This window comes from Xyrauchen texanus, chromosome 2 (assembly GCF_025860055.1).
Source record: "Xyrauchen texanus isolate HMW12.3.18 chromosome 2, RBS_HiC_50CHRs, whole genome shotgun sequence".
NCBI classification, from domain to species: domain Eukaryota; kingdom Metazoa; phylum Chordata; class Actinopteri; order Cypriniformes; family Catostomidae; genus Xyrauchen; species Xyrauchen texanus.
The window spans coordinates 40,570,450-40,642,538 of record NC_068277.1 but is presented as its reverse complement, the minus strand read 5'-3'; the positions used below and the strand labels follow the sequence as shown (position 1 = coordinate 40,642,538).

The 72,089-nt window shown below is 38.9% G+C and overlaps 1 protein-coding gene and 1 pseudogene across 1 annotated transcript in view; both read left to right on the top strand.

Annotated features, from left to right (window-relative positions):
- The window catches only part of arl8 (ADP-ribosylation factor-like 8), a 13,399-nt gene extending 6,550 nt beyond the window's left edge, over positions 1-6,849 (top strand). Inside the window, exons 3-6 of the mRNA XM_052149149.1 lie at positions 1-66; positions 2,827-2,910; positions 4,555-4,706; positions 4,860-6,849. The exon at positions 1-66 is cut by the window's left edge and continues 82 nt beyond it. Of these exons, the coding sequence (XP_052005109.1) occupies positions 1-66; positions 2,827-2,910; positions 4,555-4,706; positions 4,860-4,908 (351 nt within the window). The 3' untranslated portion in view covers positions 4,909-6,849. The remainder of the gene's footprint in view (positions 67-2,826; positions 2,911-4,554; positions 4,707-4,859) is intronic.
- A 31,393-nt stretch (positions 6,850-38,242) lies between these two features.
- On the top strand, positions 38,243-49,697 carry LOC127655350 (MAM and LDL-receptor class A domain-containing protein 1-like; annotated as a pseudogene).
- Positions 49,698-72,089: the final 22,392 nt, after the last annotated feature.

Below are 72,089 nucleotides of genomic sequence, written 5' to 3'. Positions count from 1 at the left end.
ATGTGGGATATTGGTGGTCAGGATAGTCTCCGCTCCTCGTGGAACACATACTACTCCAACACTGAGGTAAAGTGCTTTAAATAATAAACTACACTGCTTGAGACTGAAACTTTGAATCCAACACCGTGATGAGGTTTGTTTGTAAAAACCTCAACTAAAGGGGCTTTTTTTTGGTGTGCCTGACAGATCAAATTGAATGTCTGTAAGTGTTTGAGCAGGTCATTTGAATGTCCTCTATAGCTAAATAGTTAATAGATTACTTTAGTATCAGTAAAACATTCCTAAATGAATAGTAACTTCAAAGATAGTTGATAGATAGTGAATTGATTTCGGAGTGACAGCTGGGTGTTCACTCTACTGTGAACAATGGTTTGGACAACAGTTATGCACAGTGGTAAATCCACCAGACCCAAGCATTTGGTGTCTGAGTCAGAGTTCAAAGTTCAGGATTATACAAAGAGGCCCGTTTGAATAGCCAGACTCCTGCCTTTCATTCAGAAAGTGTGCGTATGAGATATGCAATGGGGCCCTGCTGTCAAGCTCTATTCAGGAAAAGGGCAATCTGCTCTGGACACACATACTCAGGGACTATAGCTGCATGAATTCTGCCAAGGCCATGCACATCACCAAGCAACAAAGCAACTCAGTGGCCTTTCTGAATTTATGCCACGGTCACACAGCAGCGGTATACGGTTGTCAGTTCTGTATTTTAATGCTTATTATGGTTACATTCACACAAAATTTGGTTATTTACGAGAGTGACAACCTCATTCTTTAACCGAACTGACACCTGTAAAATTTCCCAACCACATTTTTGCAGAACCTGAGCTTTGTGAAAGAAACTAGTGGTCGACCAATATATCGCCTTGGCTGATAAATCAGCCAATATTTGTTCTTTTAAATTATCTGCATCGGCCAATACATTTTGCCATTTGGCCGATTAGTTAAGCAAGCCGCGATGGTGCCACGAATGCCGTTTGCATGTTGAGGAGCGGTCTTAGGCATTTAAACGACCAATCACAGTTTGTTTTGTGCCACCATGTTTTGTTTTGTGCCACAACAATAATAGAATGCCGTGTAACGCATTTAAATATACACAATACTGTGCAAAAGTCTTGGGCACATAAGATGTTTCTCAAAAGCATTTGTCTTAAGATAATTATTTATATCTCCAGCTTTAGTATATCAATAGAAAATATAAATATTAGACTCACAAACATTACTTTTGTGAATAGATTACAATAGAAGAACAGGGAGCCCCCCCTAAATAGAAAGAAGAACTGTGGAGAATTCCCCAAGAAGCTTTGGACATCATATCTACCAACAACCAAGAAAAGACCTAGGAGAATTGGGGCTGTTTTGAAGGCAGATGTCATCACACTTAGTATTTAAAAATGTTGTTAGATTTAGTGGACTAAATGTTATGTTTACAGGACTTTGTATGGCATTAAGTGATAAATGAAAACTATTTGTCATTATTTTTGAAAACATTCCTCACTATGCAACATTTTTCAAAAGTGCCTAAAACTTTTGCACAGTACTGTATATCAGCATTATATCACAATTATATCAGCCGGCCTATCACCATCCTGCTGTCTAGATATCGGCATCGTCCACTAAAAAACACATTTCGGTTGATCACTTTTAAGGAACCGTACTGAACTTGTCAGTCACTTCATATAGCGTGAAAAACACGGTGCACTGTACACGTGCATATGTCATGTCAATCAGGATGGCTTTCGTTAACTCACAAAGACGGCGATGCGAGCTGTATGTCATCTGAGGTTCCAGCCGCTGGTTTCCCAAGCTGCTCACGGGTGCACAAGTTCTGCACTTGGTTAAAAAAAAGCATCCAAAGCCGCTGTTGGTTAATTATGATCTGATGGATGAACTCGCTTCCTGAATTGGACTTGTTTATTTAACAACGTGGCGTCAATTATGATAAGACATGGCGGCGTTTTGAATGTTGCTATCTTTGAAATTGACTTCATAGTCACTAGTTGGGTTTCCATTTAAATGTTTAAAATTCAAGCACATTTAAAAAAAAAATATGAATCTTTGCATGTTTCCATTCACTACATAATGCGTATTATCTTGAGGGAGCCTCCTTGCCTTGATGGAGCAGCTATATGTTGTTTAATAGTAATGCTGCCGGGAGATGCAGCAGAATAAGTGTAATCTCTGATATAATGAGGGCTGAAATGGCTGTTATGAATCTCTGCGAACACCCACTCAGAAGTGTTCTGGTGGCTTGTGAGGACCCACTTTAACATCCAGCTGTGGGTTAAATGCTTCCAAATGTCAAGGGCAATGTTCGAAGGATTGTGTAGCGAGGTTGGACCTTTCGCTTGGCCAGTAACTTCAAGCTACCGCATGTGCATAAATGATCAAAACACTTAATTGTTTTGCAAAAAAATACTGTTTCCATCACCTTAATGTGCCTTTTTAACTAATGTGAAATCCCAAACACTGATTGTGGGAACGTAGGCAGACACCATGTCTACTCCGGATGCGAGTGATGTCACATCGTAACTTCTTGAGGCTGTCTGCACTGGAAACGTAAAAGTGACCTTTCTGAACCTTTTATTCGTCTTGTTGGCAGGAGCAGTGCCAGCGTGTGCAACGCAACGTAGAACTGGGCAACCTTTTACTGTTGGTGCGACAAGGCATGAAACGACGGACTCATTCAGTGTAGATCGCATCAGTGATTATAATAGGAGCGATTTGCTGCTCACGTCTGGTGTAGACAGGGTGAGAAAAGTCACCTCTAAACGCAAGCTTGACACCTGATGATAATGCTTTGCATGTGTGTGTTTTCTCCGGTAGTTCATTATACTGGTAGTGGACAGTACTGACCGAGAGAGACTAGCCATTTCTAAAGAAGAGCTCTACAGAATGCTTGCTCATGAGGTAATCCTTTATTGACACAACATGCATACATCTCTCAAAACTCTGGGTTTAAATATAAACCCCAAATATTTCTGCACTTTAAAAGGATAGTTAATTGAAAAGGAAAATTCTGTCAGCATTTACTCTGCTTCATATTATTTCCAAACTTGTATGAATTTCTTTATTTCCTAACTTTCTGTCTGTTTTTCTTTCTTTCTTTCTTTACCCTTTTTCTTTTTACATTCTGTCTTTTTTCTGTCTGTCTTTTTTCATTGTCTTTCTGTCTGTCTCTGTATTTATGTCCATCTGTCTTTTGTCTTTTTGCTGTCTTTTTCTTTTCTTTCGGTCTTTCTATACTTCCTTTAATGATTTTATATATATTTATATATATTTTGTATATTTATATACAAAATTCAGCCTTGGTACAGAATTATAGCCACTACAAGCCAACCCATAATGAGCTTTCCTTCAGACGTGCCGTTTCGGTGTCTGTAGTTTTAAATGCTAATGAGGAGGAGAAAGGCGGGGCAAGGTGTAGTGTGGGTGTGGTCTTGACCAGCTTGCGGCAACGGTGTGTGTATTCACACATATACCTGATGCTATCTTCCTTTACATTAGCGACAGTAACTCGGCTGTTAGCTGCATAGCTAATGTTACAGCCACATTCTACGTGTAACAAGCTAGGTAACCATAAATAGTAAAGCAACACAATTGCATATAATTAGTTGACTTACTTGTCCGAGGTTTGTAGGTGAGCCAAAGAGAGTTGGTACTGATCCAGACTTCAGTTTCAGACGTTCAGCATGCCCAGCTCTGAACTGACCCATGTTGTGAAAACAGTCGTCTGTGAAATGTTTGGCGCAGACATACAAAAATTTGATGTGTTGTGTCGGTGCATTCCCAGAGTAAATGAAATTTATCCATTGATCCTTCTGGGGATTGGATGAAGGAAGTAAAAAAAAGACTTCTGTGATCATTTGTGCATTCAATTATTGAGCAACTTTTGTGCTTCGATCGGTCACACGCCATGATATCTCTCGAGGATAAACTAAAATCGCGCGTGTTCGTACTTCCTAGCACGAATTCTCTGGCCGGGCAAAGCAAAGAAGGGGGAGGTAACCGTCATACGGGGGAGATTCAAGATCAGCCCGTCTGAGATCTCATTTTCTCACAGGCAGAGAAAGATAGCCAAAACTCGGTTTACACCGACTGAAATTTCTAGACACGAGGGGACCAAATACAGGCTAGGGGAACTAATATTAATGTTGAAAAACCTCAGAAAGTGAAAATTTCATGTCAGGGGACCTTTAACCTTTTTTCTATCTGTCTGTCTTTTTTCCCTTTTTTTCTGTCTGTCTTTTTTCTTTCTGTCTCTTTTCTTTTCAGTTTTTCATTCCTTCTTTCTGTCTTTTCTGTCTGTCTGTACTTCCTTTAATAATTTGCTCTGTAGAGCACAAAAGGAGATGTTAGGCAGAATGTTAGTCTCCCATCATTGTTTTTCATTGCATCTTCATAAGTTCAATGAAAATGAAAGGTGACTGAGGCTGTTATTTTTCCTGAAATCTCGTTATGTGTTCTACAGAGAAAAGAAAGTCATACAGGGTTTGGAAACATACGAGTCAGTTTTCTAAAGTTTTTTTTTTTGTTCTCTCCTCATACACTCAGGACTTGCGCAAAGCTGCAGTGTTAATCTTTGCTAATAAGCAAGACATGAAGGGTTGTATGTCTGCAGCGGAGATTTCCAAATACCTGACCCTCAGCTCCATCAAGGATCATCCCTGGCACATTCAGTCCTGCTGTGCGCTCACTGGAGAAGGGTAAGACTGTTGCACGGTACATGCATTTACCATGCCATAATGAACTTAAATCTCTTTCTCAAGAAAATGAATGTTCATAAAAGACACCACTGAATGGGCAACACTACAATTCTCAATCCTCAGTCCAATGCCTTCTATTTGTTGTCGTTTCAGGCTGTGTCAGGGTTTAGAGTGGATGACCTCAAGTGCTGGACTCAGATAGCCACCAATTCTCCCTTTTGGACTGATTTAATGGTTCCCATATCCCTGGTGGCATTGCAGGCTCATCCCATTGGCTGCTTATGTTTTTATTTGTAATCTCTTGATCAGAATTCACACTCTGCGGCTGAACTTTCTGGACACCTACCTCAGCTGGGATATTTGGGTTAATTGAATCTGGTTTGGCCAACTAGGTCAGGAGCAACTGAATTTTGTACTGGGTGTATAAGAGGAGAAATTCTAAGTATTTCACTACAGAGGAAGGCATGTTATTTTGAGCGGGGACTATTTATGTGCTTTAATAGTGCAGTGGGACAAGAGTTCTCTGGATGGGTATATTAAGCTTATCATGTTTTCCTTTAAATTCAATGGGGAAAAACATTCAAATTATTTCTATGTTCTCTAAATGGTTGGTTCCTTGCTATGTTTTCAGATGGGGAAACCTTTAGGTCATTTGTTGTCAATTGTATGTTTTTGGTTAACCTGTTTGGTATCTTGGGTATCAAGTGTTGAAGTGCCATTGGTACCCAGCCACATCTAAGCATATCAGATCACTTAGTCCATATTACCTCAGTCAATCAGTACTGTAAAGGCTGTTACTATTTTAAATGTTGCCGTTACAGCTTGAAACATCATTAATGTGAGATGCAATTGAAAGAATGGTGTTATTGTTATTCATTGCTGTAAGATAAGGCAGTGTAGCCACTTTTCTATCATGCATGTGTTTGGTGTTTTTATTTTTTGGCACATGCTAGATTGAACAATGTATGAGAACATATTGAATTGTCTGTTAGAGATGTGTGAGGGATGTTGTGTATGTGAGAATCCAACCAATATTATTACTCGCTGTTTTTTAAAGACACATGGCCCATCACTGCAGATGAACTAGCATCTCATTTTACATTAGATTTACTTGCTGGAATGAGTTGGAGATTATTGTAAATGTCGTTCTGTGATCATAAGGAAATAATGTTTAAGAGTATCTCAGTAATGAAGCTACATGTATTATAATTTTAGACACATTTTGTGCTTTTTCCTTACCCCCTTCCTACAAAAAATATTTCACTACAGATGATCTGTCAGATGTCTTTACAGGTCAAATACCTTTAACACTGTTGTACAGTATGTGCTATGAGAATGTCTGTTGTATGAGTGGTTGCCAATTTATTCAGAATTCTTCAGGTCCTGGACATTTTTTATTCATTTTGTGTCCTCTTATGTATCCAGGTAGCGCACTAGTGCTGATATAATTTCACATGGTGATTTTGCAAAAATGCTTTTTGGTCCAGGCTGAATAGTGTGCTCTGTGTGTTTGGATTGATTTTCCATTCTCTCTGTGCACTTGTCCTTGGTTAAGGGGAATACTTGCAAGAGCTGAATACAGTGACTTAAATTGGTGCTCTCACTGACATTTCTCTTGCAACAGTGGAATTGTTTGCATAATTATTATTGTCTCTCTAGCTTTGAGGCATTCCTCAATGTTGTGGATGGCATTTCAACTTTCATATCATAATAATGAAATTCACATGAGGCTTCTCTGATTGGAAAAGAAATCGGAAGAAACGGAACCACTGAAATAAATGTTGCTTCTGTGAACATTAGCATAAAAAGACATAGTCATATTTATGTAATCTCTGAAATGGGTACAATCCAGTTCATCTTTGCTCTTCGCAGTCCAATGCATTATGCATATACCGATGTCCACCATTCCAAACCACAATTGCTATACTTTGATCCTTTTGACAAAACAATTTCAAAGTGCAAACGTGTCTTACCCGGCAGAATGGGATTAATGTTTTGCTGCAAAATGGTTCAAAGAAATGTAATCTTCAGTTTCACTGCTGAAGTTCAAGGTCAAGCCATTCTGTTCTCAGATGTGCCATTTATAAATGAGCATGTGGAATCTGTAGCAACTTTCCAATTCTTAAAGTTTTATAATAAAGCTTTTATTTTGTAATCTAAAATGTTTCGTTGCATTATTTGACAGATTCTGATGCCCTCAGTGTTTTCTAAACACCTTTTTTGATCAAGGTAGATCTCAAAATTAGTTCTGTAGTTATTGTTAGCAAGATATTCATAATGTGCATCTAGATCCACATAAATGGGGTTTCTTAGTTCATATCTGTGTTGTGGTTTCACGAGTTGTATTAAGCATATTGTTCTATTTTTCAGTTTATGGAGAGAAAAAACCAACAACACTCTGATTTACCTTGAGTAACATTTGGAAACTTTCCAAGCTTTGCTCTATTTCTATGAATTCTGTTTGCCAGTTAGTTGATGACAATGTGCTTTCATTTGTGAAAGGCATTGATTCTGATAAAAGTTGTCCAGGTGTAGAGAGAAAACTTGAGACTTTTAGGTGAAGGGCTTTCTTTAACGTGCTAAATCAAGAAATTACAACAACAATGCAAAAACACTTAATGTAAATTATTAATAAATGTATCTGCTAGCAAAAATATGTGAAACTTGTTTTTCACTATATCAGCCTCTCTTGAAGCAAACTTATCTAAACTGCCAACATTGGGAAATTTGGATTTATTTATTTTCATTTCCTTAGACACTCTAAAGCATAATATTTGACCTGTATTGAAAACCATTAAGAATGCATTTTTGATAGCTTTATGGCAGTAAAGTTTTAAAGATTAAAAAAAATAATAATAATTAAAAACTTTGCAAACATTGGCAAAGGATTTTTACACAATTTACATTTATTTCAATCACTTTGGGCATTTTATATTATCTTAAAGGGCACATATTATGCCCCTTTTCACAAGATGTAATTTACATTTTTGGTGTCCCCACAATGTGTCTGAAGATCAAAATACCCTACAGATCATTTATTATACCATGTTGAAAATGCCAATTTTTGGGTGGGAATAAAAATGAGCTGTTGGTGTGTCTTTAAATGCAAATGAGCTGGTTAACAATTAAAATGTTAAATATTTTTAGGTCAAATTTTTATTTGGTTTCATACAACAAACAGAAGACAAGATAACAAGGCATATACATGTACAAGGAATACATTATACACACCCTCATTTCCGCACTCACTCAACCCAAAAACTACATACACACTTCAACCCACACACATACACAGACAATACAAACAAAAGTAACAATTCTACATTTATCTGATCCCCCCTACCCTCCCTACTGAGTGATCTCTCCCCCCCTTCCCCGGGCAAGAGTTTCAGTAATTTGAAGAGCTTTCGACCAAGATCGTATGGTCTTTTCCTTAGCACTGTGAGACCGTGCCACAGAAAGCTCTAAAGTAAGAATATCTAACAGCAAGTTCCACCAATATTGAAGTGAAAGGGTATGTGGTGGTTTCCACCGTATAACCAGAATTTTCTTTGCAGCAGTTAAACCAGCAAGCCAAATTCTCTTTTCATACGCAGACATCGGCACCCGAGAATTATCATTTAATAAGCATAGTATAGGACAACAAGGAATCTCTTTACTGAGAATTTCAGATAAAAATGTAATAACTTGTGACCAAAAAAACTGTACTTCCGAGCATTCCCAAAACATATGGAGAAAAGTACCTATACTGCCCCGTGAACACAATTGACAGAGCGGAGATGACTCTAACTTAATCAGATGTCTAATTCTGGGCATTAAATAAGTTCTATATACAAATCTTACATGAATAGATCGATGATTTGGATTTTTTGAAGCTTGGTTAATATTTTTCCAAATAGTTTTCCAAGCTATTGTAGAGGGAATAAAACTACAATCATTTTGCCAAGTTGTTTGAATTGTAATTGCTTTATAAGAACTTTGAATGATCTGAGAATACATTGTGGATATAATTCCCGTTGTGTTTGTGTTGTACAGTTGATTTGTAAAGTCATGTTTTGGAGGTTTAGAGTCCCATGGGACTCCATATGCCTTTAGAGCAGAACGAAGCTGCAAATATAAAAAAAAGGAAAATCCAGGCAGATTATAGCCTTCCTTCAAATCTTGAAAAGTACGGAGACCATTAGAATTGAATAACTGTCCGAGTAAATGAATTCCATTGTTCGTCCACATTGGGTAGGCCACTGTCCGACCACCCAGCAACAGATTGTGATTATAAAATATTGGAGTATGATAATGCCACTTTTTTTTATAATCAGTATTATTGATCGCAAGCTTCCAAGTTAATAAAAGATTGAAAATGATAGGCCCAAAACGCATTTTGGCTTGTTTTAATGGAACTTCTGCATAAATTAGATCTTGTAATCTATATGGATAAACTAATTTCTCTTCTAGTGAATGCCAACAAACAGGTTTTGTGGGGTCTAACCAGGATACAAAACACCAATGATACATTTTGAAATTTGGGACTCCCCAACCTCCGGCTGATTTCTCTCTCTGAAGAGTTGTGAGTTTGATCTTTGGTCTTTTGTTATTCCAAATAAAACCAGTGATCAAACTGTGTAAACTATTCCAATACTCAGACTGTGGACTCAGAGGAAACATAGAGCTAACAAAATTGACTTGCGGCAACACTATCATTTTTATAACAGAAATCCTAGCATCGAAAGATATAGGCCTTGACATCCATTTCCCCAAATCTTTTTTAATTTTTCCCAAGATTTTTGTATAATTTTTACTGACTATAGATTCTAAGTTTGGAAAAATGTCAATTCCTAAATATTTAAATTGGTTTACAATTGGGATCTTAATTTGAGTTAAATCATCATCGGAACTACTTAGAGGAAAGAGAGCAGATTTTTGCCAATTTATTTTATATCCTGAGATACTGCTGAAATCTGAAAATAATTTCATGACATAAGGAAACGACTGCGAGAGTTTACTTATAAAAAGAAGCACATCATCTGCATAGATTGATATATGGTGAATAGTAGCATTTATTATAATGGGTAAAATATTTGCAGATTGACGTACTTTTTGGGCAAGAAGTTCAAGAGATAAAATAAATAATAAAGGAGACAGAGGGCATCCTTGGCGAGAACCTCTAGAGATTGTAAAATATGAAGAGCAAGCATTTCCAGATAACACCATTGCAGCTGGGTTTGCGTACATAACTTTAATGTACTTAATAAATTGTTCGCCAAGCCCCATGCGATCTAATAAAGCCCAGAGGTAATCCCATTCAAGTCTGTCAAAAGCCTTTTCTGCGTCAAGCGTTAAAATACCGCTTGACGTCAGAAAATCTGAAGACTTAGAGGTAAAATAGAGGATGTGCAATAATCTTCTCATATTATCTGATCTAAAACGACCTTTCACAAAGCCTGTTTGATCACAATGAATAAGATTCCCAAGATATTTATTTAAACGGCGCGCTAATACTTTGGCATATATCTTCATATCAGCATTAATTAAAGATATAGGACGATAACTAGCGCAAAATGTTGGATCTTTATGTTTTTTGAGAAGCAGTGATATTAATGCTGTGTTTGTTTGCTTTAGAAAATAACCCCTTCTAATAGATGTGTTTATCATTTCCAGAAGCATTGGACCTAATTCAGACCAAAAATCTGGTCCGGGAGATTTTCCTAACTTCATTTCTTGTGCTGAGTCCCATAATTCATTTAAGGAGATACTTTCCCCTAAATCAACTGCTTCTGTTTCAGATAATTTCCTTATATTTACATCAGTAAGGAAGTTCTCGAATCTCTCTTTGTTAAATATCACGTCAGACTCATAAAGATTTTTATAAAAACAAACAAAAGCTGCATTAATTTCTGTTGAGGTAGTTACTATATTTCCGTCTGGAGATTGTATTGCGGAAATGCAGGCCCGCCGTTCATTGGTGCGGAGCCGAAGAGCTAGCTGATGTGAGGGTCTGCTACCATTAAAATATGTTACCAAAAAATTGTTCTCTGGATTTTTTAATTAGAAACTCAGCTTTTGCTCTAAATATTGAATTAAGCTCACTTCTCACCAAACTTAGCTGACCCATTCTTAAAGAAGAAAAGGAGTGCTGTTGTGCTCTATCCATGGACGCCAACTGTTTCTCCAACTCGACCATTCTTTGCAGACGAGAGCGATTTTGATAAGAGGCAAATGATGTAACGTTATCTTTTATAAACCCTTTAGTCGCCTCCCAAATAACCCTGAAATCTTCCACTGAATCCTTATTGAAAGAAAGAAATTCACTTAATTTGAATTTAAATTGAGAACAAAAATCGTTATTTAGTATTAAAGTGGTATTAAACCTCCAACAGGCTGCTTTTTGTTTAGTAACTGGTAGTAAAAAATTTGCTTTAATTGCATGATGATCAGATAGTGAAGCTACAACAATGTCAACTTTTTTTGCTTTTTGGCAGAGTGTCTTTGAAACAAAAATATAATCTATTCTTGAATATGATTTATGTCTGTTAGAAAAAAAAAAAAAAAGGTCAAATTTGGTTAATAAATGTACAAAAAAAAAAATTAAAGCTGCATAATATCCAGAAAGTCTGAAAGTTTTTTTTTTTTTTTATGGTCTTGACAAAGGAACAACATTTGGTTCTAGTGTTTTGTCGAAGTCTGTTCCCCCTATGTTTCCCCGGTTAGTGTTCCCTTTAGTGCCGTTAAACATTAAACATAGGGTGAACAGACCTCGACAAAGGAGAAACATAAGGGGAACAGACTTCGTCAAAGGGGAAACGGGGGAACAGACTTCGAAAAAGGGGATACGGACATCGACAAAGGGGAAACAGGGGGAATAGACTTCAACAATGGTGAAACAGACTACGACAAAGGGGAAACATAGGGGGAACAGACTTCAACAATGGTGAAACAGACTTCCACAAAGGGGAAACATGGGGAAACAGACTTCAACAAAGGGGAAACAGACTTCAACAAAGGGGAAACATATGGGGAACTGACTTCGACAAAGGGGAAACAGACTTCAACAATGGGGAAACAGACTTCGACAAAGGGGAAACATAGGGAAAGAAACTTCAATAAAGGGGAAACAGACTTTGACAAAGGGGAAACATGGGGGAACTGACTTCAACAAAGGGGAAACAGACTTTGACAAAGGGGAAACAGACTTTGACAAAGGGGAAACGTGGGGAAACAGACTTCAACAAAGGGGAAACATAGGGGGAACAGACTTCAACAATGGTGAAACAGACTACGACAAAGGGGAAACATAGGAGGAACAGACTTCCACAAAGGGGAAACATGGGGAAACAGACTTCAACAATGGTGAAACAGACTACGACAAAGGGGAAACATAGGGGGAACAGACTTCAACAATGGTGAAACAGACTACGACAAAGGGGAAACATAGGAGGAACAGACTTCCACAAAGGGGAAACATGGGGAAACAGACTTCAACAATGGTGAAACAGACTACGACAAAGGGGAAACATAGGGGGAACAGACTTCAACAATGGTGAAACAGACTACGACAAAGGGGAAACATAGGAGGAACAGACTTCCACAAAGGGGAAACATGGGGAAACAGACTTCCACAAAGGGGAAACAAGGGGAAACAGACTTCGCCAAAGGGGAAACAGACTTTGACAAAGGGGAAACATGGGGGAACTGACTTCAACAAAGGGGAAACAGACTTTGACAAAGGTGAAACAGACTTCCACAAAGGGGAAACATGGGGAAACAGACTTCAACAAAGGGGAAACAGACTTCAACAAAGGGGAAACAGACTTCAACAAAGGGGAAACATATGGGGAACTGACTTCGACAAAGGGGAAACAGACTTCAACAATGGGGAAACAGACTTCGACAAAAGGGAAACATAGGGAAAGAAACTTCAACAAAGGGGAAACAGACTTTGACAAAGGGGAAACATGGGGGAACTGACTTCAACAAAGGGGAAACAGACTTTGACAAAGGGGAAACAGACTTCGACAAAGGGGAAACGTGGGGAAACAGACTTCAACAAAGGGGAAACAGACTGGAAACATAGGGGGAACAGACTTCAACAATGGTGAAACAGACTACGACAAAGGGGATACATAGGAGGAACAGACTTCAACAATGGTGAAACAGACTACGACAAAGGGGAAACATAGGGGGAACAGACTTCAACAATGGTGAAACAGATTACGACAAAGGGGAAACATAGGAGGAACAGACTTCCACAAAGGGGAAACATGGGGAAACAGACTTCCACATAGGGGAAACAGACTTCGCCAAAGGGGAAACAGACTTTGACAAAGGGGAAACAGACTTTGACAAAGGGGAAACATGGGGGAACTGACTTCAACAAAGGGGAAACAGACTTCGATAAAGGGGAAACGTGGGGAAACAGACTTTGACAAAGGGGAAACAGGGGGAACAGACATCAACAATGGTGAAACAGACTTCCACAAAGGGGAAACATGGGGAAACAGACTTCAACAAAGGGGAAACAGACTTCAACAAAGGGGAAACAGACTTCGACAAAGGGGAAACAGACTTTGACAAAGGGGAAACATATGGGGAACTGACTTCGACAAAGGGGAAACAGACTTCCACAAAGGGGAAACATGGGGAAACAGACTTCAACAAAGGGGAAACAGACTTCAACAAAGGGGAAACAGACTTTGACAAAGGGGAAACAGACTTTGACAAAGGGGAAACAGACTTTGACAAAGAGGAAACATATGGGGAACTGACTTCGACAAAGGGGAAACAGACTTCAACAATGGGGATACAGACTTCGACAAAAGGGAAACATAGGGGAAACAGACTTCCACAAAGGGGAAACATGGGGAAACAGACTTCAACAAAGGGGAAACAGACTGTACGCTGTCAGATCAAAGCTTCAGATTTAGAACAATTGACTCTGTATCCTGAGACCTTAGAAAAGGAATTAATAAATTTCTGGAGGCAAGGCATAGATCTAGTGTGGTTGGAGACATATAATATAATATCATCTGAATAGAGCAAAAGCTTATGCATGTCACCACCCCTGGAAAATCATCTTCCTTTCTTATCACGGCTGTTAATGGTTCCAGAACAATAATGGAGAAAGAGGGCAACCCTGCCAGGTGCCCCTATCCAGAGTAAAATAATCTGAAATTAATCCATTTGTTTGAACTGCCACTACCGGTTGTCTATAAAGTAACTTAATTCATACAATAAAAGTATTCCCGAAACCATATATTTCCAAAATCTTAAAAAGATAATCCCATTCTACCATATCAAATGCCTTTTTGGCATCAAGTGAGATAGCAGCAACCGGAGTCTGATCATTCACCAAGAGTTGCAGCCCCGAATAAACCCCACCTGATCTATATGTATAAGAGATGTCATAACTTTACTCAATCAGGGAAACTGGATGGTAACTCTTACACTCGCTTGGATCCTTTTTAAGAATCAGACTGATCCAGGCTTGTGTCATGGTTGGCGGAAGCTTTCCATTCTTTAATGATTTTGTTTAAACTTCTAGTAAAAGTGGAGCCAGTTCTGTAGCAGAAGATCTAAAATATTCAGCACCAAAGCTGTCTGGCCCCGGAGCCTTGCCTGTAAGCAAGGCCTTAATTACCTCGCCAAGCTCCTCCAAGGTTATCTCAGAATCAAGAGAATATTTTTGCTCCATCGTCAGTTTAGGGAGTTCAAATGGTTCTACAAAGTTTCTAATATCTTCATCAGTAGATAAAGATGTGGAACTATAGAGATCAAGATAGAATTCTTTTAAAGCTTTATTAATATCAATGGCCAAGGTCAATATTTTACCACCAGCAGATTTCACTGATGTAATGATAGAAAAAGTCTCTCTGCTTGATATATCTAGCCAAAAGCTTCCCTGCTTTGTCTCCCAACTCAAAGTATGACTGTCTTTCCCTGAATAGCCAAAAATAGTTTTATATCTGTATTTCAATCGGGTCAATTCTCTAAGGCCATCAAGCAATATTCACACTTTAGATCTGCCTCGGTACTTTTAATATTCACTTCCAACTCCACGAGTTCTTGTGCTTTGGATTTTTTAGTGAATGAGGCAAACTGTATTATCCGACCCCCAAGAACCACCTTAAGTGCCTCCCAATCCACACCCACTGAGGATTCTGAGGACCAGTTGGTCTCCATTAAAACATTGATTTCAGCCTTTAACATTTGTTGGAATTTAGGATTTTGCAAAAGGGATACATTAAAGTGCCAACTATATGATTTATTTTCCTCCATATGTGGCAGCATCTCTAAACTCACCAGGGTGTGATCTGAGATTAAAATGTTTCCAATTGAGCAATCAACAACAGATGAAATGAGGGACTTATTTCATCTGTTATATATACTATATATATATATATATATATATAAATCTATTCTAGAATAAATCTCATGTACTGAAGAATAAAAATTGTAGTCCCTACCAGATGGGTTCAAAAGTCCCCAAATATCTGTAAGACCAAGATTTTTACACATCCTGTAAATGTCAATGTTGCTCTAAGGGGCTAACACACTTTTGCTTCATTATGATCAAGGATTGAGTCCATTAATAGATAAAAAAGATCATCAGCGTTAGGTGTCTAAATATTAGCCAAAATCAACCTTTGCCCCTGAATTTCTGCTAAAACAATAACGACTCTTCCTGATTTATCTTTAATCAGTTTGAGAAATTTGAATTGTAGATGTTTATTTATCAATATAATGACCCCCCTACTCTTACTTGTGCCAGCACTAAAGAAAACATGTCCACCCCATATCTTCCCAAATTTTTCAGCTTCCTGTAAGGAAAGATGTTTCTTGAAGAAACACTATATCAAATTTTTACTCATAAGAAAATAAATAGCCTTCCTTCTTTTTATGGGGTGCCCCAGCCCATTCACAATCCACTTGGAGAGAGATAATCCACTCATATTAACATTTAATATAATAGAAAAAATAAATTGAGCATCAAAAACAAGATTACAAAGACCACATTTCAACATCAATGCAACAGTCAAACCCCGAACTTCCAGAAAAATGTAATTCAATTTAATTAAAATTTAAAGGATTTAACGTGCAGAAAAACGTGCACATTAAATCCACACACGACAGCACCAACCGGCATCAATCCCTCTAAACTCAAAGAGTACATATACGCCTACAAGAACCCCTTGGATGGTCAAGAGTCAAATTGACTCAGAGGCCACTTAAAAATATATACCATGATTTACTCAGTCCTTCAACATTATAAAAGACGTCCTTTGTGTAGGCATGTTGATATTTTGCCATCACCCACTGTGACCATTCTCAGTCTAGCCGAAAACTTCAGTGTAAAAGCGAACCTCTGTCAAGTCAAAAGTCCCTTGGAGTGTCATTCCACAAAACAAACTCCATCCGCTAGGTGGAACCAACACAAAAATAAAATATTGTGATTCTTCCAAGAAAGCTTTCCTTTGCTCCTCGCCTGGCATAACACGAGATCTTTATTGGATGATCTCAGAAATTTGGCCAGAATCGATCGAGGCCTGTCTCCCTCGGTCAATCTGCCAGCTGAGACTCTTTGAGCTTGCTCGATTTCCAGTTTATGGCCTGTTATGTTGAGCAGACTCAGGAAGAGCACGTCTAGGAATTTCACCATATCTCTGCCCTTCTCATGCTCAGAAATTCTAACAATTCGGATGTTATTCCTGTGATTCCTAAAATCTTCCAATTTTTCCAAAATACCTTCCACTTCCATTTTGGTTGTGGGTGGATTAATGGATAATTCCCTCTCTGATGACTCCAGATAATCGATCCGTTTCTCAACAACTGCCACTCTTGTAACCAACTCAGAAAATGTTTTTTCCATCGCTGTAATCGATCAACTTATTACAGCGAGATTCTCCAAGTCAGCAACAACCTTCGTCAGCATCACAAACATGTTGGACATTTGACGCTGAATTTCTCTGGCCACACCATCCAAATAGAGTCCCCGGTCCACAGGCCCATCAGAGCTCGAGGATTTTGATTTCTTTGCCATTTTTAGTTCAAAGAGCAAATGTGTCACTGGGTGTATCAAATTTCACCGGATTATGATATGAAAATAATAAAAAATTTAGCAAGGTGCGCTGAGCTGTCGCTCACACGTCTGCTTCTCGCATGGCATCACGTGACCCCCCGAAGATTTTTAATTCTTTGATGTATTATCTTCCTAGTACAGTTAAGAATCAAGGTGTATACCGGTTTATAACACAAAAAGTATTAAAACTAGCTAAATGTGCAGAGCTCGCCATTCACACGTCCGAACCTTGCATGGCACCACACGACTCCTCGATCTCCTAATTTCTTTAATGGTGCAGTATGTAAGAATCTGAAACCCATATTAATGACACTTGTGGCCGTTAAGTGAACTGCAGCCAGCTACCTGTTGCTCGTGATCATGCACACACTCCATTGGGATGCAAGCGAGCATCGGCCAAAACAATGACGTAACGTACAAAGAGACTGAACATGATTCACCGGCATCATGCTGACAGATGAGGTAGCATAATTAAAATTACACAGTTATGATTATTTTACTACAAACTTTGAGACTGTATATTATGTTTGACTCTCCAGAACAAGATCAAGTTATCTAAAATTACACGGATCAATCCTTATGGCACTATATTTCACATGCTTTGCAGTTATGTAAGCTTACCTGTCCAATAAGAAGAATGACAATTCAGGGTCGGTTTTGATCCCCAAAACCGAATGAAAGTCCTACCAGGAATCAAATGCCCTGCCGATGTTCACTCTAGTATTCACTGGACCACGATCATGTTCCCACTTAGCCAGATGGGATTCAGTAGATAATTGTTTTTTTTTTTTTTGGCTTACTTAGAGTTTGTGTAGGAGCTAGGAGCTGGCTGTTTGCTGGATTCCATCTCTAAGATAATGTTACCTAGCGTTGCAGACAGTCTGTTGACGCTGTTGAATAGCGGAAACACTGAGGAAAGGCTATCGGGAGCTTGCATAAACGTAACATACTTTGAATATTCTCGGCAAAAGCAGCCCACTCCCTTCGCAAGACAATCAGTCTACAGGCTTTAATAGACAACCTAGGAAGTCCGGAAAGGGTGCATTTTTTAAGTTGCGTTACAAGCCGTTCACACATTGGCAAAAAAAAAAGTATATACATGAATACAATATTACATGAAAATGTTACATATTGCACCTTTAAAAAAAGCCATTAAAACACACAGAGAATGTTGCTGACTGACTGGTACTCTCATAAATCCTTTCATATTTCACATCATCCCAACCCTTTTGGTGCTTTGGGTTAACAAACTGCTAATGGTTTAGTCTTTCTTTATTTCCACCATGCATCAGATTTTAGCCTTTTAGGAGTGATTCTATTTTAAATGGCCTTGTCAATTAACCACTTTATTTTGTGTTGTTGTGTTGTTATTATTTAAACAGGTAAAACTGGTTGCTCTGCCAACTCAATGTCTACAATTGTCATGATTCACTGTTGTTTGCCTTGTGTTTCTCCCCATCATCTGTTCCTCCCAGACTACACTTCCCATAATTCCCTGCTCTCATCACTGCCTGCTGTCCTTGATTGTTTTCACCTGTCTTTCATTTACTCATTACCATTGTGTATATAATGCCCTGTTGTTTGCTTGGTCCTTGTCAGTTATTATGTGTTTTAGTCTCCTGTGTATGACCAGTGCTCTTCGTGAATGTTTCTTTTGTTCCTATGTTTTCCCATTGTGAATGTTTCTTTTGTTCCTGTGTTTTCTGTACTTTGTTCATAAAACTCTTTTTAGCCGCCCTTAGATCCAGCTCTCGTTACTTCCTTTGATTTCAAAATATCACATGAAATTAAGTGACCAACAGTTAATTAAGTGAAACTACATCTGGAAATATGGATCAGCCAGATGGTATATTAGCCATATTAAAAGTTAAACAGCTTGCCAGATGATAATTGTAAGATAGATAAAGTGTGAATGAGTTGAAAGTATCTGTGACCTTCTCCTCTCTAACTGCATCCCTAAAGTACACTGCTGCCCACAGTGACAGCACCAGGGTTGGGAGGGTTACTTTTGAACGGGTGTAAATTAATGAATTAAAAATACTCACATTTTACTTTAAGTAGTTTTAAAATTGTATACTTACGATTGAGTGCATTTATAGTGCTGTAACTGTACTTTTAATGCACTATTTTCCCACCATCTGTGTTCGCTACTTCCCTGTCCTGATTTCATTTTTCTATCAACATGATTGGCTAGGGAGAGTCTCGTGACTCTCATCAAATCAAATCTGGTGCCAACTGTTATGGATGTGGAGGATGCCTCAAGCATAGTTTACAGCTGAACATATCCGGCTGCACCTGAAAGGGCTTTTCGCAGTGACAAAAAACAATTGCTTGACTGTGTCATGTGAGTTTAACTTGATCAAGCCAGATATCAGCATTAATATTGCCTCTAATTTGAAGAAACATATAGAGGTAAATTTCATATTTCTGCTTACTAGAGTCTGTGTGCCTATAATGTAGCCTGTAATTTAACTATCTATCACTGAGATTATTGGGTTGATGTGAGAGATTAAGGTAATGTTATCAATAGGGCTGGGCGATAAATCAATTCTGATGTTTATCTGAAAAGAGAGATGTCCTCGATATCATTTAACATTTATGCATTTGGCAGACGCTTTTATCCAAAGTGACTTACAGTGCCCTTGTTACAGGGACAATCCCGCGGAGCAACCTGGAGTTAAGTACCTTGCCCAAGGACACAATGGTGGTGGCTGTGGGGATTGAACCAGTGACCTTCTGATTAACAGTTAGGTGCCTTAGCCCACCACGCCACCACCACTCACCACCTACCACTTCAGTAGTTTTAAAAGTATTCATGTAAAAGAATAAAACAATTATAATGTTAATAATACGATTTTTTGAAAAAATACAAAAAAAAAATACAAAATTTTTTTATATATATATATATATATAATACTGACTCCTGATATAGAGAGTGTTAATTGGTATATAATCAATTACCGGGAAAGTAGAGATGATAAAAAAAATTATAATTATGCTTAGCCTTTATAAAGATAGAAAAGTATCAACATTTGCAGAGCAATACTTCAGCAGAATATTCCATCAGTCACAAACTTCAGAAAATTGTGCATCATGCATGAAAATGAGAACACAAATATTTCTAGGCTTAAAAGATAAAATAACTAAATCAATGTTGAACATTGCTACTTAAATAAATAGTTTACTCAAAAATTGTAATTCTCTTATTACTCACCCTCATGCCATCTGTCTATGACTTTCTTTCTTCAGAACACAAATTAAGATTTTTAGAAGAATATTTTAGCTCTGTAGCTCTGGTCAGCCGAAGTCCATAAAAAGACACATGTTAAAAGCTGTGGATAATAATCCAAAATATCAGTTCACATCAATCCATGTTCAATGTATTCCAATCCTGGCTGCATGATGCACTTCACTAGTAAACTGTTTACAACTATTTTACATCACTAAAATATCCCTGTGGTAACTTAAAGAAAATTCGGTGGGCTTTCCTAAATGGATTAGTAATGCAGGGTGATATTGCATTTGCGTGTTTTAGACGGCAGAGGGAGACATCGTTCAATGTGTCACACATTTCCCACGGACCTCTCTTCCTCTCCCGCCCTTCTCTCTTTTAACGGTCTTCAATTTCAAACGGATAATTTCCTTGTATGGCTGATGAATGTGCATGCTGACATTTGGTTGACTGTCATTATGTAATATACTGCTCTGTATCGGTCGTATATGTTTGCACGTTGATAAATACTTGATAGTATTAGTTATATAAATGTATTGTCGTTGTGTGTAATAGTCCTAGTCAAAACAATCCTGTGATATTCAAATTTATCACAGTTTCAGAAGGCATGGGAAACTGGCTTTTAAACAACCTTATTCTTTTATTGTTAGTAGTATTAATTAGTGTATTTAAGCAAATAAATCTTTTAGGCTACTGATGATTTGTTTGAGCTTGATTTATTTTTTATGTATTGTTTACACAACAGTTTTTTTCCCCAATTTCATTATTCAAGCTTTGTTTCAAGAGTAGGCCACTGATAGTTAACAGCACTGGGATGCTTTACTATTTGTATCACTCCGTTTGTACGTGTTGGCGGCTTTCCAACTTGTGGGGAAGATTTTGATTCATAGTTCATTTCGATTTCATTCACTGATTAATTCAGTGACCATTTCTGCAGATTACATATTTACTCCATTAGGTGGGGACAAATTAGCATATTTTGTTTTATGAGTGGTCACTGAATCGTGGATTAATTAAACAGCACAGAGACGTCCATGATGGAAATGGTTCGATCACTCAACACATTCGTTCAAAAAAACAGATTTGTTTATGAAAAATACACTTCGAAACCAGAGAACAGTGAAGACAAGGAACATCGTAGTCCAGGCCATGGTCCCAATCGTGCAATTGGTCTGAGTTTCAGCATGGCATGAGGCTGATATTTTGAATAACAGTGCTTTGCTTGTGTGATATAGCTTAACCCTTAAGGTCTGAATGTGATTTTTTTTTTGTTTTGTTGTTTTTTTTATCTCCTTTTTATCACAATTTGGAATGCCCAATTCCCACTACTTAGTTGGTCCTCATGGTGGCAGATCCAGGTGGCAGAGGACAAGCCTTAATTGCCTCTGCTTCTGAGACTGCCCGCCAATCTGAGCATATTATCACGTGGCTTGTTGTGCCTGACACTGTGGAGACTCATGATACTCTCCGTGATCCACGCACAATTTACCACACGCCCCATTGAGAGCGAGAACGACTTATCATGACCACCATGTGACACTGGCCCAATTTGGTTGCTTAGAAGACCTGGCTGGAGTCACTCAGCATCCCATGGGTTATCCCTGAAGACAAGACAGACACGAATGCACAAGGAAATGAGAAAATACAAAACCAAGTGCATTCACATAACACGAGACAATACACAAGTGTCAACGTGTGAAGATTGGCTGAATCCAGACACAAGACATAAAACATACATGGAACACATACATGTCAGGGCTCTGCCTCGAAGGAAAAACAAAAAACAAAACTAAGGGCAGAACCCTGACAATGATATTTTATGTTCTGTTTTTTGTGAAGCAGCTAATTCCCTCTCCAATGACTCCAGATAATCAATCCATCTCTCAAAGTCTGACAATCTTGTAACCAACTCAGAGAATTTCGTTTCCATCAGTTATCGATCGAACGTATTACAGCAAGATCCTCTAAGATGGCAACAACTTTCAACAGCATTACAGACATGTTGGACAGTTGACACTGGATTTCTCCCGCCACACCGTCCCTGGTCCCTGGTCCGCAGGCCCATCAGAGGTTTCAGCTTGAGCACGTAAGTATCTTTTAATATCTCCAGAGCCCAAAGATTTTGATTTCTTTGCCATGTTGACTTCAAAGAACAGACATGTAGCAGGATGTGTCAAATCTCACCGGTTTATGACATAAAATAATTAAAAACTAGCAAAGTGCGCAGATCTCTACATTTACACATCAGCTCCTCGCATGGCGTCACATGACTTTGTTTCCCTTAGTCTTTGTCTTTGTCTGTTTTTGTTTGTTAGCATGTTAGTGTACGATGTTACTTAACTATTTATCCAGCAAACTGCTCCAGTGTTTTAGTTTAATCTTTGTTCCTTTTTCATCTTTTGAGTTCCTTAATAAATAGTTCTATTTAAATAGCAATTTGATCTCCACTCTCTCGTCTCATCCTTTCCAGTCACGTCAAGCCAAGACGGGCCATTTATAGCAGGTTTATTTAAGACAGAACATAGATAAATTGCAGACTGTGACTGAATAAGAGAGTACAAATCTTGTAGACAGACAGATAATATGGCCATATTGTGGTTTGGTCAAAGAAAAAAACAGTCCAGACATCAAATTCTCTGAGCTCTCTGAGATTTAGCCTTGTATTGCATGTTATTTAAAAAATAAAAAAGGCAAAAAAATTGTGCTGAGGATGATTGGTGTCAATCATACTATCAAAGTATTCATGTTCGATCATTCTCACAATATTCAAGAAGGCCAATTGTAGCAATACTCAAATATAAGATTCAGTGCTTTCATCAAGGCATGTATGATCTTTACACTTTCCCAACTTTGTGATATATGGATTAGTCTAGATTATGCACACTTGGCTTACATTCTATGTAATGGCATGTTATTAGGATCCAACAGAAAGCTATTTTTCATACTGACATTCTGATCTCAGGAGACTGTGTTCATGCACATCTGGTCAAAATCTCTCTCACAGTCACAGAATAACTGGCATGAAAAGAGGTGAAAAGAGAGAGAGAGAGAGAGAGAGAGACTTCTGTTTTACTCTTTATCCTTTCACCAGTACTATTAATGTTTAAAATGTAAAAAAAAAGTAGAATAGAAGAAGTCATTTTAAAACAAAGTTTGACCTCAGAGCTTGGGTTTGAGTTTTTTCAGTTTGGACTATGCTAACTTAAAATGGCAGGATGCTAAAACAACCACTGGGTTTATTCTAAATGGTACACCCCTTATGTCATGTTCAAAACATTATGACCACTTGCCTAATATGCTGTTGGTCCTCCGTGTGAAGTCAAAACAGCGCCAACCTGCCGAGCCATGGACTCCACAAGACCCCTGAAGATGTCCTGTGGTATCTGGCACGACAAGACATAAGCAGCAGATCCTTAAAGTCATGTAAGTTGTGAGGTGGAGCCATTGTGGATTGGACTTATTGGTCCATGCTCAATCGGATGGAGATCTGGGGAATTTGAAGCCAAGGACAACACCTGGAACTCTTCATCAAATTCCTCAAACCATTCCCGAACAAAGTGTGCAGTGTGGCAGGGTGCATTATCCTTCTGAAAGAGCCCACTGCCATATGGGAATACCATTGCCATGAAGGGGTGTACCTGGTTTGCAATGATGTTTAGGTAGGTGGCTTATCAGACCAGGCGACCTCCTTCCACTGCTCCAAGGTCCAGTTCTGATGCTCGTGTGCCAATTGCTTTTGATGGTGGACAGGGGTTATAATGGGCACTCTGTGGCAATGCAGCCCCATACGCATCAGAGTGCACTTGCACTGTGTGTTGTGACACATTCCTCAAGTATCCGTCATTACATTTTTCTTTGACTTGTGCCTCAGTAGACCTTCTGTCAGTTCGGACCAGATGGGATAGCCTTTGTTGCCCTCGTGCATCGAAGTGCCTTAGGCGGCAACATCCTGTCGCCAGTTTGTGGTTTGTCCCTCCTCAGACCACTGTCGGTAGGTACTCACCACTGCTGACTGGGAGCACACCACAAGCCTTGCTGTTTCAGAGATGCTCTGACCCAGTCATCTGGCAATAACAATTTGGCCCTTGTCAAATTCGCTCAGGTCTTCTGCCCATTTCTCCTGCATTCAACATGTTGACTACAAGAACTGATTGTTTGCTTACCATCTAATCTACACAGACCTTGGCATGTGGCCTTGTTAGGAGATGATCAAAGTTATTCGCTTCACCTGTGAGTGGTCATAATGTTTTGGCTTGTGATCCAGCTCATAGCAACTTCAGATAATCTTTATGCACAATACTCAACAGTAAAATTTGTTTTCATGTCTCGACATGAAAACTTTTCACCCCCTCATTCAAGTCATCAGTTCACACATGCTCATCAGCAGCTCAGTGATGTGCTGTTCTCAGTATTATGTCCAAAAGAGGCAATTCTCAGGTCAGTGTACTGGTGACGCGAGAGCTGTAGACGGGATCATCTTCATACGTTGATAAAACGGGAATACAATCAAGTCATAAACATATTTCAAGTATGTTTTATTTGTTACACTTTTTGTTGTTATGCAAAATACACCAGAAACATACATTTTGCCCCTTAATCAAACACATGCTCTGTATCAGCAGCTCATCAGTTCTTAATATGTCGGATACCTCCGAAAGAGGCGATTCTCTGTTCAGTGTACTGTTGACTGGAGAACTGTTACGACCTGAGCATTCAGTCCGATTTGTGAACTAGGTGGAGCGGTTCATTGCAAAGAAGAGTTGGCAAAAGCAGATATCATCATATTACTCCCGGTTATCGGCTCATTTCGATTCGGAGTGTCAGGCATATCCGAGAGACAGGTTAAGATGGACACTGAACTTGTGGATCAGTGTTGACTCAAGACACAAATTGTTTCATAGGATTCAGTCCGATTTAGTGAACTGGTTCAACTTGTTCACTAACAAGAACTGGTTCAAAAGAATGATTCAATTACGAACTGGACATCACTATAAAGGTTTCCACATGGGCATGTCAGAGCACAGGGTGGCTACCTATATCCACAGTTTGACGAGAAGAATAACATCTCAGAATGCTATTCTGCCCTGAAAGACTTGGAAATAATTAAGGCCTTTATAAATGTTCTTCTGGTATGGAGTGATTTCTTTGTTTTATGAATCTGAGCTGCTAATGAACTGAAGGCATAATGTGTTTAAATAAGTATTTTGTAGTTGGGGGTGATAACTGTCAGTGTTATTAAAGAATAATTATAGATGTGAAGGCAGGTTCTTTTGTGATGGGGGAGGTATCAGTTCTTAGAAGTAACAGATCATAGATAAAACATATGAGCTTTCAAAATGAGCTTTAAATCACTGCAGTTTAAGAAAGTATCTTGTTAATGCTCTTATATAAATTTCAGCTTATGCTATTTAAACCAAAATTGGTTGTGCTGTATATACCTCAGAGTCTGACTAGTTTCACCATCTATGCACTTTCCTCTATTCATTTTCCTCTCCATATAATTCTTACCCCCATTATGTAGTGACATCTAAAACATTTTACTGACCGTATTAAAATTATTATAGTTATTATAATTAGTGTTGCACAATTAATCAAGATTATAATTACAGCTGCTTCATTTAACTGATCATGAAAGGTGTGAATTACTGCATTCCATTAATGTGTACTCCCACTGAGTCGAATGTTTTTATTTACAACATATTGTTTGGTTTGTTGTGTGCATACATGCAATGGCAAATCAGAGGCATTTTAAATAATAACACTTGTTTTTAACACAGTTAAAATAATAAAGAAATTCAGGAATGTATAGTTCTCATCTTTTTTGTAGGTGTGGCCTGCATTAGTATTTTAATGCAAATTCTATTAAGCAAAATGAATAATTGCAATTATAACACTAAGGAAATAATACGTTTTGCACTTAAGACTGTCATAATCATGCAGCACTAATTATAATTAATATATTCCAGATTGTTTTTTTGCCAGATTATATTTATTAAGTTTTGTGCATACACAAACACAAGACAAACAACCACAATGCCTATCAGAAAGCCATCACTGTACAATGCAACAGTCTACAAATATTCATCACTTTTCTTTAAAATAAAAGATATAAAATAAAATAAATGAGTTGTACAAATCAGGTGATACAAATTATTGTCCAGAAGTAAACTGCAGTGTCCACACATCTCAGTCATTGTCATCTGTTAAATCCAAATCTTTGGCATATTCAATAAAAGTATTCCAGATATTCTCAAATAGTTCTTGTTTGCCTTTTAGCACATATGTAATCCTCTCTAATGGCAGAGCAGACAGCATCTGTTGTAACCAGAAAGTGCCTCTTGGTCTACATGTTTTTTTCCAAAATAAAGCTATACATCTTTTGGCATTAAGCAGACTAAGATCTATAAATGTACGTTCATTTTTAGTATAGTTATGCTTCTCTGGATATAAGCCCAAAAGAAACAATTTTGGTTCTAATATTATTTGTTTGGAAATAATATTTTGAATAATGTCTCTTATTTCTTCCCAAAAGAGTGTAATTTTGTACAATGCCACATACAGTGAACCAGTGTTCCTTTAAATTGTTTACACTTTGAACACACATCAGGAATGTTTCCATTATATCGACAGAGTTCCACTGGTGTCACATATGTTCGCATTAACCATTTAAATTGAATAACTTTAAGACGAGTATTTATTGATGTTGTGTGGGCTAAAGTACATGCATCCTGCCAGTCTTCCTCTGAAAGTTGCAATGACAAATCCTCTTTCCAAGCTCTAAATCTATCATGAGAACTTTCAGGAACGTAAGACATAATCAGATTATAGAACTGAGAAATAATGCCTTTCTTTTGACTATCTTTTAACAACATTTCTTCCAAGTCTGAAGTAGTGGGTTTCGTTAATACATTGTTTTGACTTGCTCCTATAAAACTCCTGAGTTGGAGATATTTAAAGAAATGTTTTTTATCTAAGTTAAATTTATCTTGTAATTCTTGAAAGGTCATTAGTATGTCAGATTTTGGCAAATACACATTTCAAACCATTTTCAGTCCCTTGGTGTTCCATAACTTAAATGTTGCATCTGCTCTGCCTGGTGGAAAAGATTGGTTGCCCCATAATGGACTAAATTGAGACAGACATTGTGGATCTTTTAAAAGTCTCTTCACATCACTCCATACTTTTATCATGTTTTTAAGAATTGGGTTTTTAATTTCTCTTAATAGTTTTTTTTTGTTGTATTTGAGTATATATATGAGGGAAGAGGTATGTTCAATCCTTGTGATTCCATTTCTATCCAATGTGGTGAATGATTAGTATAATAAAACATAATAGACCTTAGTTGCAGAGCCCAATAGTACAGCTTGAAATTAGGACATTTCAAACCTCCACGTTCATAAGGCAAGTAGATTAAAGACAAACAAAGTCTTGCCCTTTTATTATTCCAAAGAAAACGTATAAACATTTTTTTTCATTTGTGAGAAAAAATCAAGAGGGGTGGGAGGGAATATTCTGAAACAGATATAGTAGCTTTGGAAGAATGTTCATTTTTAAAATGTTAATTCTCCCAATTATAGATACTGGCAGCGGCATCCATCTATCAACTGAATTTTGTATTCCTGTTATTAAAAGATTGTAATTTTCCTCAACTATTTTTTCTAAACTTGGTAAAATCTGTATCCCCAAGTACTCAAATTGTGTCACAACATTAAACTGTATAACATCTGGGATTGGGTTTGCTCTTTCATGTTTATTTAACAGTAAAATAGAAGACTTAGTTTTATTGAGTTTGTAACCTGAAATGTCACTAAATAACTGGATGACTTCAAGAATGATCCGTATTGATGTGTTTAGATTCTAAATAAATAAGATCACATCATCTGCGAACAGAGAAATCTTATGCTCAGTTGGTCCTACTGTAATTCCACTGAGTTGGGGATGGGAGCGTATTGCAATTGCAAATGGTTCTATTGCTAACGTGAATAATAGAATGAGAGCGGGCAGCCTTGTCGGCACCCGCGTTTTATTGCTATCGGTTGAAAAATATTTCTATTAGTGATGATTTCAGCAGTGGGGCTGTCATATAATATTTTGACCCATTTGATAAAATTGTTACCACATCCAAATTTTTCTAATACCCGGAAAAGGTATGGCCATTTGACCCTATCAAAGGCCTTTTCGCATCCAATGATAGAAGAGCTGTATTTAGGCATCCTGTTTACAATGAAAATATTTAATAATCTCCGTACATTATGGAAGCCCTGCCTTCCCACGATGAATCCATTTTGATCTTGATTTATTACATAAGGGAGAGTATTTTGTAGTCGTTTTGCTAATAATTTAGAAATGATTTTCAAATCTGAATTTAAAAGACTAATGGGTCTTAGATTCTCACATTTATCTAAAGGTTTTCCTGGCTTAGGCAAGAGAGTAATCAAGGCTATATTCAATGAAGGAGGAAGAGTATTCGATTGAAAGATTTCTTCAAACATGTCCAATATAGGTACCAAAAGTTTATTCTTAAATTTCTTATATAGATCTATAGGAATGCCATCAGGCCCTGCTCTTTTTCCAGATTTCATGCTGTCAATGGCTTGTCCAATTTCTTCTATTGTAAATTTTGAATTTAAATTAACTCTATCTTCCTCCGAAATAATGGGTATATCTATTTTATTTAAAAGGTGTTTATATTGTCAAGTTTAATTGTTGCTTGTGCTTTATACAATTCTTCATAATAGTCCTTAAACGCATTATTAATTTCTATTGGATCCAACAGTGTCTGCCCATTTGATATTATTGATGTGATTGGCGACTTTGTTTCAAGCTGTTTTATTTGCCATGCCAACAATTTGCCCTATCACCCTGCTCGTAAAATGTCTGTTTCAAGCGTAGAAGACTTGAGGCAGCTCTAAAAGCAGACTGCTTATCATATTCAGCTCTCAATAATAATAATTCTTTCTCCAATTGTGAATTGCTAATATTTTCAGAATTATTTACTTTCGTTTGAAGGGCACTTATTTTATTTTCCAAATGTAATCTAGTTTCCTGTGCCTTTTTAATTTAGAACCTGTGTAACTGATGATATGTCCTCTCAGGAAAGCCTTGAAAGCTTCCCATTTAACGCATGCAGTAGTTTGTGTAGTATTAATTTGAAAGTACTCATCTATCTGTTTTTCTAAATATTTAACCAAGTCTTCATCTTGTAACCATTTATGTTGGAAATGCCATCTGGGTGGATCTCTTAATAATTTATCATCCTTATAGACCAAACAGCATGGTGCATGATCTGAGATCACAATATTGTCATAAGAGCAGTCAGAAATTTTAGATTGCAATTCTGAAGAGACCAGAAAGAAATCTATTCTAGAGTATGTCTTAAAAGTACCCGAATGACAGGAATAAGTTCTAATATTCGGTTTCTCTCTCTCCATATATCTAATAAATTTAAATCTCTCATAAACCTATGGATTGTAGCCCTACAGTTGTTATGTGAATTGTCAACCCCAGTTGATCTGTCCATTTCTGTGTTTAATGTACAATTAAAATCCCCGGCTATCATATGAAGTCCTGGAAGCGTTGAAAGAGTAAGAAATAGGTCATTATAAAAATTGCTATCATCTACATTAGGACCATAAACATTTGTTATATTTAGCATTTCTGATAACAAAAGACCTTCCCCTTTTATCTTTAGTAATATTTTTTATTTTAAATGGAACCGACTCATGAATTAGTGTCATAACCCCTCTAGCTTGAGATGTAAACGATGCCGCATACACAGTGCCCTTCCACCTCCTTCTCACCCTTATACTATCATCAATGATATGAGTTTCTTGCAACAGTACAATTTTAGCATTCATTTCTTTCAGTTTATTCATAACCTGTTTTATCTTTTGAAGACGTTGCAGACCTCTGCAGTTCCATGAAATAAAATTAAGATTCACTTCTTGAGACAAAACTTATGAAAAAAATACAATTTACCAGGTTGCTTTGCAATGTAAAACTATCCTTGCTTATAGGCATAACACATTGGGATGTTAGAACAAACATCCAAAACTCTGAACTAACATAACCCCCTCTCCCTCCCCGCTGTTGGTCTCCCGTTATTACGAAGACCGGTCCACACCTGTGAGGATCAGTCAAACCACTCTCTTCTCTAACCTACTCCAAATACTACTGCTGCTGCTACACTTTAACAAGTATTAACTTATAACACCTGCTCACTTCAATTAACACTCAGCTTGTTGTATGACACTAACACCCTAATTTGTCTCATAATATTGTGACATCTTATGATCACTGCTGAAAAGAAGTATACAGTCATACTATATAATACACTTTTGTAAATATATAGCTTCAAACTTAGTACAAAATAATTACGTGTCAGTCACTAAGTAAAATAAAAATAAATACAATATGGGCGTGTCATGGTCATTATCCTACCTACAACAAATCCCATACCACATTCTATCTATCTTCAGGCTCTATCTTCTTGTGTTCCTGTCTCTTCTTCATGTAAGTGTTCCTGAATTCTCCTGAGAAAGACGTGTGCCTCAGCCGGGGTTTAAAAGAATGAGTATTGCCCTCGTGAGTCACCAGAAGGGTCGCGGGATGAGAAACTCCATGGCGAATCCCCAGTTTACGTAGTTCCGCGTGAACTGGGTCGAACTTCTTCCTCAGCTGGGCAATTCCCGTAGCCAAATCTGGGTAGAAACGGACTTGCTGGTCTTCTTAATAAGCCTCTCTTTTCTCCCGCGCAGCGGTAAAAATTGCCTGCTTGTTCTTATAGTTGTGAAACCTCATTATCACGGTCCTCGGGCGTGATGCGTTGTCGTTCTTTGGTCCAATTCTGTGTGCTCTTTCCAAAACAATAGCGGACTGTAGCCCCTCATTCTCCAATGACACATATGGGCACATATGTCCCCGCCTTCAGCGCCCTCTGGCAAGTTCACAAGCCGTAGGTTGTTTAAACGAGATCTGGCTTCTAAATCCATAAGTTTATCCTCCATGGTTTTGTTCTTAGATTTTAGCGTATTGACTTTAGCTTGCAGGCTAATTAGCTCGTCCTCCGCGGTGGAAATGCGCTCCTCCGCATGAGACATGCGTTCACTGCAGTCACTAATCTCCTTTTTCACATCTTGTAGAGTCGCTGCCAAACTATCAAGCCTAGAGGTAAATCCTGTTTCCATTGAGCCTAATTTTGCCAGTATTTGGTCAGCTTTGGTGCCTGCAGGTTCATTTTCATTGTCAGTTTGAGTAGTCATGGCCTTGGTTGCTTCGTTACGAAGACTACAGTCAAACAGGCTCGACTGTCTGGTCATTCCACCTTTCCCCTTCTGTGACTTTACCGAGCTAGGCATCACACCTCAAAATCTTCTTCTATTTGGAACTGTAAGTGAGCAGGGGAGCTTTTTTTGCAAACTTAGCAGCGGATCAGCAAAAAACACATCTTCCTACATGGCCGCAATAACCGGAAGTCATATATTCCAGATTTAATTTAAAATCAATGCACTGCATTTTGCCAGATAGATGATAAAACTTGTGAATAACTAGATGAATTCATGATGTACTTCATGGGACTTTAGGAGCCTTTGGTACCTTTGCCTCGAGCACTAAGGTGAGAACACTGATGAATGAGTCAAACTTTTAAGGTGGGGTGTCAGAGACCAGGAACAATACAAGAAAAAGAAGAGTGATAGCTAATTTCAAACATTCAGTCAGCTGGAACAAAAGGGTGTAGGTCTAAAAACTGAACTGTCAAAGTAGTGCACAGTGTTCAATTGAATTCCTAGCAGGTAACCTGCACAGGATATACAGTAGTGTCATAGCCCTGGAAGACCTGATTCAGACAACTTGAGTTTGTCGACCCCTTGTCCACATAGAGATTTTTTCAGCTAATTTATTTGGACAATTGGTCCCACTTTACATCAGGTGTCTTTAAATTCTATGTACTAACATTAAAGTACATACAATACATAATGTGCAAGAGAATGAAGCTCCTAGGAGTCGACGACTACAGGGACACCTTATGTGAGTCCCAGATGGTAAAAGATGAATACAGCAGTCAGTCAGAATATATTTACATTGTGCGGGAGAAGATGCAGTCAGAGCTACAAAGTCATTACCCTCCAGAAGAAGGGATTATCCACATTCATATACGGTTAAAAGTCCACAGTGGTGATATAAATCAGCTTTAATGGGTTATATATAATATATTATTTCATAATTGAATATGTGGAACAACCTTTATGGAGGATGAAGAACACTCATTGACATTGTTGAAGGATTAGTTCAAACAGAAATGAAAATCCTGTTATCATTTCCTCACCCTTATTTTGTTTTAAGATCAGTGAATAATGATTGTCACACAAAACTGTGGTATGCTTCAGAAGACTTTAAATATAGCAAACCCTAACCGTAGAGTTTATTGACCTCTTCTATGGTAATTTCAAAGTGTTTTTATTTTTTTTATTGATTTTTTTTCTTTGGAATGCTCAATTCCCAATGCTCCCTGAGTACTCGTGGTGGCGTAGTGACTCGCCTGAATCAGGGTGGTGGAGGACAAATCTCAGTTGTCCGACATGTCAATCTGCGCATCTTATCTTGTGGCTTGTTGAGCGCGTTTGGAGGCTTCATGCTATACCTCGAAGCATCCACACACAACTCACCACGTGCCCCACCGAGAGCGAGAACCACATTATAGCGACCACGAGGAGGTTACCCCATGTGACTCTACCCTCCCTAGCAACCAGGCCAATTTGATTGCTTAGGAGACCTGACTGGAGTCATTCAGGTGTTTTTGTGTCCTTATTGAAGCTTGAAAATAGCTTAATTCCCACTTCACTGTGATCAAGTCAATTCAACCTTTATTTTACATTTTAAAACAACAAAAGTTGACCAAAAGTGCTTTACAGATCAAACAAATAAATAAACAATGACAGAGTACATACACACTCTTTTTCAGTTCTGCCCACAAATTACTCCTTGCTGAGCAGCCTTTCAGGTGATGTTGATAAAGGACTAATTTAACTGAGGATAATGACACTTGTCTACCTGTTTCCTCCAGCATCTTCACAAGGTCCTTTGCTGTTGTTCTGGGATTGATTTGCACTTTTCGCACCAAACTATGTTCATCTCTAGTAGACAGAATGCATCTCCTTCCTGAACGGTATGATGGGTGCATGGTCCCATGATGTTTATTCTTGCATACTATTGTTTGTACAGATGAACGTGGTACTTTCAGGCATTTGGAAATTGCTCCCAAGGAGTAGCAAGACTTGTGGAGGTCCAGAATTCATTTTCAGAGGTCTTGACTGATTTCTTTAGATATTCGCATGATATCAAGCAAAGAGGCACTGAGTTTGAAGGTAGGCCTTAAAATACGTCCACAGATACACCTCCAATTCAGTACACATTTCACATCATTTTCTGGAATTTTCCAAGCTGCTTAAAGTCACAGTTAACTTAATGTATGTAAACTTCTGACCCACTGGAATTGTGATATAGTAAATTAAAAGTGAAACAATAGGTCTGTAAAAATAATTGAAGAAATTACTCGTGTCATGCACAAAGTAGATGTCTTAAACGACTTGCCAAAACTATAGTTTGCTAATATTAAATCTGTGGAGTGGTTAAAAAATGTGTTTTAATGACTTCAGCCTAAATGTATGTAAACTTCTGACTTCAACTGTGTGTGTATATATATATATATATTGTCAAAGAAGATTTAAAAATGGCTAATGAAGAAGCTGACCTCACATGGAAAGGGAGACTGTTCCAGAGGTGAACTACGACTGAAAGTCCATCTGAATCGCCCTTAAATCAATAGCGACAATGAGGAAACCTCAAAGGAAGTTGTTCAGAAGACATGAGCTCTTGAGGGGGAGTAAGGGAGGAGAAGGTCACTGATATATTGGGGCACGAGACCAGATAGTGCCTTGTAGACATGAATCAGAATTTTTTAATTGACCCTAAATTTCACGGGAAGCCAGTGTAGAGATTCTAATACTGGGGAAATGTGATCCCTCTTTCTTGACCCTGTTAAGAACCTGGCAGCTGCGTTTTTAACCAGATGTAGACGATTGTTCATAATTTCTCTTTTTGTATGCACGGAAGAAAGAAAGTCTGATGGGTTTGAAGCTAAATGAGTTTGCATAAATAATGAGAGAAATTTTATTCTCTTTTATATGGCAATTTTTACAATTCCAAAAGTATCCCACAGACCATTTTAGATATAGTTTCCCTGTGAAGAGCGTGCAGCCACCAAAGTATGTAAATGCCGGAAAGCTTATATAAATACAGATTGATAAGTGTAATACACTAGTGTGACTTATATTGTGTTGTCTGTCTTTGGGACTGACATAAACATTACCGTCTATTAGTGAGAACTCAGTCACTCAAATCTCCCAGCACTAACGTTCAATAAACCCACTATTCAAAGTGACAGAAAGTGTCATCCCAGTCATTTGGACTATTAAGGATGTGTGTTTCTTAAAACCGAACCATACAGTCTGGATCTTATCATTCACAAGAGTGATATTAGTATTTTCAATTATTAGTATTTTCACTTTCTATTTGACCACTTTCTGTGGATGCTGCTGTTATACTTTAAATGCGCACTCCACACTAAAAAATAGCACATTGGTTGAACTTGATTCAATCGTAGACAGTGGTTCCACGTGTTTGAAATGAATATTCTTTACTTAAAATGACAATGTAATCTCAACACAAACACTTTGTGTATAAAAACATACTTGAACTGGGTAAACCCAACAATATTTAGATGTGTCAGTGTAACTCAGTTAAATCTATTTGATTTCTCTATGTACTTAAGGGTGAAAGTGAATGTTAGCATGCAAAATACATGCTGGTTGGAAGCACTAGAGTGTAGTTTAGTAACTATGTAATGGTTGGCACAGCAATTGCTCAAAGAAGCGCAATTGTCTTCTTATAACATAACAGAAACTCTTCTAAATCTCAACATAACAAAACAAAACACTAATAAGTATCCCTTTTTATATTCAAATTACAAAAAAAAAAAAAACAAGAAAACAAAACATAAAATATCATAATTTAAACATTTTTTTTTTCTCTATTTTATCTCCCTATCGAGTCCCATGCAAAGCATGCCGTGAAATGGAAATCCCCTGCCCACTTTCATCAGTTCTCCATTAACACCACAAAAAGTATTTATTTAGTCCCAACTCAAATGGATTAAGTATACCACCATTTTACAAATTTAAATGGATAGAATGCAATGAAATCAAGTTGAGGCCAAATGTTCTAGAATTGCGTTGCTATATTTAATTTTAAGTAAATTGAACAAGTATCAAAAATTATTTTTGAATGCAACTAGACAACAGCTAAAAGGTAGTGGGATGTAAAAAGTAGTAATGCTGTGGGGTTGATATAAGAGAATACTAAATTTGATGAGCAGTTTTGAGAAGTTTTTTGTGACACGTAAGAAAAAATTAATGGGCAGGTGAATTTACTCTATTCAAAAATAAAATTTACCTTAATTCTTCACCTAAATCTTGCATAGTTATCACAATGAAATAAGAGGTGGAGCTCATCAGCATCATTGTTGTTGATTTAGATTTTGACTTAAACTATTATTGCTTAAACAATGCATGAACAATCATATAAAGTTGTTTGATGCAATTGTAAATCTGAAAAAGGTGAAAACAAAGACAGTTTTAGGACAGTTTCTATTTTTTCAAAAATAGAAACAATAAAAACACGTTTGCTTTAGTTTAAACATTTTTGTTTATTCTTCGTTCTTATCTTCATGTTCTTTTGTGCGTGAAGGTTATTTGGAAATTATTCTGGCCAGCAGAGATTCTCTGTTGGCAAATCCTGTATGTGACATTGTATTTTAGTCATTGATTCATGAAGAATGAAATTATTGCTGAATGAACATTTGTAAAGTGGTCACAGGACAGAGTGTGGAACTAATGACACCTTATGTTTGACTGATAACACACCACCTTATATTTCATTCAATCCTCTTTCACTGGAATGAAAATCAAACAAAGTAATGTAATGGCAAATTTCTATTAATACTACTTTAGTTAAATTGTTCTCAAATGTGTTTGTTTAATTCAAGCTTGTAAACTTGGGTTTCTATTGCACATTGATAGCCCCACTAGACTTAACATGAAAGATTACATTTTACTGCCGTTTTTATCTCTAGCCAATTACAAGGAGTTTGGCTTTAGTCTCACGTACACTTTGACATTAGATACACATATGCATATGCATATGCATAATGAAAGAACGTAGGCTTATTGGGGAACAGTCATAAGTCCTTTTGGACTCTGTTTGGGCTGAGCTGATGGGGCTTCTGTGAGGTTCGACTGTTCGTAGCAAAAATGATTGTTTTCTGTGCTTACACAAAGCTCTTTGCTCTCTTGTCGGCAACATGCTTTTAAATACTCCTAAATTCTGTAATGTGTAAACAGCAGTGTTGGGTGTAATGCATTACTGAGTAATTCATTGCTGTAATTCAAATCCTTTTTCATTGAAAAACAAAAGTTAATTATGGGAATACTCTTAATTTTTCAGTAATTTAATTACAGTTACTTCTGACGTAATTGTGTTAAATACTGTACAGACTCTAGAACGATTCTATATAAAACAATAGTGAATTTAAAATAAAAATGTAACATCTAATGTTAGAATGTATGTTTTCTGGGGTTCTGGGTAGCTCAGTGAGTAAAGAAACTGACTAGCAACCCTGGAGTTCGCAAATTCGAATCCCAGGGTATGCTGAGTGACTCCAACCTGGTCTCTTAAGCAACCAAATTGGCCCGGTTGCTAGGGAGGGTAGAGTCACATGTGGGAACCTCCTCGTGGTCACTATAATGTGGTTCGCTCTTGGTGGGGTGCGTTGTGAGTTCCGTGTGAATGCCACAGTGGATGGCATGAAGCCTCCACACATGCTATGTCTCCACGGTAATGCGCTCAAAAAGCCACACGATAAGATATGCAGGCTGACGGTCTCAGACACGGAGGCAACTGAGATTTGTCCTATGCCACCCGGATTGAGAGTCATTAAACCACCACGAGGACTTGGAGTGCACTGGGAATTGGGCATTCCAAATTTGGGAGAAAAAAAATTATGTTTTCTAATTTAGTGCAGCCCCCTTACATTCTTTGGCCAGTTCTTTAATAATTTGTTTGATTTAATATTATTTATTTGAAAGAATTAAAAGAACAATTTTATGTCTATTCTTGTACTTTTCATCTGGTCGAGGTTGATAAGGGTTTTACAAAGTAATTAGTATTAAGTAATGCAATAACTTTTCAGACAGAGTAATTAGTAATTCATTACTTTTTTACAGTAACTTTCCCAACACTGGTAAACAGTGTGATTTATGGCACTTAAAGATATAATGCTCATAAAATGGTACTCTTGGGAGGTCTATCGATGACATACAACAGTGGCTTTACAATATACTGATTAAATCTCTATGGGGCTTTTAGAAGGCAGAAACATGACATCATTTAAGGTTGATGTATTAGCATTGGTTGATTACTGTGGCAATGCATTCTCTTTGTTCCTTTTTAATGATGCCTAAGATTAACCATTTGCGTTTTCATCTTTCTACTTGACTTTTTGATGTTCATGTAAACAGAATGAAATTTCTTCTGTATAGACCTGTTTATTCTTTTGCATTTTTCATCTTGAATCTCTATATTATGATGTATAACAGCTTTTCAGTCAGTTGGCTGCTACATATGTTCTTTACATCATCAAACATGTCTCTATAATGGATCTTTAAGGTGCACTCATAAGTTTTTTGCCTCGTTAAAAACGTTTAACTCCTAAAGACATGACTTGTAATTTTGCGTTATATGTAGTACATCACAACCACTCACATTAAAATGAAGACTCCAGTCATTTCAGTAATGTTATAAAAGCTGTTTTATTCTACATGGAGAGGGTCCACACATGGGGGCAGCCATGTTAGAATCACATGACCAGCCGAATGTAACTCACTTAATCTCAGTAACTGTCCTGTTATTTGACACTTTCACTCACTGATTAAAGTAATCATGGCTGACTGTGAAACATTTGTACAATGACATCTGAAACTGAAAACTATTTAAATGATGCTGCATCCAAACTGCTATATGTCACTGTAAGTCCAAGATGACACAAAGACAAAAGTTACTGAATTCACCTTTAAATTGATATCAGGTACAAGTGTTTAATTTATTTTGATATTTACTGTAATGTCCTTGTGTGAGTTTACCTCTCATATCGGCTCCCAGTTTGTGAGGTGTGACTTTCAGAATGGGTTCTGTGGGTTTCAAGATCAAAACGAACATCATGTTTGGACTAAAGGCTCAGATTTGTTCCGGCCAAGTCCAGAACTAGACCAGAGAGAAAATGTTACAGTTAAGTCGAACAATTCATCATAGATCTGTAGTGCATACCATCTATTAAAAAGTAGTTGATATCAGTTTTACTGTCCTCTTTTTTTTCTCAGCTCATTGTCTTTTTTTATGGTCTGAAAATGGAGTAGAAGTCACTGCTGAAATATACAGTCCCCTCTTCCAGTCTTCAGTATCCTGCAGGGTGAAGTAAAATATACTATGATCTCTACTGTTCCCCACTATTTTTACCAAAACATTTTACTGTGTCCTTTTTCATTATCTGTCTTTTTATTCGTTCTTACATCCTGATAGCAACCACGTTGAAAATTAATTGCTGAACCAGGCAAAAAAGAGCAAGCAATCAAAATGCAAATTTCTGGAATATATGTGAAATAATATGCTGGAATTTTGCATAGGAGCTCTTTATTTAATCAAAAACCCATGAGAGACAGAAAACCGTCCACTAAAACCCTGTCACCCATGGTAATCACATTAACACATGTACTCAAGTGGCTTAATGCTTTAATAAAACCATGGTAACACCAATATGATAAAACACACCGATTTTCAATAAATAATAATGTTACAATTATCATTAATAATAACTATCCACCAGATAATATAGTTAATTACCCTACCACTATGAGTTAGTGTTGCCAAGCAGCATAGCAAATTGACACATTAATATGGAATGTGTTGCTCGTCCAATCAGAATTTATAGTTGGAACTATTATTACAAATAAAGGTAACTCTGTACAATATGGTTCTATCTGTTAACATTAGTTAACATGAACTAACTATGAATGTATTATACATATTGCATGTGTTTACTATTGTAATAACAGTAAATTATTCAAACTCTAAACCTATAGTACAGTAAATACATGTTATTAATTCATATTAATTAGTACTTGTGTATTTAGACTGTAACAAGGACACTAAAATAAAGTTTAACCCCTTTATTATTAATTTATTAATCATCCAACACAACACAAGGGATTTCAATAATGTAGCATTCAAGCAGCAGCAGCTTGTTGTTAAGTGCTATGCTCAAGGGCTCTATGGACCTTGTAATGGTTATTCACTAAGCAAGCCCTCGATTATGGGTGTAGAGCACTTATCAACTGAGCCAGAGCTACACACTCTTATTGACAGCAAAGAATTATGCATGGGCTGTCAGAGCCATAGCACAGTGGGAAGTACATATGCTCACTGTGATCTACAGTATGTTTTCAGACCCTCTGCACTGTAAAGAAAACAAAAAACAAGCTTTGTCAGCCAAAAAATATGCTTCATGTTGCAACATCTAAATTATCTTGTATATTCAAGTCAAAAAATAACATTTAATATGATTAAATCAACCTGACAACACTGAGTACACTGAGTACACCAAGGAAATTAATTTTAAGGGTGAGTTGAGGGGAAAATAGTTCCTTATGGTAAAAACATCACATTTAAACTTTTTAGTGTGTGTTGTTCACATCAATAGTTGTTCAACATCAACTAGTTCACTTTGTGTGCTTTCCTGTTCAGATGACAGTGAACTGATCCATAAGAAACATTATAAAGTTATCTCACTTTACAAAAGAAAGCCTTTGCGTATGAGATGCTTTCAACAATAAAGGAATATTTCACCAAAAAATTATAATTCTGTCATCATTTACTCACCCTCATGCCATCCCAGATGTGTTTGACTTTCTTTCTTCTGCAGAACACAAGCAAAATTTTCAGAAGAATAGCTCAGCTCTGTTGGTGCATACAATGCAAGTGAGTGGTGACCAGATCTTTCAAGCTCCAAAAATCACATAAAGTAATAAAAGTAATCCATACGATGGTTTAATATATGTTTTTATGATAAGTGTGGATGGGAAACAAATCAATATTAAAGTCCTTTTTAATAAAAATCTCCACTTTCACTTTCACATTCTGAAATTGAAAATGAAAGTGGAGATTTATATTAAAAAGGATTTTAATTTTGAATATTGATTTGTTTCCCACCCACACTTATCATAGTGCTTCTGAAGATATGAATTTAAACACTGGAGTCATATGGCTTACTTTTAAGGGGCCTTTATTTACTTTTTTGGAGACTGAAATATCTGATCTCCATTCACACACTGTATGGATCTTCAGAGTAGAAATATTCTTCTAAAAATCCTTGTTTGTGTTCAACAAAAAAAAGAAAGTCATACACATCTGGGATGGCATGCGGGCGAGTAAAGGTTGAGGGAATTTTCATTAAATATCCCTTTAAATTTGTCACTCCTACCCAGCCACTGAATATCTTTAATGTTTCAGAGAACAAATGTCTGGTGTTGCGTGTGCTGTAGAGCTTAAAATGTGTAATTAAGCCAGCAATGCACTTGTGTCCTTCATTCAAATACTGTAATATTGTCTTCTGAGTGCTTGACATTTTAGTTTGTTTATTAACTTACTTAAACTAAACTAAAATAAACTAAACTAATCTAAACTAACTGATTCACATTTTCCGTCTCCTTGTCTTATGAACAGTCCCTCTGAACAGCTAACCTTCTACCATCATATTCGGCTGCTGAAATGGGCTTTGCAGGTTCTGATACAGTCAAAATCTTTGGGAGAGCCACAAGAGATTTGGTTTCAGTCCACCTCAAATCCCGATTCATACTCCTATCCCTGGATGCGATCAGAAGTGATATTAAACAGCAGAGAGGAGTTTAAGGTATGTGAGTGCATGTCAGGTCAAAACACTTTGTCACATCACCACAAATAATGGTGCTTATGTGCTTTACCTTATGCACAATGCACATTATACAAGTGGGAATAGGGCGTAGTATTGCCTAGAGGGCCCTTTCTTGCTAAAACTATCTGCACTGTTTCAAGTTTGGGTAGATTTAGATTTTGCACAACCCATGAAGAAGGCATATCCTTTTTCTAGTTTTATAGTTATTGCAGAAAAACTTTTCATCTAAAAGTAATGTGCACCTACAGGTGGTGATTAGAGGATTGATATTCAACAGCAGTGATCCATATGAAGTTTTTGTGATCAATAACTTGTCCTTCAGCCAAGGATGTGTGACTCAAATAAATATTTTTGCCTATTTTTAAGATGTATCCATTTCTTAAAAATAGGCTAAAATACTTTTTGAGTGAGTTATAGGTGGGTGAAAACTAATGCACAGATACACACACACACTTCTGTACATTCACAAAACATCAGTTCCAAAAATGTATTATTGCAGCACTGGGATGACCTTTTATATTCATTGGAAATGACTCATGTACCTTTGTGCATTTGCAAATCAAATTGTCATCACTCTGACAGTCTGATTTTGGAACAGAACAATTTAAATTTAAAAGTGAAATAAGATGCAGGATGCCATTTTCATTCCAATGTGCTATCAAATAAATGTTTGGCCATATCAGACTTCTTTCCTGCAGTTTAAGAGCTGTTTTCGTGATATTGTAAACTTGATTAAATGCTTACCCAGTTTGAATGTTCCTCCTGCAGTGCTTCAGATGTCTATGATTGGAGCATGTTGCTGATTGTACAGGAAAAGATGAAGTTGAGTGTGGTGTGGTGAACACTGCAATGCTCACTTTGATGCAATTTATGAAGAATATACTGTATAAGTGCATAGCTTGGCTCAAGAGAAATCTGGAAATATAAAGCTGTAAATAAGGTCTATAATACATTTACACATGGGGGACATGGTGATAGCCCGAAGGGATCCGCAGCAACTTTCTAATTTACAGTTAAACCAAGATAGAAAGAGTGAGAGACATCCGGGCCATGACAAAATCATGGTGCAATTTTATTATCCTCCAAACATTTTATAGATCAATATTTTGAGACTTACGGCTTTGCAGTTAGTCAGTAAGTTTTTTACACATTTATCACAAAAATGTCCTTAACTATTAGCAAGAAAACCAAATCATGGTTTATTTTCCACCATAGATGCACACCTACAAGTGAGAGTCCTCATAATGATAGCCGCACCAACGTGTGTGTGTGTGTGTGTGTGTGTGTGTGTGTGTGTGTGTGTGTGTGCGCGCGTGTTTTTGTGATTCACGAGGACAATTTTGTAAGTTACAAATTAGTAATTACAAGGGTATTATGCTATAAATGTGATTTATGAGGACATTTCTAGTGTCCCCATAATTCAAATCGCTTAAAAATCATACTAAACAATGTTTTATTGAAAATTTAAAAATGCAGAAAGTTTTCTGTGAGGGTTAGGTTTAGGGGTTGTGTTAGGTTTAGAGGATAGAATCTATAGTTTGTACAGTATAAAAGTCATTATGTCTATGGAAAGTCCTCATAATGATAGGTAGACCAACATGTGTGTGTGTGTGTGTGTGTGTGTGTGTGTGTGTGTGTGTGTGTGTGTGTGTGTGTGTGTGTGTGTGTGCGTGTGTGTGTGTGTGTGTGTGTGTGTGTGTGTGTGTGTGTGTGTGTGCGTGCGTGCGTGCCAGAATATTGTGATTTATTTTAGTAGTACCCTGGCAAGTCAGATTAATCATAATAATGTGCTCATAATCAGAACCACATGCCCTGTTTTAGTAGTAATAATGTAGAAAGCAGCTCTCCAGTTTATGAGTCCTATCTTAAATCTTCTAATATTTTACTTACCTTTTCTGTGAAATAAAAAAATATAAAATTGCAAAAGTATGCTGGTTTTATTTTTATCTTTAGAGAATAAAATCAATTCACCTCCTCCAAACCATTGTCATCCTTATCAGTTTCACTGTGGTGCCAATGAATGTGTGGATGGGGTGAAAATATGTGACTTTTCTTCAGACTGCAACAGCGGAGAGGGTGAAGGCAACTCTTGTGAGCATAGTCACAAATGCCTGATTGAATGTTTGTTAAAAATTCCACATAGTTTCTTCAGTTTAACTTGCCTTGTGAGAATCCCTTAATTTGTTCATTTGGCTTTCAGTGGCACAGTGTGACTTTGAGTGTGACTCATGTGGTTGGCATGAGCTTGCTCAGTATAAACACAGATTGCTTAAATCATGAAATGCTTTTGTCTCACATTTATTTTACTTTCTGTCAGTCTAAAACGTTTTGAAACTACAAAATAATAGAAACCAAATCAACAGTCAAATCATAATTCTAAACATTTCACATTATTTTTCTTTGAAGAAATGTAATGTATTTTTAAGAGCACTAACCCCCCTCTTATTTATGAAAGTAAAAAACACTACAGTTATGCATTTTTGGGAGATTTAATTGTAATTTTTTTTTTTACCTTATTTACCTCTAAATTACTAACTATCAGAAAATTAAAAAATATTTAAAATAATTAAATATCTCACACATTTGCAAGAATAAAATAACAATTACATGAAATAACAATAATAAATGGTAGATGGCCTTAGTGCTCCATTCATTGGCTGATCTTTACTGACCCAATGTTGTAACAAATTTGCTTGATTTCTGATAATACCAGTAGATGTGTGTGTGTGTGTGTATATATATATATATATATATATATATATATATATATATATATATATATATATTTTACATATTTACACCAGTCAGCAACAACATTAAAACCACCTGCCTAATATTGTGTAGGTCCCCCTCGTGCCACCAAATCAGCGCCAACCCGTTCAATTGTACAGAGCGGTTATCTGAGTTACTGTAGACTTTGTCAGTTCAAACCAGTCTGGCCATTCACTGTTGACCTCTCTTATCAACAAGGCGTTTCCTTCTGCAGAACTGCCGCTCACTGGATGTTTTTTGTACCATTCTGAGTAAATTCTAGAGACTGTTGTGTGTGAAAATCCCAGGAGATCCGTATCTGCATGATTTTATGCAATGCACTGCTGCCACACGATTGGCTGATTAGATAATCGTGTGGATGATTGTTGTTGTCAGGTTTGAGTATTTCTGTAACTGTTGATCTCCTGGGATTTTCACACACATCTCTAGAATTTACTCTGAATGATATCTAAAACAAAAAACATCCAGTGAGCGGCAGTTCTGTGGACGGAAATGCCTTGTTGATGAGAGAGGTGAACTTTATCACACAGGGGTCAGACTCAGACTTAGACCTCTATGGTATGTTTGGCATATGTAGATAGGTTTGTCTACACTCGTGAGGGCCAAATGTCCTCATTACTGTAATAAAAAATAATAATAATAACAATAATATAGAAAAAAGGCTCCTACATTTTTCAGATGATGTTGATCTTCAAATCTAGTTATGTGCTCAGGGTTGTGTGATGTTTAGGTTTAGATTTAGGAAATATAAAATACCATTAGCCTGAAATGAAACCAATGGAATCTATTAGATGTCTTCAGTATTATAATTAAATAAACCTGTGTGTGTCTGTGTGTCTGTATGTCTACATGTACTGCATTGTGAATGTGTATTAGTGTCACTATTTTATTTTTGTGAGTGTTTGTTCTACATTTTGGGAGATTGATTGATTTTATTTGACAAATAAAAAATTTTTTTTTTTTTTATTGTCTCTCACATTCATTTCTTATGGCGGGTCAAATTTGACCCGAACACGTTGAGTGCTGCACATTTTTGTACAACCACTTAGACTCGTCAAATCTAGTCAACATCTGTCACACATTCACATTATCATGATGTGTGGTGGTACAATAATGCATTCAGGAGGAGTATACAGTAATACTGTTAAAACTCCCCTTAAAATAATATACTAATATCATATTAGACTTTCAGGTTTCTCTAAACCCCTTTTATTGTTTTACATTGTTTTTCTCTCTTTAAGGTCACTTCATGTTCATTTTTAAGAACAGCAGCAGTTTGTCCCAACATGCTGTGCCGCGATAGAGTCCTACATTCCAGCTATCAGGTTCAGACTGCATCATGACCTTCTGGTAAGGATGAATGGATGTAAAGAATTTGCCTGGTAATTAAAAGCTTGAACATTACCTGTTTCTAATCTTAGTGAAAAGAGTTTTGCACAGTACAATTTAATCAGTATTCTTCACTGCTCTATGTACACATTCATAAAGATTGTAGCTTGTGAACACACAGTTCATTACATTCAATGTTCACATTTTAATAGTGATTTGTTATGCTTACAGGCACTATAATTCTGGCCAGTCCGTTGGTGCAGCTGAAATGTACTTAACAACTGATGGCTTAGACAGCGTTACTATATTTTGGCGAACACTCTATAACCAAGGCAACCTATGGCACCAAGTAATTGTGCAGGTTGGAAGGCAGACCAGGCCTTTCCAGCTCTCAATTGCAAAGCTGAGTCTGGGCGTGTGTGAAGGAGTCTCCGCCTTAGATGATATTATGTTCCACAACTGCTCATTGCCAAAGGCAGTGGAAATGTGCCCCAATCCTGGTCAATTTCACTGTGGCTGGAGCTAAGCATGTGTAAACTATTTCCAGATCTGTGACCTGATCAATGACTGTGGAGATGGAACAGACGAGGAAAACTGCTGTCAGTATTATTAATAGAGTTTTAAATTGTCAATGAGTATTCTTAGTATATACTACACACACATGTCTTTATATATAGTATGGTAATTTTTACTTTAGCAATCTCTTTTTGGCGATCATCGTTTTATTCTTTCAGCTTCAGAGTTAATGTGTGACTTTGAGGAAGGCCTGTGTAGCTGGACTCAGGATCATGAGGAGGACATTTTTGATTGGACTCGAATCCAAGGACCCACTTCCACTTTCACCTCAGGCCCATTGAAGGACCACACACGAGCCAATGTGAATGGACACTTCCTCTACATTGAATCTTTAATCCCACAAAAGATCAAAGACACTACTGTTTACTTAATACTCAACATTTTCTCCCAACTCTTTGCAGAGGTCCTGAACCAAGCCACCCTGCGTTTTTAGATTCCAGTATCTCATGTGTTGCGGTTGGCTGTGTACATGCGTTACCCGTAACAGTAGACGGGGCAACTTGTTGTGAGTTCACTATGGCAACTTCTGGCAAAGAAAGATATTGCAGATCATTAGTTCTCACCACTTTCAGGTTATTGTTATTGAGGTTTCAGGTTATGAGTTATTGAAGTATGGATACTGAAATGAAAGGCCCCAATGGGGGTAATAATGTGCTTATGTGCTGAATCCTTTGTAGTTGACTGACTGCGCTAAAGGTACAGTTGAAGTCAGAAGTTTACATACATTTAGGCTGAAGTCATTAAAACTCATTTTTTATCCACTCCACAGATTTCATATTAGCAAACTATAGTTTTGGAAAGTCTTTTTTTCTTCTAACGGACTATATCACAATTCAAGTGGGTCAGAAGTTTACATACACTAAGTTAACTGTGCTTTTAACCAGCTTGGAAAATTAGCTTCTAATAGGAGGTGTACCGGTGGATGTATTTTAAGGCCTACCTTCAAACTCAGTGTCTCTTTTCTTTACATCATGGGAAAATAAAAAAAAATGTTGACCTCCACAAGTCTGATTCATCTTTGGAGCAATTTCCAAATGCCTGAAGGTACCACGTTCATCTGTACATACAATAGTATGCAATCATACCGCTCAGGAAGGAGATGCATTCCGTCTACTAGAGATGGTGCAAAAAGGGAAAATCAATTCCAGAACAACAGCAAAGGACCTTGTGAAGATGCTGGAGGAAACAGGTAGACAAGTATTTATATCCACAGTAAATTGAGACCTATATTGACGTAACATGAAAGGCTGCTTGGCAAGGTAAAAGCCACTGCTCCAAAACCACCATAAAAAAGCCAGACAAAGGGGACAAAGATCTTACTTTTTGAAGAAATGTCCTCGTGAAGCAAGGGGGTGGCAGTATCATGTTGTGGGGATGCTTTGCTGCAGGAGGGACTGGTGCACTTCATAAAATAAATGGTGTCATGAGGAAGGAAAAATTCTGTGCATTTATTGAAGCAACATCTCAAGACATCATCCAGGAAGTTAAAGCTCATCGTAAATGGGTCTTCCAAATGGACAATGACCCCAAGCATACCTCCAAAGTTGTGTCAAAATGGCTTAAGGACAACAAAGTCAAGGTATTGGAGTGGCCATCACAAAGCCCTGACCTCAATCCGATAGAAAATTAGTGGGCTGAACTGAAAAAGCTTGTGCGAGAAAGGAGGTCTACAAAACTTACACCAGTTCTGTCTGGAGGAATGGGCAAAAATTCCAGCAACTTATTGTGAGAAGCTTGTGGAAGGCTAGTTGGCTAGACCCACAAGTTAAACAATTTAAAAGCAATGCTACTAAATACTAACAAAGTGTATGTAAACTTCTGTCCCACTGGGAATGTGAAGAAATGTGATAAAAACTGAAATCAATAATTATCTCTACTATTATTCTGACATTACACATTAAAATAAAGTAGTGATCCTAACTGACCTAAGACAGGGAATGTCATCTATGATTAAATGTCAGGAATTGTGAAGCACCTGTATTTGACTAAGGTGTATGCAAACTTGTAACTTCAGCTGTACATAATCCAGCTTTAAATGCACACATGCTCACACTCTGTTGATAATGCACGAATGACGACTTCAGAGGAGATTTTTCTATAGATTTCTTTGGGCGTCAGCCACATGAAGGTGAAATAACAATGACATGCTATTGATGGTTGCATAATAAACAAACCTACTTAAGATACAATTATGTTCTTTAAAGAATATTCCAGGTTCAATACAAGTTAAGCTTAATTGACAGCATTTGGCCTATTTCATTATTTATTTGTGTGTGCGTGTGTGTGTGTGTGTGTGTGTGTGTGTGTGTGTGTGTGTGTGTGTGTGTGTGTGTGTGTGTGTGTGTGTGAGTGTGTATTTATCACTTTGTGGGGACCAAATGTCCCCATAAGGATAATAAAACCCGAAATTCTTGACCTTGTGGGGACATTTTGTCGGTCCCCATGAGGAAAACATCTTATAAATCATTTTCATTTTTGAAAATGTAAAAATGCAGAAAGTTTTCTGTGAGGGTTAGGTTTAGGGGTAGGGTTAGGTTTAGGGGATAGAATATAAAGTTTGTATTTGGTGATTTATAGTGGTGAGGATTTTGATTTATCCCAATAAGTCGAGTCTTTTGAATTCGTTCACCAAAAACATTTGTTCAGTCACCTTTATTTTAGATTACAGTTTACAGCTGTAGGTGGCAACAAATGAGCATCTTCTTTGTCTTACGAGTGATCAGATTCAACTGATTTGTTAATAAACACAATCACAACCAAAACAATGGAAGTGAATGAGAATGAGTCATTCACTTAAACGATTAGTTCAAAAACACTGATTCAGCCACAAGCAAAACAAAACTAGGGTTTTGGGTATACACACATGTGAAACAAAAAATATTGGACAAAATGACTGAAGTATAAACAGTACATAAAATAGAGATTCACGTGTGCCATGCTAAATAATGAACAGCATCCACATGTGTTGTATGTTTTGAAGTGCTTGTAAATGGCATGAACTGGAAACTAAAAGGACAAAACCAAACACTAGATTTTCAAAGATAAGCCGGTTGACCTCTGCTGTGCATAGTCGGGGTTGACAAACCAAAACTAACAATGACCAGCCAAACCACTGAGCGAAGCCACATTTTCATACTTGCAACAAAAGCAAGTACAGAACAGTACATTCGGGTACAGAGCCATGGACCGGTGTGATGTGCATTCATAAACAGGCTCAAACGTCACACTGAATACGGTAAGGTTTAAATATTTCATGTAGCGGTATATGTTTAGTTTTCATTATCATACTTATATGATTTAATTAGTATGTCAAGGGTGTTAGTACGCATTTCTTCAATGGATTTTGGTTTGAGGTGAGAGTGGTGCGGTGACGTGAGCTTAGACAAACAGAGCGGGGCACAAGTCCTGAAAGGTAGAAATCCTTTGGTTTTGAGGATATCAAATATTAGCTTAGTATAATAAAAACAATAGAAAAAATAACAACAACAGCCCAGCACCGCTGCACCGCTGCCCCTTTGCTCACCTTGTCAACAGCACCCCCTCATAGCTGCCCCTATTGACAGTTTGTGTGTACAGCTACAAGAGAGTGTGTGAGCCTTAGCCAAGTGTGTGACTTCACAGCCAACTGCTCTGATAGCTCTGATGAAGAGCATTGTGGTATGCATCATCCAACCATCCAACCATCCATCCATCTATTCATCCATTCATCTCATCCTATCTCATCTCATATTTGTTTGTTATCTTTCCTCAATGAAGGATTATTGTGATTTCGAAGGTGATGCTCTGTGTGGATGGTATTTGAGTAACCCAGCCATTCCTTTTCCTCTTCATACCTGTCGTTGGCAGACAGAACAAGGGGAGATTATTCACCTTGGTGAACTGAACCACAGACCTGCTAATGACCATACACTGTAAGAAAAGAACACCATGTACACGCATATTCTGTAATGTGTTTGTGATTTCATTTATGAGTCTATGATTGGGTTTGCATATTGGTTAAAGATGTGATTCTCATCTTTATGTCCAGATCTATGAAATTATTCAAAAATACATTACAAATTCACACAAACCAATTACTTAAATACACCTCTTCTATTATGATTTTTTTTTAATTCCTGAGATCAAAGTTATTTTTATATTTCTTTCTGGGGTTTAAAGTAAAAAATGTCATGAGGTGTAACCGTCCTGAGAAAAAAATCAAAAGTCTCATTAATTTAAAAATTAAAGTCTCATTAAAAGCTGAAATTCTTGAAAACACTCATGAGTTGTTCAGAAAAAAACATTTAATTATTATTTCTTAAATAAGCAATTAAGCTCATTTTTGAATAATAATTAAACATGCTGTAAGATGATTTTAGATGTTCTAATTTCAATGAGATTGAGCCGTTGATTTTGCCAAAATACCGCACCGATATTACAATGTTTCCATAGTCTTTTATAGATCCTAGTAACTGATGCATCTTATAGGTGCCTTTTAATTAATTTATTTTTTTACCTTGAATCATTCCTTTGTTCTTTATATTTTGAAAGAATATTCTACATTATTTGTCATGGAAGACTGAAAGACTCTGGAAATTGGTTGTGGATGTTTACAATTGGTAGTTTTCCATTTTCAAAAAGAGGTCTCTAAGATCTATGGTGCTAATGTCAGAAAATATCTTATATACAGTTGCAGACATTTGTAATTGGAAGTTTACCATTTCAAAAAGAGGTCTCTAACCTCTATGGTGCCAATAAACCCAAACATTTCTGGAAATCAGTTACAGAAGTTTACAATTGGTAGTTTTCCATTTTCAAAAAGGGGTCTCTTACATCTGTGGTGCTAATGTATCCAAAAATGTCTTGAAATCGGATGTGGAAGTTTACAATTGGTCGTTTTCCATTAAAAAAAAAAGAGGTCTCTATGGTGCTGATGTGTCCAAAAATATCTGAAATCTGGTTATAGAAGTTTGCAATTGGATGTTTACCATTTCAAAAAGAGGTCTCTAACATCTATGGTGCTAATGTATCAGAAAATGTCTGGAAAATTGTTGTAGAAGTTTACAATTGGTAGTTTTCAATTTTCAAAAAAGAAGACTTGGATGAGTTTTGAAGACTGTCTTTAAATTGACTGCACTCGTTCCTATATAGAAAAAGTCATTTCTTCAATAGTAACCAGGAAGCAAGGTTGATGTTTTATTAAGGCATGGACAAAGAAATATCTGACCTTTCCATTATTATTCCCCCTTTTGAATAGCTTTAGAATCAGTTCTTCTGGAAATACTTTAAAACAAGTCTTGGACTGTTTGTAGTGAGATATCGCATTATTCCCCATGAACAGAAATCTCCAGATCTTTGAGGAATGAGGGAGGTGGAACACATGAACTTCTGTTCTCATGAACTTCCTATAACTTCCTATGTTAAAAAGAATTATTTAAATGTGGTGATTGGGAAGGCTTTGGAAAGTGCTTGAATTTATCCTAGTGTTCATGAATGTGCTCATTGCACCTAATCCTGATAAATGAGCTCACTTGCATTTATATATCTATGTGGAGAAATCACCAGACTTAATGATACCCAAAGGATTGTTTTCCATTTTATTGCTGATTACAGATCCCTCATGTTTAACAGGCATTGTGGGTTGAAGGCATCCATTGGCTTTCCTCAAATGTAATCCTGTTAATCTGTAGAAAACTGTGGCAAATGTGACTTTTCAGATTATTACTGTGCCTATTGATTTTGTCCAGGGTTCATACTAAGATATGTGTTTTGGCCTTGGATAAAAATGGTTTACAAATGACAGCCTTGCCATAAATTCCAGATTTGTGAACTAATGATGTTTCTTCTGAAACAGAAGTTCAGATTAAATTGAGTGAGAATTTGTATTGCCTTCATGGGATTTAGCAACTATCTATGACCTTAAACTTGTCTCCAATGATCCTCAAAACATGTCCCCCTATATTTTGTCCAACACGATCTCATGAAAATGTTTACATATTTTACAAGTTGGCTATTTTGTATGATTTCGTTCATATTCATTTGTACGATTTCATAACGTACAAATGCCCGGATGTGTAATGCAGAAGCACAAAATCTGCTTGTAAGGTGTCAAGGACGTGATTATTAATATTATGCCATTACCCAAAACCCCTTAATCGATCTTAATCGATCAGTAGAGTGTGTAAACATGATTGGAAGCTGTTGTGTGTGACAGAAGCAAATAATTGTTGCATATTAGATGGAAAATATATCCAGTGACATCATTGGCTGTAAAAAAGTAATACAAATTAGCCAAATTTGGAAAAGTCATATGAAACCTTACGATTTCACTGTGAGAGTGTATTGATTTTTTTTCCACTATTTTTTCCTCTTGTCACATAATTTAGCAGTTTTGTGACTATTGTCCTTGCAATTTGGGAATTGACTATTTGGCTGCTTTGCAACTCCAAATGTTTGGGAGTTGACTTATGTATCTGTGTAAACTCACATATAAATATGAATACATCTTTAATGACACTTAGCAATAATTCAAGGAATATTCTGAGTTTAATACAAGTTGAGCTCAGTCAACAGCATTTATGGCATTATGTTGTTTACACCACACAAAGTGACAGTGAGGCACTTACAATGGAAGTAAATGGGGCCAATTTAAAGGCAGAAATGTGAAGCGTATAATTTTATAAAAGCACTTCCCATTAATTCTTCCGTTAAAACTGTATTATTTGAGTTGTTAAGTTGTTTAAATTGTAGGTTTTTTATGGTTTTATGGTGTTGCATCTTCATGGCAATGCATTTGTAAAATTGGCTATAACTTTACACAGAAAAGGTTAGTAAGTGATTTTATCACACTAAAATAATGTTTACACTCATATTGTTTACGTCTTGTGGCTATACTTTTGAAACGATTACAAATTAGCCCCATTTATCCCATTGTAAGTGCCACACTGCAAACCAGTCACATACACATAAAGACACAATGAGAGTCTCTGTGTGATAGAGATCTAGGCTCTACAGCACTTTGCTCAGCTTGGATCTGTTTGGGTGTGATGAATGAAGACAATCATGTTTCTGGAAATCCATTAACTTGACAGACTTTTTGTGTGTATATGTGTCTGCCATAATGAGCCAGTGGAGACTTGTTTTTCCATTCTCCTCTCGTTTGACTTGCATCAATCCGTCACAAGAATTGTTTTGCTGGTTTTATGATTGTGTCTTTTATGCTTTAATCAGTAAAAGCAGCTGATTTATTTGGGGGGTTTGGTGGTTTAAGAGGATTTTTTTATTATTATACACTAGTAGTTACAAGTATTATGCTATAAAGGTGGTTTATGAGGGCATCCCTAGTGTCCCCGTAATTCAAACGGCTTAAAAAACATATTAAACAATGTTTTTTTGAAAATGTGAAAATGCAGAAAGTTTTTTGTGAGGGTTAGGTTTAGGGGTAGGAATAGTGGATAGAATAGACAGTTTGTACAGTATAAAAATCATTATGTCTATGGAGAGTCCTCATAATGATAGGAGTACCAACGTGTGTGTGTGTGTGTGTGTGTGTGCATGCGCGCACGTGTGTGTGTTTGCGCACAATTTGATGCACAATAGAATCACAAAATGATCTTGAGGCCAGACTATTCCACTAACTTGCCAGTCAGTCACACACTGACAGGAATCATTTACACAGGAACAGAAAAAGAAAGAATAACATCAGACACCATAACAAGCTAAATGAATAATTAAAAGAGGAATCATGTTCTTGCTAAATTCTCTGCTTTCTATTTAACAACTTTTGACAGAGAGACATTACATTGACAGTGTTTGACTGGTATTGACAGAACAGAAGGGTACCTTGTATTATAGCCGAAATTGGTCTGAAGTAGAAAGGACTGGTATTGGTCGATACATTTTTGCTTTGACCAATTTGTTTCTTAAGCATGACGAAGCAGAGAATCGCCTACTTGCATATAAAGGATCCACCCGAGACATGTAAATTACCTATCAAAGTCCGTATTGTTCACAAAACTTGTGCAAATCCAGAGCAAATATTGTTGAGGCACGTGTTCTATCTGTCTGGATCAAAACCCTGTTCCTCTGCCTCACGAATGTTGCATGAAGGTCAGTCCGTGATGCTCTAAGCAGGCGATCTGGGCTGTGTAAGCAAAGCTATCAGCGTCTGTTTACGTTTTGACCATTTCATTTTTTATTTAAAGGGGTCATGAAATGCTGTTTTTTAAAATAGTTTTATTATCTTTCCTGAGGTCCTCTGATAATGTTAATAAAGGGTTTTTTTGCATTAATACAGCCACAATCTTATTTAGTTTTACCTATTATTTTTTGTATTATTATTCGTTTTACAAAGGTGAAGTTTTGTGTGAAATGTTGAATAAATATAGTGCTGAATAAAAGGAAATATTTTTTGGGCAATTTTATGTACATGTTATTTACTATATTAAATTGTGTGATATGTCTGCATTATTTCAGCCTATCTGCCACCCTGCTCTATGGATATCGGCATTGGCCATTAAAACAAAACATATCGGCTGACCCCTAATTGCACTTGTTCAGCAGTGGCTGTAGGATACAGTTGAAAATACTGTAGTAAAATTAATACATTTAAAACTTGTTGCAAAATAAATCGAATGGTCTTGTCTTTGTCTGCTTTCCAAGATGGTCTTTTACATCCACATGTATGGTGAGGGCATTGTCACTCTGAATGTGTACATGAATACAATCTACAACCACTCGCTCTTACTCAACCTCACTGGAGCAGAGTGGCAAGGTGGGCATCAATCCTTTAGTTCACATCTGGCTTGATGACATAGCCTTCTCAGCAGAAGCTTTGAGACAGAGTTCACTCCTTTTTTACTTCCAGGTACACTTTTCACAAATGATGCTTTTCCTCAAACAGACATGCTGTGGGACAACAATGCTACTCTATAATGCATAATCAATTGGCTTGTCTATCAACACTGAACATCCTTTTAATTGTTTTTATCAATATTTGTTTTTTAAATAGCACATCAAGGGTAATCAGGGTAGGGACCTGTGTGGGGGAAAAAGCTCTTTAGAGCAATGAAATTAGGACTGCTCTTCAGAATCTACATTACAGATATTTACATAAAGTATAGTTTGCATGTAGTGGTGTGCCTTATTGAGCATCAATTAATGTTTGCACCTTGTGTAATAGTTGTGTACAAGTCCTTCAATTTACTTTTTTCACACTCCGGGTTTTGGAACGTGGAAGTAAACGATTGCAGGATAAACTTTGACAGCGGTGAATGGGAGACCACAGCAAATCTTTTTTTCATTTACCAATTTGCTCTAAGAGCAAAAGAAAAAATCTAGAATTACAGAAAAAAATAAAAAATAGAGAGCAGTGGATTAAGATGGAGTGGGAGATGATGCCAAATTTACTGTCACTGTCACAGCAGCTGTAATAGAAACCCCTTCGCAGCTGTGGTAATTCATTTTTTAAAACTAATTCCAGGGTAATATAACACAAAGCATAATGTTATAGACTTATACAATATTTTAAAAAATGATCATATAAAAAAGTTTTACCTTGCTAAAAAAGGCGGAAACACATCATCACAGTCTGTAAAAAGGTCTATTGTCCTGTGTCAAAAACCTGATTATGTATATAAATAAATAATATAAATTGTTTTAAATTTGGCCTTAGTTTTTCTTTACTGTTTCCAGATGGCCCAGACACAGAGACTACAATAGTGAAAATTGAATGAAATCCCAGATGCAGTTTATTGTGCTACTCCAATCCCGATCAATAATTACCAGGAGAAAAAAATGGTACATAATACAGGACTTGAAATTATAAAGAAGTCCGAAATACACTTGGGAAACTTATATTGAAATGTCTGCACTCCCAGTTGTGTGGTCACTGCCGGCTGATTCGCTGAGAAAGTGAATCTGATTCAAACTGCTAACCTGAGCCCCTCAGTTCTTTTCGGGTGATTCATGAAAAAATCAGCTTCAGAAGAGTAATTTGTTCACACCTGTCTCACACTGGGTTTGTTGTTGCGTGAGGAGCAGCGAGCATGTCAGAAACGGAACAGGTGAAAAGCAGCGTGAGACACGCTGGTGCTCTAAAGATGTATTCAGTAACTCACAAGATATCTGACAAAACCTCAAATGAACACACACAACCTGACAGTTTTAAATTATTTTCGCAATCAATTATTTTTGGTCACATCTGTCTGGAGCCCTGAAACAGTAAAGCTATGAGCGGTACATAGTCATTTACATTTATTCATACTGCAAAGAATTACTGGGAGCTGAAGTGTGGCTTGCTGAATTATGCTCATGCCTGATAAAATAAATAAACATTTATACATAGTTATGTAAGTAATTGACATGAAATTTTAAGTATTGTCATCAGTGTCCTGCTGTGTGACACTTTCTTCATCTAACTTTTTTAAACAACATTTTATGATCTTGAAAACCAGCTTATTCCAAAGGGTTCATATACTTTTTATTGCCACCGTATACATATACTGTAACATACACAATTATAAACACACACACACACACGCACACACTGACACACACATACACTATGTGACTAACAGAAATGGAATAACGTGTCCCTGAACAAAATGGGGGGTCAAAATTAACAGTCAGTATCTGATGTGGCCACCAGCTGCATTAAGTACTGCAGTGCATCTCCTCCTCATGGACTGCACCAGATTTGCCAGTTCATGCTGTGAGATGTTACCCCACTCTTCCACAAAGGCATTTGTAAGTTCCCGGACATTTCTGGGGGGAGTGGCCCTTGCCCTCACCCTCCAATCAAACAGGTCTCAGACATGCTAAATTGGATTGAGATCTGGGCTCTTTGCTGGCCATGGCAGAACACTGACATTCCTGTCTTGCAGGAAATCATTAACAGAACGAGCAGTACGGCTGGTGCCATTGTCATGCTGGAGAGTCATGTCAGGATGAGCCTGCAGGATGGGTACCACATCAGGGAGGAGGATGTCTTCCCTGTAACGCACAGCGTTGAGATTGCCTGCAATGACATCAAGCTCAGTCTGATGATGCTGTGACACACCGCCCAAGACCATGACGGACCCTCCACCTCCAAATCGATCCCACTCCAGAGTACAGGCCTCTGTGTAACGCTCATTCCTTCATTGATAAACGCAAGCCCAACCATCACCCCTGGTGAGACAAAACACGACTCGTCACTGAAGAGCACTTTTTGCCAGTCCTGTCTGGTCCAGCGAAGGTGGGTTTTTGCCTATAGGCGACATTGGTGCCGGTGATGTCTGGTAAGGACCTATAAGACCTATAAAGACCTGGACAGGCCTATAAGCCCTAAATCCAGCCTCTCTCTGTACGGCCAGTCTGAGCACTGATGGAGGGATTTTGCATTCCTGGTGTAACTCGGGCAGTTGTTGTTGTAATCCTGTACCTATACCGCATGTGTGATATTCGGATGTACCGATCCTGTGCAGGTGTTGTTACATGTGTTCTGCCACTGCAAGAACGATCATCTGTCCTTCCTGTCTCCCTGTAGTGCTGTCTTAGGCGTCTCACAGTACGGACATTGTAATTTATTGTCCTAGCCACATCTGCAGTCCTCATGCCTCTATGCAGCAGGCCTAATGCACATTCACGCAGATGAGCAGGGACCCTGGGCATCTTACATTTGGTGTTTTTCAGAGTTAGTTGAAAGGTCTCTTTAGTGTCCTAAGTTTTTATAACTTTGACCTTACTTGCCTACCGTCTGTAAACTGTTTTTTTCTTAATGTTCGTTAATTGTTTATGGTTCATTGAACAAGCATGGAAAACATTGATTAAACCCTTTACAATAAAGTTATTTGGATTTTTACAAAATCAGTGTCCTGAAAAAGGGACGTTTCTTTTTTATTTTGCTGAGTTTTACATATATAATACATTTATGTGGAAAAAGTATTTGGCCCATCCTGATTTCTTCTGTTTTTGTGGAAATATCATACTAAATTGTTTCAAAAATCCAAATAAAATCTAACATAAAACAAAGGCAACCTGAGTAAACAAAAAAATATAGTTTTTAAGTGATAATGGTATTTAATGAAGCAAAATATGTATCCTATACAAACTGGGCCTGTGTTAAAAAATATTTACCCCCTTTGTTACTAAATACACAAATTTATTAAACTGCATTCACAATGGGGTTCAGCTGGACTAGACACACCCGGGTCTGATTACTGCCAACTCTGTTCAATCAAATAAACTCCTAACTAGAACTTTTTCAGCAGCATTAAGTTGGCTAAAAGGTCTCAACAAGTTGTGACGTAATGAAGCTAGGAAGCAAGTTGCAAGTTGACAATTAGTTTATTGACAGTCAAATTGAGAAGATAGGGGAAAAGTCCGGGGTGATGGTCTAGTGGCGCAGAGTCTCCAATGGTCAGATGATCGTGGTGAGAAGAGTGAAGAGAAGTGTTGAACAGACACGGCGAATCCGGGTAACAGCAAACAGGACACGAAACAGGGACAACGAGAGAACTGGACTGGAACTCTGAAGAGCGAACAACACCGGACATCACAAACAACGATCTGACAAGGAGATGAGAGAGTGGTGAGAATTTAAAGGGAATGGGAATGAGTAACAGCTGGTGAGAGGAGTGATTGCGGCAGAGCGCTAATCATGGTACAAACAACACGCCCACACATTCACGCACCCACACAACACACACTAAGAACAAGGCACGAGACAAGGAAGAGACATAGGATTAAATACCGTGACACAAGTAGCACACTATGCCAAGGTCAAAAGATATTCATGAAATTATGAGGAAAAAGGTGACTGAAATACATGAGTCTGGGAATGTTTACAAAGCTATTTTAAAGGGTCTGGGACTTAGCAAGTGTTGACGCTGACTGCCACTCCTGGAGTAGTGCGTTCGAATCCAGGGTGTGCTGAGTGACTCCAGCCAGGTCTCCTAAGCAACCAAATTGGTCCAGTTGCTAGGGAGGGTAGAGTCACATGGGGTAACCTCATTGTGGTCACGATTAGTGGTAAGTGGATAGCGGAGGGTAGCATGAGCCTCTACTCCGTGGTGTCATGCACAATGAGCCACATGATAAGAGGCGTGGATTGACGGTCTCTGAAGCGGAGGCAACTGAGTCTTGTCCTCCTCCACCTTGATTGAGGTGAGTAACCGGAGCCTACACCAAAGAGAGACATTAATTTTCTGTTTTATATTCATCAAATAAATGTCATCTTAAATTTCACTCAAGTCTTTCTAATAGAACTGTATTTCAGCAAAAGCCACAGGAGTTATCCGTCTCTACATTAAGGTAAATAACTAAAGCAGATATGCTTCTAAAGTGAGAGAAATTTATACAATTTATATCAGAGGCATAGTGTGGTCTGTGGAGGCCATTAAAGTTTTTTATTGAAATAAGCTTTAAAGTTCTTACATGTCCTCATTTGTTCCAGTGGTGGACAAAGTACACCAATCCTGTAGTTGAGTAAAAGTACAAATACTCTGATGAAATACTACTCTAGTAAAAGTAAAGTTACCCTTTTAAATTTCCACTTGAATGAAATGACTTGCTTTCAAATGTACTTAAATATCAAAAGTAAACGTGCTGTCTTTTTTTTTTTTTGCAATTCAGTATGCTGTATCCTTCTGCTCATATATATTTAAGGAGATAATGGTCTAATATCACAGATACACAGATAGCTCAGAACTGATTTTCCTGAAATTTTCTGTGAACCCCTTGCATCCCCCTGGGATTCCTAGACCCCAATTTGAAAACCCCTGAAGTAATATTTATATGACAACATTATAAAGCCATATTCATATTATGAAACCATACTGGCATACATTGAAAAAAAAAAAAAGCTTTAGTCCTGGAGGGTATTCCAGAACGCAGGTTAAGCCATTTACCCGGGTAGGTTTACACAGAGTAAGTGGATAACCTCAGCTTTCGATTCCAAAAACTGAGAATTGAAGACACCTATCATGTCTTTGGAAAGCAGGGATTTGGAGAGAGGGTATGTGGTTGACATTAGCAAATGATGGATGTTAGCAAAATGGTTGAATGTACTGAATGTTTTTATACAGCGAACAAAAACATGCCCTTGCAGTGGTTTGTTTAATCCAGATAAAATTGATTCTGGACCCTTTAACCACACATGTGACACAAAAGAAGTACTGTAGACTTTACAGGTGTGCTGTAAAGCTAGCCTATTATTAATCAGTTGTGTGTAGACAGATGAAAATGTGTGCAAACATCTGTAGGTTTGGTGTTATACCCTAACCCCAACTTCAAACCTAACCCTGTGGTGATATTGTCTGTGTTTCGAACATTTCCATGTAACAAATCAGCAAACTGAATTGAATTATCAAATTTCCCTTTAACTTCTTTGCCACGTCTTAATGTGTGATGAACAGACAGAAAATGAGCTGAGGAAGGTGTGGACAGAGCAGGAGATTCATGAGGAATGGAGAAGAGTGGATGTGCCTCTGAGGAAACTGAGGAAATTTATTCTGATATTTGAAGTGGTTCGATCACATGATGTGAATGGTGGAGCTGCTCTTGACGACTTGGAATTCATTGACTGTGCACCACGTAAGTCTTTCACACAAAAATACTGTAACATCCACCCCTTACAAAAATGTACTGTGATTGTACCATGGTGAAATTTTGGATTGTTCCCTCCTTTTAAGTTGCAACAAGTTATGTTTCCATGGCCTATAGTTGTGATTTAACAGTGTGGGTGTGTTTATGTTGTGTAGTTTATGTTTGTAGTGTTTCATTGTGTTGGTGCATTGTGGTGTTTATGTGTAGTGTCAGTGTATTTCAGATTTCTTTAAGTAAGGGTTAATATTTTGTTTTCAAGTTCTCATATCCACTTTTATTTCCCATGAGTCTCTTTTACTTAACATTCATGCATAAGCATGACCAGCAGTACTCTAAGGGTTGTCCTCAGCAGTGCCTAATGGAAAGCAGCATCACCCTTTTAATTGGATGAGAATTGATTTGCTAATTCTGACAAGCCATCAGGGAACAACATGAAAGACAGAATAAGTTCTCTTTCAGTTTTCTGGCTTGACATTAAAAAACGGTAGTTTTAACTCATATACTGGAACTACACTTGGCAATTACATGAGTTTGGGGATCTTTAAGTGAGACTAAGTGTGTATAGCGGAGATGTCAAACTCAATCTGTTTCCAGAATTATGGATACATTTAGTTTAACTTCAATGGACCAAAAGCATAAATAATAATAATTATTGATTTTTATTAAAATTGACCCTTTCCTGCCTTTGTCATGCTATATTTTAAAATGAAACTACTATAAGAGTAAACACAAGCTCTTTTGCTGAGGAATGGGGTGCTAAAATTGTTGAAGTGTTGGTTCCTGTTATGAATGTAGGTGAAGGCAGACGAGGGGGTGAGGATCTAAATGCGGTGGTTTTATTAAACAAAGGGAAAACAGACAAAACAGGAACAAAGGAAATATCCACGATGGGAAAATAAAACAAAAACACGAAAGACATCCAATGGGTACACAGGCAGGATTAACATTTACGGAGAGCACGGATAATGTCAACATACACGTTCAAACATCTACAAACAAGCATCCACAAACATCAACGATCGACAGGGGAATGGAGAAACAGCAGGGTTTAAATACACAGGAGACATGATGATGACAAACGACAATCAGGTGAGAGGGAGGTTCAGGAGGCGGAGCTGAGGGAGGCTCTGGAGGCGGAGCCGAGGGAGGCGGTGGCGTAGATTGCTCTGGAGGCGGAGCTGTGGGAGGCTCTGGAGGCGGAGCCGAGGGAGGTTCAGGAGGAGGAGCCGTGGAAGGCTCGAGGGGCGAAGCTGAGGAAGGCTGGAAAGGCGGAGCCCTGGGAGGCTTGAGAGGCAGAGCCCTAGGAGGTTCGAGGGGCGGAGTCCTGGGAGGCAGAGCCCGGGATGGCTCGAGAGGCAGAGCCCTGGAAGGCTCTTTGATTGAAGCCGAGGAAGGCTCGAGGGGCGGAGCCCTGGGAGGCTCGGGAGGCTCGAGAGGCGGAGCCCTGGGAGGCTCGAGAGGCGGAGCCCTGGGAGGCTCGAGAGCCGGAGCCCTGGGAGGCTCGGGAGGTGAAGCCCTGGGAGGCTCGAGAGGCGGAGCCCTGGAAGGCTCGGGAGGCGCTGGAGGCACTGGAGGCGGAGCCCTGGATGGCTCGAAAGGAGGAGCCATGGATGGCTCGGGAGGCGGAGCCCTGGGAGGCTCGGGAGGCAGAGCCCTGGGTGGGTCGAGAGGAGGAGCCCTGGGAGGCTCGAGAGGCAAAGCTCTGGAAGGCTCGAGAGGAGGAGCCTTGTTTGAGGTCCTCTTGTTTGAGGCAGAGGAGTTCGTAGTTCGCCCGTTGCACCGCTAGATACATTTTGGGTCGATCGTTCTGTTACGAATGTAGGTGAAGGCAGACGATGGGTGAGGATCTAAATGCGGTGGTTTTATTAAACAAAGGGAAAACAGACAAAACAGGAACAAAGGAAATATCCACGATGGGAAAATAAATCAAAAACAATAAAGATATCCAATGGGTATACAGGCAGGATTAACATTTACGGAGAGCATGGATAATATCAACATACACGTTCAAACATCTACAAACAAGCATCCACAAACATCAACGATCGACAGGGGAATGGAGAAACAGCAAGGTTTAAATACACAGGAGACATGATGATGACAAACAACAATCAGGTGAGAACAATGACACAGGGCTGGCAGTGATGAGGGCCGGGAATCATGGGAATTGGAGTTTGTGACAAAGACTAGTGAAACACAGGGCAGACAACAAGGGAATCATGACAGTTCCTCTGGTCTTCAGGGAATTCCTTAAATGCATTTGTTGTTTTTGAGATTTTAAATGTACTGCAAGATTCACAAGACCCATAAATAATTAACCTGTTAAACTAAACTTAACTTCACACTGTGGCAGGGCGGAGGGCGGGGCCGGCACGTGATACTACACACACACACACATGACGGACATGTCCGTCAACGATCTCTCTCTCTCGCACGGCCCTCTGCAGTCGGCCTTTAAACCTCACGGAGGCATAATTAGCCTAATACGGGACCGGTGTGTAGTATCACGACCCGGCCCCGCCCTCCGCCCTGCCACACACACTCTTAGCTATTTCACTTGTGGTAAAAATAAACTTGCTGTATAAAAGCGTTAAGAAGAACATAGTAGTGAAATTGTTTTTCTTTTCACTTATCTAATGCAATCTATTATTTTTATATTCATAGACATTTTATTATATTTAATACCCTTATATGCATGGGAATTTCAGCAAACACAGTCACTTATATCTATCACAAATGGATCTATAAAATGCCCAGATAGTGTCAAATTTTCAAGACAATTAGAAAATACTAGAATAAAATATATTTTGAAGTGAGACTCAACTGGCTGTCAAACACATATTGAGCAACACATAATCTACACTTAAGATATACATCAGCTACACCTAACTTACACACAAGTTACACATGTGTATTTTCTCAAGCACTTATTGAGTCTAAATAGATGCACAATTTACATAATTTCAGTAGTACACCCAAATGACAAGAGTCATCTCATACTGTTAATGTGTTGTACTTTATTTCAGTGTTGTTTCTTCATCAAATAGCAATGTCAGATGTAAATCAAGTCAATCACTGAAACAACAGTGCCACCTTAAGTAAGAAATAACATGTATAATAGGCAAATAACATGCATATAATATTATAATTTACCATTGTTGTTAATTCATTGTTGAACAGAAAATCAAAGTGATGTAGTGTTTATTTGTATAAATACTCATTTATCTTGTAATAAACAAAGAAATAGATATCATGTTATAGTAAACTTTATAGATATGAAATAATCATAAAAAACTGAAGAGGTAAATAAAGACCAGATGTATGCGCTTAACGGTTAACCACAGCTTGTCTACAGTGTAAGCAAATCCTGCTTTACAATAATCTCTTGTAACTATGGATGGATAATATTTTACTGCTATTTTGAGAAAGAATTTTGAATGTTGTTTTACTTGTCGATTTGTCATTCAATAGACTTCATAACTTCTAACTTCAAACCTTTTAAAAATATATATTAATTGAAGTTTTTAGGTTTTTAAAAATTCTCTCTTCATTTACTCATCCTCATGCCATCCCAGATATGTATGACTTTCTTTCTTCTGCAGAAAGAAAAGCAGAATTCACTTGCATTATATGGACCTACAGAGTTGAAATATTTTTCTAAAAATCTTTGTTTGTATTCTGCAGAGAAAGAATGTCATACACATCCGGGATGGCATGAGAGTGAGTAAATGATCAGAGAATAAAAATTTTTGGGTGAACTATACCTTTAAGACGTGGAGTGATTGTCATTGTGTCACTATCTGAATCTGTCTTGACATTAGAAATAAACTGAAAAAAATATATATTTTTGGTTTTTCAAGCGCCATAGTTTTACTATTATTTAACCTTGACTGTTTTTTGTGAAACTATCTCTTCTATTAGCTAACATCTCGCCTATACTTTGGTCTATTAGTGTGTGTTCCAGGAGCTTGTAAATTTGACATGCCTGATGGTGTTTGGGAGGAGACATGTCAGCTGTCTCAGGATCCTCATGATGACTTTGACTGGGACATAGGCTATGGCAGAATGTTTAGTGGGACAGGACCATCAGCTGGCCACAGCCCCAGTCAGTAATCCTTACATTTCCATTTAATAGTTTTATAATAAGAATCTATTGCAATTCAAATTTAGACATCTTCACAGAAAAGTATGAACACAATGAAACCTTAAATGCACACTAAAGTAGTTTAGAGTGTTGTTGTTATTGGATACCCTTATAATAGAGATTTGATACTCTCTGTGATACTTTTCTTTAGTATCTACTTTATGTAAATTTTTGTACACCAAGTAGCAATTTTTTGCACAAGTTTCCCAGAACTTGAAATTCCCGAAAAATTAAAGCCAGGCTTCTGAATCATCTTGTGAATTATTGCATGAATTAAAATCCAAGGGTTGGAGCTCAGTAAAGACTATCACCAAAAGAGCCATTTGCCAAATACATCATCAGCAGGATGTAATTAAGATCTAGATTTATGTTGTATAGATTGACTGGCACTCAATCATGGCCCCTGTATACTTCCACTTTCTACTGAAAGATCAGTGTCACTCAGTGAAAGTGTCAAGTGAACATTATTTTAATTGTGGAAATGGATCTGTCCTCTTAAAGGTGATTTATTTACTGAACTCAATATTGATTTTTTTTTCCTGCCAGTCAGGGAGAGTGCAGAATCTCTCCATAGTGAGTCTCTCTTGACCATGATCAGTTTGATGGAGTTGTCATGCAGCAAATATGTTACTTTTTATATTTTGTGTCCACTATAATCTCCATCTTGACAAGGAAATAATTTTTTTTTTTTTTTTTTTAAATATTTGCAGAGTTATTGGAGTCTCATTGACTTGTGTAATGCTCAGACAAAACAATGTGAGACAATAATGATGAATAATGTATTCAATAGTCTGTCTGTAGTGTCTATAAAATGTCTATGTAACAATTTCCTGCTTAACTTAAATCAGGAAGCAATGAGCCAGGTAAATTCTCCTTATTTATTCAGTCTCTTCATACACTTTCCAGTGTTAGCAATAAAACGCACGCACGCACGCGCGCACACACACACACGCGCGCGCGCCAAACCCTAAACCTAACCCTCACAAAAAACTCAGCATTTTTACATTTTCAGTAAACATCATTACGTATGAGTTATAAGCTATTTTCCTCATGGGGACCGACTGAATGTCCCCACAATGTCAACAATTTCAGGTTTTACTATCCTTGTGGGGACATTTGGTCCCACAATGTAGGGAATACCTGGATTGATGCACACGTACGCACACACACACACACACACACACACACACACACACACACACACACACTCATGTTGGTCTACCTATCATTATGAGGACTTTCCATAGACATAATGACTTTTATACTGTACAAACTATAGATTCTATCCTCTAAACCTAACACAACCCCACGTGCACACAGACAGAGAGCCAGACAGACAGAAAAGTGCGTGTCACTCCTCTCCCCTCTGTGGCTATCAGCTCCCTTTTATCTCTGTTGCCTCTCACTGCAACACAGAACAGCTGTTAGTAAAATTGCCCACAGGTGTAACCATTCACTAATTGGTGCTTGACCACACCCCATCCTACATGTTCTATAATCAAATGTTTATTACTTCAAACTTTTGTATGTTATAATTAAGAATACAAAATACTTTTTGTTTGTGACAACAACTTAACCAAAGCTGTGACACCACTACAGGGACCCACTATAATTTGTAGTTTTTCACAACACGTACACAATAAATACACTGTATTGAATGTATTTTAATGTTATCACATAGTAGTTACATTCCCATGACAATCGTTAGCATAAAGAATATACAAATGCTTGTGTTTTTGTCACCTTCATATACATAGCGTGGTTATTTTTAGCCAGTACTAAGTTATTAAAGCAACCTACATAAAAGTACAAGTTGTGTTGTGAAGATGGAATTTGTTTACTCTCTAAGATGGAGGGGGTACCTGTATGTGAACTCCAGTGCCCAGACAGGAGGAGACATTGCCAGATTGATTACCCAGCAGGAGTTTCCTGCTAGTATTGGCATATGTCATCTGCGCTTCTGGTTCCACATGTACGGCTCACATCACATGGGTGCACTGAAGTTGAGATAACATAGGAAAATGTGTGCTTTCCCACAATGTTATTCTGAAAACAGAAATAAAAAAAATGTATACAAGCTGATAAGGCTTGAGATAGATTCTGATTTCACATATCGGTAATCTGAAGATTTTCCCAATGTTTTCAGCTATAAATAGGGCTGCTCGTTGCACAATAGTCTTTCCCCTTCTGTCGCTCTCTCCATGTTGTGTCGGAGAAGCGACAATAGGGGTCTCTCTTGAGCGCCGATATATACCTCTGTTCTGTGAAAAAAGGCCAATGAGAAGTTGGTAGACGGTATTTGCATATCCCAACCCCGGACATACGGGCATTTAAGCAGGGCGAATACAGGAGTTCATTCAGAAAATTTCTTCGGAGCCGATGGTCGTGCATGCAGTCTGCTGCGATTCACACACCAGTTCCTGTTTAATCCTCTGACGCTCTGCATGCTGTTGGATCTGACGGCGCATAACAGCGGCTTTCTCCTTCCTTGCACGGCTGTGCATTGTTGCCCCTGGGCGCTTCGACAGTGCAGACATCTCGAAAGAATTATTCTAAAAGAGTAATTTCGCCCTAAAAAGAGCAAAACACAGCGCCGTTGAACGTCCTTCTCAGGACGCGTCTTTTTAAAAATGTTTTTTCCACCCCTGTGTAGTTTCTGGATGCGGTTGATTTCTCCCCACCTCTGACGGTCATAAAAACTGCCTCGTGTACCTGGGTTGCGATCACACGCAGGCAGCGTTTTTATGAATGGTCTATGTTTTCAGTACGAGAACATAGCCATGACAGCATTGCGGTCGCAGCTTTTTCTTGTAGTGAGAGAAAGCCACTTCAGCCGCCCCCCGCGCCTCGCCTCCTTCCTACAGGATTGAGGCAGGTGCCACGGGCAGTGAAGACGATCTGGGGAGAATAAGGGACGCTTTCTCCGGGTAAATCCCCTCGAAACGTCCCACTCCCCCCTGCACGCCATGGCCCCCTCCTGCAAGTCCACCGGGCCAAGGCACTTCAAAATCTGCACTTGGGTAGTCCTGTTCTTGACGTGCCGCAGGAACTGTGCTCGAACAGTCGATGGCCACCTCCGTGGTCCAGAAACGCAACACATGGACAGGACCTGGTCGCAGTACAGGAGGCAGACAAAGCACGCTTTCTCAAAACGCTCCAGTCTCCCAGCTCCGTCCATTCGGCGACACCACTTGACGACTCCGCCCAGCAGTCCTCAGTGGTGAAGAAACAGACGGAGGCTATTCCACACATCTTGCCCTGCCGCAAACCTGCCGCCAGGGGCCATGCCCTGTCTGCTCGCCGAGGGCGTCGTCCTGCGGCTTTCAAGAAAGAAAGAAAGTGGTGCTCTGCCTCAACTAACAAAAGAGAATGGGCCCAGCTCTCAGCCCCAGCGTCGAGCTCCCTGCAGAAGTTGGATGCCCCTCGTCTCACGGACCCCCTCGAGGACCCGGGAGGCTCCCAGGCGCTCCTGAGATGACCGACCCAGAGACCGAGACGGTAGCTCCTGAGCTGGTAAGACCGCTCTGTTCCCCGGTGGAGGGCTGGGAGGAGAATCTTTTTGTTAAATTCATTACATTCTCAATAATAGAGCTATTTCCTTTTGTCTCTGGGTCACCTGGCCTGCAAATGCCGTTCTCACGGCACTTTGCTTCCAGATCTCAACAGTCCCGGCTTCCTGAACGCAGTACCCCCGCCCTCAGTCCCACGACTGTTCAGACGAGTCCAGAGGACGCCAACATCAGACCTCCTCCTCAGTCACGAACCTGCCCCCTGCGCGGAGCAAGGTAAGTGCCTCGAGTCTGTTCTCAGCACCAGAGCCTCTGGACGCTTCACTGCCTCCCGACGCCATATTACCTGTTCCGCCCTGCTGCAAAGCCCCGCCAGGTACGTCCAAAATACTCATCCCCTTGGTGCCCCTAGCATGGAGTTTAGAGGTGTGGCTTTCACTGCCCAACCCGTCACGCTGGCTGCACTGGACCATTGGACTCGGTTACGCAAATCAGTTTGCCAGGCCTCCGCCCCCCTTCGCGGGCGTCTATTTTTCCGCAGTATACTGCGAACATGCCAAGTCCCTGCGCGAGGAAATCGCCTCTCTTTTACTAAGAAAGCAAAGACGCGATAGAGCCTGTCCCTCCAACCGAAACAAAGAAGGGTTTCTACAGCCCTTACATCGTTGTACCCAAGAAAGGCGGCGGCTTACGACCGATCTTGGACCTGCGAGTTTCAAACTCCCATTCAAAATGCTCACCCAGAAACAAATTCTGTCTGGCGTCCGGCATCTAGATTGGTTCGCAGCGGCAGACCTGAAGGACGCATACTTTCACGTCTCGATCCTGCCACGACACCGACCCTTTCTATGGTTCTCGTTCAACGGTCAGGCGTATCAGTACAAAGTCCTCCCCTTTGGCCTGTCTCTGTCCCCTCGCGAGAGTTACTATGCGCACACAGAGACCAGGTGCTCAGGCACCTCAGCCGTTTGGGGCTTCAGGTCAACTGGGAAAAGAGCAAGCTCACCCCTGTTCAGAGCATCTCTTTTCTCAGCATGGAGTTAGACTCAGTCTCAATATCAGCACGTCTCTCCAACGAGCGTGCACAGTCGGTGCTGAAATGCCTCGCTTCCTTCAAGCCAGGTACCGTGGTCCCTTTAACGTTTCCAGAGGCTCCTGGGGCACATGGCATCCTCCGCGGCGGCCGCGCTGCTGGGGTTGATGCATATGAGACCACCTCAGCACTGGCCTCAGACTCGAGTCCCGAGACGAGCATGGCGCCACGGCACGCACCGTGTGAGAATCACCACCGCCTGCCGTCAAACCTTCAAACCCTGGACAGACCTCAGCTTTATATGGGTAGGACTACCCTTGCAGCAGGTGTCCCGACACGTCCTGTCACGACCGATGCCTCCAAATCGGGTTGGGGTGCCCGATCTCTTGTATGCCCGAACAGAGGCTCCCCTCGGGGCAGACGCATTGGCACACAGCTGGCCCACGGGGCTGCACAAATGTGCATTTCCCCCAGTGAGCCTTCTTGCATAGGTGCTGTGCAAGGTCAGGGAGGACGAGGAGCAAGTCACCTTGGTGGCCCCCTATTGGCCCACTCGGACTTGGTTCTCGGATCTCACGCTTCGCGCGACAGCCCCTCCCTGGCGAATTCCCCTGAGGAAGGACCTTCTTTCTCAGGGACGGGGCATGCTCTGGCACCCTCACCCAGACCTCTGGAACCTCCACGTCTGGCCCTTGACAGGATGTGGAAGGTCTAGCCAGTCTACCATCGACTGTCGTAGACACAATCAACCAAGCCAGAGCCCCTTCTACCAGGCATCTTTATGCCCTAAAGTGGCGCCTGTTCATAAATTGGTGTTCTTCCCGGGCTGAAGACCCACAGAGGTGCGCAGTTAGGTCAGTGCTTGTGTTCCTACAGGAGAGGTTGGGTGGGAGGCTGTCCCCCTCCACCCTCAAGGTGACGTCTATTGTGTCACTCACCACGACACAATAGACGGCAAGTCTCTGGGTAAGCACGACTTAATTATCAGGTTCCTAAAAGGCGCCTGGAGGCTAACTCCCTCCCGGCCAAGCCTGTCAAGGCATATACGTGATCCTAAGACCGCGACTGGGCTACGTGCCCAAGGTTCCTACCACACCCTTCAGGATCAGGTGGTGAACCTGCAAGCGCTGCCCTGGGAGGAGGCAGACCCAGCCCTTTCGTTGCTGTGTCCGGTACATGCTTTGCGTATCTATCTGGACCGCACGCAGAGCTCTAGACGTTCTGAGCAGCTCTTTGTCTGCTTCGGGGGACAGCAGAAAGTGAACGCTGTCTCCAAACCGAGGCTCGCCCACTGGGTTGTCGACGCCATTTCACTGGCTTATCACACTCAGGCCGTGCACCCCCCTTGCGGGTCCGAGCTCACTCAACCAGGAGCACTGGCCAGGGGCACCTCCCTAGCAGACATCTGCAGAGCAGCAGGGTGGGCAACACCTAACACTTTCGTGAGATTCTACAATCTCCGAATTGAGTCAGTATCGTCCCGTGTTCTCTCAGGTCCGAGCCTGTAGAACTCGGTAACACACTGACGATCTGGCCTGTGAATCGCTTGCGCCTTGCGCCCTTTCCCTCAGCCGAGGTAAAATAGTGCGCCTTTGTTCCCAGGAGATCCCATCTTTCGGATCCCTGGTTGATTCCTCCCTAGCCCTTTTGGGTCTGCAGTTCAGCGGAGGAACTGGCCGACCCAAGCCACTACGGGTACTCAATCTACCCTGTACTGGAATAGGTGCTCCACAGGTTAAGGCCTCCTGTTCGGACTCCCCCTGTGTGTAATTCCGCGGTACTGTCCCCTCACGAGCGGACTCTCGTGTCTCCCTTAGGCAGTTCCAGCTGCCTCGGTCGCCGTGCTGTAGCTTCCCCCCTCCACGAGGCTGGATCTGCCACCACGCCAACTTTCCCACATAGGACCTAAGCGGCCATGTGATGTATTCGCCACTCTTTGCCTCCCCTGCAGGGTAGGTGTGGTCTCCACAGGGTCTTCTCCCCCTGAAGGAATAGGAAACGGGGTAAGACCCCTTACCTTAATGCATGTAAGGGCCCCGGCCGTAGTTGCTCTATGCGAGAAACATAGAGAGAAAAGAGGCCCAGCCAGGCTTGGCCCATTCCCAGGTTGGCAAGCATTACCTTGTTCCCCTCACTAGGGTAACCAGAAGGATTCTGATGACTTTAATGGGGCATTGGGGAAGGGTACGTGCAGCCTGATACAGCTGGTCGCCTTTGCACGTAAGAATACATGCCCGCTCCTGTATCAGCAGTTCACGTACACAGCTCAGCGCATGGCATGATTGAAGTGGGACCCCTAGTGTCGCTTCTCCGACACAACGTGGATACAGCAACTGAAGGGGAACGTCTAGGTTACGTATGTAACCTCCGTTCCCCGATGGAGGGAACGAGACGTTGTGTCTTCCCCGCCACGTCGCTGAGCCGAGCCACTGTTGTGGCCGGACCATTTCCGGCTCCTCAGAAAAATCCTGAATGAACTCCCGTATTCGCCCTGCTTAAATGCCCGTATGTCCGGGGGCGGGATATGCAAATACCGTCTGCCAACTTCTCATTGGCCTTTTTTCATAGAACAGAGGTATACATCAGCGCTCAAGAGAGACCCCTAGTGTTGCTTCTCCGACACAACCTCTCGTTTTAAAAACGTTTTTTGCTTCTTTATTTTTATTCAGATAATAAAATGTTCATTCTGTTCTCGGAATCGGAGCCTTTGGAACTGATTAACTGATCGGAGCCGCACATCTCTCTCTCTCTCACACACACACACACACACCAGGGGAGCGCATGTTTTGATGTGATGGCGAAAGACCCACTTTACGGATAATTTATTTATAAATTAAACCCAGACACGAATATTGACATCATGTGCATTCTTTTGGTGTAATTTAATCACCACTGAAGCTCATAGGTAAAATATTATCAACAAGCGAAATGCCTTCATTCACAGAAATGCCAACAGCGGAACACTGCTTACATCTTGACTTTACCTATAGCTAAATTTACATCCATAAAGTGTGGCGAAAGTTGTTTTACTATAGAATTTTTGCACATCTGTATTG